The 72,089-nt window shown below is 41.3% G+C and overlaps 2 protein-coding genes across 3 annotated transcripts; one reads left to right on the top strand and one right to left on the bottom strand.

The window, feature by feature from the left end:
* Nucleotides 1–392: 392 nt before the first annotated feature.
* On the bottom strand, nt 393–4,267 carry en1a (engrailed homeobox 1a). 2 transcript variants are annotated; one of them, XM_026144948.1, is made up of 2 exons: nt 3,473–4,267; nt 393–1,618 (listed from the first exon to the last, which is right to left on the bottom strand). In XM_026144948.1, the coding sequence occupies exons 1-2, from the start codon at nt 4,026–4,028 to the stop codon at nt 1,299–1,301; spliced, it is 876 nt and encodes a 291-aa protein (XP_026000733.1). In that variant the 5' UTR covers nt 4,029–4,267; the 3' UTR covers nt 393–1,298. The 2 variants fall into 2 exon arrangements, with proteins under 2 accessions (XP_026000733.1, XP_026000732.1); XM_026144947.1 differs by having other exon boundaries at nt 393–1,621.
* A 20,497-nt stretch (nt 4,268–24,764) lies between these two features.
* Nucleotides 24,765–50,250, top strand: marco (macrophage receptor with collagenous structure). Its single transcript, XM_026145302.1, has 11 exons — nt 24,765–24,989; nt 27,633–27,731; nt 28,394–28,548; nt 31,335–31,452; nt 33,177–33,239; nt 37,784–37,855; nt 41,343–41,411; nt 47,273–47,308; nt 48,604–48,657; nt 49,167–49,331; nt 49,861–50,250. The coding sequence occupies exons 1-11, from the start codon at nt 24,881–24,883 to the stop codon at nt 49,989–49,991; spliced, it is 1,071 nt and encodes a 356-aa protein (XP_026001087.1). The 5' UTR covers nt 24,765–24,880; the 3' UTR covers nt 49,992–50,250.
* Nucleotides 50,251–72,089: the final 21,839 nt, after the last annotated feature.

Consider the following 72,089-nt stretch of genomic DNA (forward strand, 5'->3'; position numbering starts at 1 on the left):
GAATCAATGAGCTGCGACGTCCCCTTACCCCCAGCTTCTCCGCAGACAGCCTCACCTCCATTTTATTTTATTAATTGAATATTCAGTTACACACACACACACACACACACACACACACACACACACACACACACACTCACAACTGGGTCAGTTCCAATATAAAAGTGTTTATTTGAAATTGTACATAATGTATTTCAAGATGTATTTCAAATAGTGCGATGCTGTTTGCCGAGTGTCTCAGGCCGCTTTGCACCAGAGGAAATGACGCACAGAAGCGCTGTAGTAATCCTTGGGTCCGTTTAAGAGACATTAAGCTCAGAAAACACAATTACACAATTTCGACTAAGAAACCGCTGCAGGTGCACACACACACGGTGACGTTATGAAAATGCAGTACAGCTCACACGTTCATTTGATTTGATTTTAAATTTCTTTGTTCGTTTGTTTATTTCTTTTTATTGATCGGCCGATTAGATAAAAGAAGTGGCACAAAAACAGAGAGTGTGGCAAAGCTGCAGATGTTGTGTTTGTGTGAAGGCGTTGTTGTTTCAGTTTTAGCGTGTATGTCTGAAAGTGAAAAGGACCACAACACGTTTTATGTGCTGCTGTACCAATAAAATATTAACAAAATATTAACGATGGGCTTTTATCGAGGCTTTCTCTCAGCAATTACAATTTTAAGTTATTATTTATAATACTGTTTTTATATTTTCCGTGTGGTTTCTCAAAGGGCATCATACAGAATCCTCTATTTAGATCAGATCCCACATGTGTTTTCACTGTAACAGATTGCATGAGACGTTCCTAACAAATTCAAAGGGATTTCTTGTGTCTTTTGAAATGACAGAACCACGTTGTTCACATTTGGTACTCAAACTGTGTGTTGAACCTTATTCAAACTGACCGCAGGATTAGTAAAGTACTCGTATGGCTGTTGGAAGTGGTCAGCAGCGCGTTCCAGAACGAAAGCAACTACCATTAGTAAAGTAAAAATGCCCCAGAACATCAGCTGGTGTGCGCCTGTTATGGCTGTGAGGAGGAATGGATGGGTGAGGGTACACTTCAGTCTAACATCAAGGGTGCTGCTGCTTATTAACGTTTCTGAAAGTGTCTATTTCTCAATAAAATCTTTGGTTTGGCGGTGGCAGGTCAGTCTGCTCGAATCTTCTGCTCTAGAGTCACTTCTGAAGAGGAGGAGACGAGGAAGAGGACACTAGCTCGGTCCCCCATCCTCCACGTTAAATTAGATATTATTATTTACAATGTACAGCGTGAGTGTAAGCAGGAAGTCGTGTTCATCAGTCGCTGTCCTCCTTGTCCTCCTGGATGGTGGTGGTGGAATGGTTGTAAAGTCCCTGCGCCATCAGCTGAAGGGCCAGCCCGTTCTTGAAGCCACTGGCCTTTTTGATCTTGGCCCTTTTGTTCTGAAACCATATTTTGATCTGGGACTCGTTGAGGTTGAGCTCCTGGGCCAGAGACTGGCGCCGCTGCTCCGTGATGTAGCGATTCACTTGGAACTCTGTCTTCAGTCTCTGCAGCTGCTCGGCCGTGAAGGCCGTGCGTGGCCGTTTGTCCTCTTTGCCGCTTTTTGACTTTTTCAGTTTCCGTGTCCTTGGGCCTGCAGTAGGGGCGAAAGAAGAGAGCGGAAACATAAATATGCAGCGTGCGCAAAACAACAGCGCGCTAACAAAGCTGGAGTTTTAAGTAATCCAGCCTGCAAGCTATGGATACATGACAGATACTACTACTACTAATAATAGTTATTATTATTATTATTATTATTATTATTATTATTATTATTATTATTATTTCTTTATTTAATTTACAGAATAACGTTATGCGGCACGTGTCTGTGTGGTGGTGTCTTCAGAGTATCAGCGCGTTTACACACTCCTGATTACTGCCTACACGGATGACTACAGCAGCCTGAGCCCCTGTCTGACATCATTGCGAACACACATACGTTTAGGTGTTTTTCACACAATAATCTGTCATCTAAATATTCGACAATAAGATTTCCTTTCTTTTTTTTTACTGTTTTAGAATATCCGGCCGCCCAGATCATGGTGTGCATAGAACAGCACGCGTTTACTGCTTTTTCTCTTTTTCTTTTTAAACGACAAAAACAAATAATGCCAGTTGGAACAGAAAGCTTCAGTTCACACTGAACAAAGTTAAATTCATTAACAAGATGCCGCACAAAGACTATGGTTTGAACAATCCTCTGGTGTAGTGACTGGTGTACGATTGACTTTTTAAAATATTAATAAATGTCTTTACTTGTTTGGCTTTGAAATACTGAAGTCCACGTCACAAATAATATGGCTCACACACACACACACACACACACACACACACACACACACACACACACACACACACACACACACACACACACACACACACACACACGCAAATATATATTAATGAACGTGCACGTGTCTTCTAGCTATTTACATCTGCATAGTTTCTTTAGCAAAAATTTAAGCACGCGCTTATAAATTCAAAATGTCCTCTGTAAAGACGAACAGGCTGTAAGACTTTATTTACCTTCAGTTCCTTTGTGTTTTATTCCACCTTACTGATGGCAGCTCACACACCGGGTCACAGGAGCTATTACACGCCATCACCGGTTTTTGTGGAAAGACAATATCTCCTGGAATCAGCCAAAGTGTCAAATATGTTCCGTTGTCAGCTACACAATTCTAATCCTCCAGGATCAACGCTGAGCGACTGCTTATGGAAATCTAACAAGACTAAATACCGTTTATGACTAAAACGGGGAGAAGTTTTTACAGGCCGCACGAGCACTGGTTGTGCTTTTTGATGCGCGTGAATTTAAATTAAAATAGCTTTTAGGATTATTTATTTAATCATTTTTTCATTTTGCAAGTGAAACTTTAAACAAACAGAAATTCACAGAAAACCTCCACGTCAAACACACCAAAGTGTTACAGATGTGTAGTGAACAATTTTATATTTTCATCCCAAAATATATAAATGTAAAATATACATTATTTTTGAACCGAAATAAATAAATACATGAACCAGCATTTTAAACTGTTTTCTGTCTTTATCGAGTTTTTTTTATTATTGTGGTGCTGCGTCGAGCGACATGAAATCCTGAGACGATTTAAAAATAAATCAAAGCGGCAATACAAACATTATAATAACATATATCCAGTATTGTATTGCTAACCAATAAACGATTTGGTTTGATATTAGACTTGAGTCGAGTCAGTGCAGCTTCATTTTTTGAGAACATTTAAACGAAGGTCTGAAAATGTTCTAAAACTTTATTTCGTGCTTTACTTTATTAGAAAAATTGTTCTTCGTTTGTTGCATGGAAACTGTTGAATATTAACGTTTAAAAAAAGTCTTGATGAATAAATTGTTAAGTGAGTTTAGGGTGGAAATAATCCTCAGTTATGCACGGTCACAGTTGCATTTCTTCACGAATCTACTGCCTTACCAGATGAGGGCCTGTCCGAGTATCGGGTGCAGTAAACCCAGGCAGGCCAGAGCAGTGGCTGCGTCTCCGGTGTGGGCGCCGCGGTGCCGTTCAGCACCACCAGCGAAGACGAGGTATTTTCCCCGGTCCCAGTGCCAGTTCTCCCCTCTGCTTTTACGCCATGGCCGTTACCGGTAGAGGGAGCGGCTGCGGCTCCTCCGCCGCTAACGTTGCTTTTTTTGGGACTTGCCAAAGAAGCGGAGGAGGCAGAGGACGAACTACTGTCAGTACTGCAGTTGGAGTCCTGGCACGGCGTCCCTGGAAGACTCGGCCTGCTGATCGCCGGGTGGACGCGCTCCCGACCGGATGTCTGCGCCCTCTCCCGCAGGCCAAGGCCGTGCTCCTTCTTGCAGCCAAAGTCCGGTCTCAAAATGTTGTCAATGAAAAAGTTGGTGGTTCTGTGGGCCTGTTGGGCGACCTGTAGAGGCAATATAGGCGGGGAGGGCAGGCTGGGAGACGGGGAAACGCTCTCCCCCTCGCTGTTATCCGAGCTGTTAAGATCCCGCTGCTCCTCCATCGGTGCTTCTCTGAAGAACCTGGTTTCTGTTCTCTTAATCCACTTCCACTGCGTGAGTTTATTTTGTATCCAAATTATGACTACGGGCAGCACTAAAACATAGTTATTTTCTCACCGGAATGGTGCTGGTTGTTGTCATTATTCGGAAACTGTGGGCATCCTCCCTGCGCAAAGGCGCTCCAGAGGGTCATGGTCGTTGATTTACTATAAGACTGACTGTGGTCGCTGTTGCACACTACTCCCACACACCCAGAGCTTTTCACCGCTGTGTGACACTCTTCACAAAGTCCACACACACACACACACACACACACACACACACACACACACACACACACACACACACACACACACACACACACACACACACACACACAACTAGAGGCGCATGAAACGTATCGGGCCAATCACCGACCGGGACACTTTGGAACAGAGTGTGACGACGTCCAATAATGTCATGAGTCTCTGAGCCAAGTGGAGAGCTGTGGCGCAGGGAGCAGGCTTCACAGAGAAACCAAACAAGAGATTATCGCTGCTCCTCGCCTTCAGTCTCGTTACGGTGTACTGTTACATCTATACAGCTGATGAACGGAAGAATACTGGCTGTTTACTGCTGGTTTTTGTATGAAATTCAACTGCGCACGTCTACTTTACTTTGAACTGTACAGACACAGGCGGGCCTCAGACCCAGTTAAACCGTGAGCCACGACTGCACACAAAAATGCTTTTAATTGGGCCGTAGCGTAAATAGATAGGATGACATTTGGGGGTTTGCTTCCCCACTTACAAGCATGTTTTATCCAAACCAAAGCGCACGCCTTCTACATCTTCATATGCGCCCGTTCGCTCTGAATGGTGGTATCTAACTGCGCACAGCTGCAGGTTAGATACCACCACCTATCAAAACACACGCACATACCTGCTGTTTCCCCTTCTTTCTGGCCATTGTTAGCGCGTGTTGTTTTCGCTGAAATAGCGCGCTCTTATCTCTTTCTGAGAGAGAGGAGCTGCCGAGGGATAATTTATAGGTTTTAATTATTTTTTATTCCGCCTGATGGGCCGGACGTTCATCACCTGGCTGCAAGAGAAAAGCCTTTCAAAGTCTCCGTCAACGTCGCCTTGCCAAACACTTCATCAAAGTGTGAGCAAAGTGGGCCGATAGAATACCAGAAATGCGCATAATAGACAGGCACGCCGCCTGCCAAGATGTTAATAGAAAAGCTGCTGTGCAGCGGAATACTGAGAGGTTGTGTGAAGGGACAACTTAATTGGTATAATTCATATTAAATGAAGCCTGATTATATGTCTTATACGAAGTAATAATAATACTAATAATAACAATAATGATATGTAATGTTTTACATTCTAAGATGCCCTAATTGGCTTTAGTCTTCCTGCAGCAATTCTCCAACAGGCTGTGGTTTTATCAACAGAAAAACACTGATAGTGTGATTACAAACCAGACCCTGTGTCTCCTTTAACTTGACTACTTATTGCCTTTTCTTCGTTCCTTTAGTAGGATAAGGAGTAAACTTCATAGCAGTCGTGTCATTAAATATACCGATAATAACTAATACAGCGCTTCACTCGGCTCTATGTCGTCGACTATAAAATGTTTATGAATCATTTTGCAATTCATAATCGTTATAATGATTTGGTTGTTATAACAAGCCTTATTATAACAAGCTATGATGAGTCGTATTTTTATATATTGATTATTGAAAATGTTTTACATTGAACATTCACAGTTACATTACTGCTGCGATCATTTGCTTTATCTCTGGCTTTCATCTCCGTCAGTCAGTAAGCGTTATGATTTAGAGCTGCTTGTTTTCCTCACAGACCTGTGATTCCTAATAATTCCCTTATCCTCTAGTTTAAGGTTTAGTAATATGATTGTGACACTGCAGAAAGAGACAGGCTCAGAAAACGCAATAACGCAAGAACCCTCGGAGTTGAACGGACATGAAAACGAATGAATCTATATGAACACAAAAAGAACAGACGCATGTTTAGATTTTATTCGTTGACGTATCTATGACATAATCTGCTAACTGTAACAAAAATACAGTTTGGCTAAAAAGAAAGAAAAAAATCCGAACTTCTGTGTTTTCATTTTTGAGTTCTATTTTTTTTTTAAATCGACTAAAAAAGAAATGCGTTTAATTTGATAAACTGGTAATAATGATATCTGTGCTGCACCTGATTAAACATATACTTGTACATGATTTTAGCTTCACAATAATCTGCTTAGAGCTGCTATTTAAACTCAAAATCAAAAGAAACATTAAAACTACAAAAAGCGAAAACCCGTTTTTATATAATCCGCTAAGGAAGTATCACGGATCACCCACCGGTGTCTCTGAACCTGTACAGCGGGACAGTGGAGCAGGCGGTCAGACCTCAGGACATTAAAAAAGTACGATGTTCGGCTGTTATTATTGTTCTTATTATTATTGTTATTAACAACCACAACACCAATATTAATAATAATAAAATCACGTGTATAGGAAACCTCAGGGAGCTGTCTTTTTAAAATTATAATTTACCTTTAATTTCATGGCAAACGATCTAAAAACATTGTAGCAGTTAGAGACAAAGGAGAATGACATTTTTATTGAAATTTGTTGGGGGAAACATTTAGCAGTAATGCCAAGAGGAATTCTTAATTTACAGCGTCACACACACACACACACACACACACACACACACACACACACACACACACACACACACACACACACACACACACACTTTCACTGTTTTTTTTAATTATTGTGATTTTAATGTTACTACTGAAATAAGTCTCTATCTTTAAAGCAGAAACATTTCAGCAGTCCACGGAAAAAAATTATGTCAGGGCGACACCTAGTGGTCGGTGATGGGTACAGCAGGTCTCTCGAACCACTGCCGTTCCTTTTTAATAGCTATTTTGTCCCGTTTCTCGGTGTTTACATCTCCTGACATCTTATACTAAATTCTAGTTCAGGGGTGTTAGCTGGTAGGAAAACTGTGGGCAGTTATAGACAGTTGGTCTACCTGCTAATAGTCAGATAGGGTCGTTTCAACAATATGTGGTGTCTGTGGGCTGTGGATGCTCATGCTGTTACTGGTCCATCAGCCAGCTCCAGGTAAACGTGAAAACAAAAAAGTGTTTAAGCGAAACCCAGTGTTAAAAACAAGGAAAATATCCACTGCAGCCACTGTCTGTACTTGATGTTTTAAAATCTTTATGTCTCTTTATTGTAGTGCGTACACTGGGATGGCTGTAGCTCAGGCAGTATGCCATCTAACAACTGGAAGGTTAATGGTTTGATCTCCTCCTGTTTACATGACAAATAATCACAGGGCAAGAGGAGACTGTGTGTGTGTGTGTGTGTGTGTGTGTGTGTACACTACCAGTGAAAAGTTTGGATGCACATTTTCATTTAATGGGGTTTTTATTTTATTTTTATGACTATTTACATTGTAGATTCTCACTGAATGATTACGTATGACATTACGTGGTAAAGTAAAAAGTGTAAAATAACTCAAAACACGTTTTAGATTTTTTAAAATAGCCACCATTTGCTTACCTATTTGCACATACTTAGCATTCTCTCGATGAGCTTCATGAGGTAGAAATCGCGAAGGAGTTCTCAGAGATGCTGAGCACTTGTCTGACCTTTTGCCTTCACTCTGTGGTCCATCTCATCCCAAACTGTGGAGGCCAGGCCATTTGGCGCAGCACTCCATCACTCTCCTTCTTGGTTAAATAGCCCTGACACAGCCAAGCACATGTGTTTGGGGTCAATGTCCTGTTGAAAAATAAATAATGGTTCAACTAAAAACCATATGGGATGACATGTTGCTGGAGGACGCTGTGGTAGCAATGCTGGTTCAGTGTGCCTTCAATTTTGGACAAATATTCAAATGTGTCTGCGTCACACAGAACAGGTGGGACCAAAGATCTCAAATGTGGACTCATCAGACCAAAGCACCGATTTCCACTGGTCTAATGTCCATCCCTTATCTGGACTCTGATCTGAGCTGCTGTTAAAATGTGACTTCTGAGGCTGGTGACTCAGATGTATTTATCCTCAGCAGCAGAGGGACTCCTGGTCTTCCTTTCCTGGGGCGTCCTCATGTCAGACAGTTTCATTGTGGTCTTGATGGGTTTTGCGACTGCACTCGGGGACACATTCAAAGTTTTAGCAGTTTTCCGACTGACTGACCTTCAGTTCTTAAAGCAATGATGGGCTGTTGTTTCTCTTTACTCAGCTGATTGGTTCTCGCCATAATATGAATTCTAACAGTTGTCAAACAGGCCTGTCAGCTGTGCACCAACCTGACTGCTGCACAACACAACTGATGGTCCCAACATCATTAAGAAGGCAACAAACTCCACCATGAACCTTGACAGGCTCACCTGTGAGGTGAAACCATTTCAACCATTTCATCATGAAGCTCACTGAGAGAAGGCCGAGGGTTTGCAGCGCTATCAACATAGCAAAGGGCGGTTAAAGAGGTTAAAAATATTTAACCAACTCAAAAAACTACAGGCAGATGTTGTCCTTTTACAAGAGACCCACAGACCTCTTAGAGGTTCGAATGAACTTAAAACACCTGAGTTTCCTAATGTGTTCTCAGCTTGTTATAATTCTAGACAAAGGGGAGTAGCAATTTTAATACATAAAAATATTAATTTCACAGTACTCAATACAGTTATAGATCCAGAGGGCAGATTCTTAATCATTAAACTATCTATACGTGATAAAAAGCTATGTATTGCAAGTGTATATGGTCCAAATGTTGATGATCCCTCATTCTTTCACGGTTTTTTCAGTGCACTCTCTGAACACTTAGATGGCACACTTGTTCTTGGAGGTGACCTCAACCTTGGACTAAATGAAGACATGGATAGGCTCGATACAGCGGGAACTCAGCGTAATTGGCAGTCCATAAATATAATCAAACAGTATATGAGTGACTTTGGTCTTTGCGATGCATGGCGCTCTCTTCACCCCACCAGTAAGGAATATACTTTTTTCTCACATGTCCATCACTCTTACTCTCGTCTGGATTATTTTTTGGTCAGCAGCTCACTGCTGAACGACATTTCAGACACTGAGATTCACCCTATAGCTGTCAGCGATCATGGTCCTGTATCTTTAACACTAATGCACAAGAATAATACTACGCCAAGAAAAAACTGGAGATTTAATATATCACTACTTAAAGATGAAGACTTTATTAAATATTTTAAAAAAGAGTGGACTTCATATTTGGACTATAATGACACTCCCGAAACATCAGCTTCTGTTCTATGGGAAGCAGGGAAAGCTGTGATGAGAGGTAAAATAATTTCTTTCTCATCACATAAAAAGAAAGAAGAAAACAAAAATATTCAGGAATTAGAAAAAAACATCAAATCACTAGAAGAAGCCTACGCGTCCCACCAAGATCAGGAAACATTGAACAAAATACGCAAAACAAAACTAGAATTAAATGAGATAATTGATAAAAAAACAAAATTCTTAGTACAAAGACTACGCCTACAAAATTATGAACATAGTAATAAATCCGGTCAATTTCTAGCAAACCAGCTAAAAATAAATAAAGAAAAAACAACTATATGTGCTGTTCAAGATTCATCTGGGAACACATTATATGATCCGATACAAATAAACAACATTTTCAGGGATTTCTATAAAACGTTGTATTCACCACAAATAAACCATCTAAAAAAGAAATTGATCAGTTTTTGGACAACATAACTCTTCCAAAATTATTGGACACTCAAGCAATGGCACTGGATTCACCACTGACACCAGGTGAACTCCAGGAAGCCCTGATAAGTATGCACAATAATAAGGCTCCAGGTCCAGACGGCTTTCCTGCAGAATTCTACAAAGAATTCTGGTCGATTCTAGCACCAGTTTTCTACAGAACGTTGTTGGAAATCAAAGAAAAGGGCAGACTTCCATCAAATATGAATTCTGCAAACATTAATCTCCTGCTAAAACCAGGCAAAGACCCTGTATATCCCTCAAGCTATCGTCCAATATCCCTTATAAATGTAGACCTTAAAATAATCTGCAAAGCTCTCTCAAAGAGACTGGAGAAAATAACCCCCCTCTTAATTCATCCTGACCAAACTGGTTTCATGAAAGGTAGTGTAAAATAAGGAGGGGATGTTTTTCTCATTTTCATTCATTATTTTAATATGGCATTATTAGTTCATTAGAAGTATATAACCAGCTTTGCATTAAACATAAATTGAAGTTTTTGACCTTACATTATCTTTTGCATTTACAGTGATGGCTATAATTTCAGTTTGATCTTTTTCCTTGCAGGTACCAGAATAATAACATGATTTTCCATTGCAGATGTAACCATGATCATTCCATACACATTGCAGTTTGTCGCTTATTCTAGAGTTGTGCTCAAGTTAATTAACGGTTAAAAGCTACAGCCAGCGCGAGTCTGGCTGATCTATGGAGGGCAAAGGCGTTGAGCTTGGAAGGCCGCACGCGCTTACACAGCACTTATAAGATGTTATTCTTGGTGATTTTGTGCTTAGTCATGTTTTAATATGTTTTAAGTAGAAGTAGCTGATCCAGCAATATTCATTTAATATTATATACTTGATTTAGAGCAATACACACTGATGGTCTGAGTAAATGAAAGAGTCCTTGTAGCTGCCATGTTGTGTCTTAGCAGGGTACAGACGGTTCCAGGAGACGGGGGCAGTCAGCGTCTGCCCTCGGGAAGGAGACAATGTTATTCTTTGTGTTAAATAAAATTGTCAACATTGATTGTATTGCACCTGTCACTACGCATGAAGGGGCGTTCTAATACCCTGATTTCATAAAACTATGGTGATGTGTTTTTTGAGACGAGATCTGAGACTGTCTGCATACAGTGTCCATCTCCCACGTGTGTGATCATTAAATCATCGTTTGACTCAACCCGACCGGACCAGTGTTGTTATTGTGGGTTTTTCCTCTGGTGTCCATCCCCAATATTTTGAACCTTAACAGTAGGCACTCATCAACAAATACACGTAGATTACTTAATTTGATAGACTACTCATACAGTAAAAACCTAGAAACTACAATATTCTCTTTAGACGCAGAAAAAGCATTTGACAGAGTTAACTGGAAATTTCTATTTGCAACTTTACACAAATGTGGTTTTGGATCCTCTTTCATAAACTGGTTAAAAATATTATATAATTCCCCAACAGCTTGTGTTAGAGCAAATGACCAGACATCCTCCAGCTTCTGTCTCTTGAGGGGCACCAGGCAGGGATGCCCACTCTCCCCTTCACTGTTTGCAATTTTTATTGAACCACTAGCAGCAGCAATTAGACAGAATTCAGTAATTAAGGGCATAAAATGCAAGAACGTGGAACATAAAATCAGTCTTTATGCGGATGATGTGTTACTCTTTCTCCAAAATTCACAAACCAATATCTCTGGGGTGATTGAATTGATAAACTCTTTTGCAAGAATATCAGATTACTCAATTAACTGGTCAAAATCTACAGTCCTACCGATTAATTGCTCCCTCCATAATTCCTCTTCTACACCACTGCAATCGGGAAATATAAAATATTTAGGTATTAATGTTTCTCCCAAGCTTGCAGATCTAACTAAATTAAACCATATCCCACTTTTAAAGAAGGTAGAAGATGATCTGGCTAGGTGGAAATGTCTACCCATATCACTCATGGGAAGGGTTGCCGCTATAAAAATGATGGTCTTACCAAAAATAAATTATTTATTCTCAATGATCCCAACTAAACCGCCACAAGATTGGTTCAGATCTCTAGATTCATGCATGTCCAAATTCCTTTGGAAAAATAAACCCCCACGTATAAGCTTAAAAACACTACAAAAGACCAAGGATAAAGGAGGACTAGAACTACCTAACTTTCAGCACTACTTCTTAGCCAACAGGCTTCAGTTTATCTCAGGATGGCTAAAACATACCCTCTTAGATTAACCTTGGCTAGATGTAGAACAAGCACTTTGCAATAATCTAGAGATCTCAGACCTACCATTTATCAGCTCAAACATCCAACGACATGAATGCTTTAAAAGCATCAACATCAGCTCTTCTCTGACAGCATGGTGGGAGTTTCTAAAATTGACGGCGTCTTCATTAATCCCATGCAAACGTACACCTATCTGGAACAACCCTGACATATTACAAAACAATAATATAATAAACTTTTCAGATTGGAGTGATAAAGGAATCAAATATTTAGAACATATACTAGAAGGAACAGAATTTATTTCATTCGACGGACTAGTTACACAATATGGGATCAACAAGAAAAGATTTTTAGAATATCAACAAATTAAATCCATAGTAAAAAAGAAATTTAAACCGGGTCAAGTTGAACTACAAACACCACCAAGTGTGGTTCAATTTCTTACTCTTAAACCCCCCAAATTACTATCCAAAATATACAGAATGCTTTCTAAAACAGATGAATCAATATCACTTCCTATTGCAAAATGGGAAGCGGATTTATCAGTTAACTTAGACCTAAACTTCTGGTCTCAGATTTGCTTAAAAACCTTTCATCTAATTAGAAATCCCAGTCTTCAATTAATTCAATACAAAATATTACATAGAGTGCACTATACAGGTCATCGGATGTTCAAGATGGGCTTTACGTCTACCAACAACTGCTCACACTGCCAAACCAATTCACCGGACAATTATATCCACGCTCTTTGGTTCTGTCCACCAGTTCAGAAGTTTTGGCACGAGATATGTGAAGACTTATCGAAGTGTCTGAAATGTAACATTCCAACTTCCCCCTTAGTGTGTTTGTTGGGCAGCTTAGATAATGTCACTTCAGAAAAGAATATAGCCCATATGATCTTCACTGCCCTATGCATAGCCAAGAAAACAGTCCTCATGAACTGGAAAAATAAAAATAATCTTAATTCTAACCAATATAGAAATTATCTATTAGATTACGTTAGTCTTGATACAGCCTCTGCCACCACATCAGATCAATTGCTCTGGGCTCCTTTGATCAGCTCCATCACCTAGTGGGGGTGGGGGGTCATAGTTTGGTCCCGCCTTCACTGTTGTGATTGGTGTGGGGGTAGGGACAGGCTTAGAGCATCGGGGGGTTCCCCGGAGGCATCTTCCTTGGGGGGCTCAACCCGGGGTAGCGGTCATGTTCGGTTAGGGGCTCTGTTGGCTCTCAGGTGACTGTTTCCTCGTGGCTGCGTGCAGCGGGGCTAGGGGAGGGTCTGTGCTGACGGACATGGGTTACTGACCTGGTAGCCTGTCTGCCCCTGGGAGGGCGTGAGGTTCTGGGGGGGCACCGTCTCTGGGCTGGGGCCCGGGCCGGGCCTCGGGGGCTTGGGTCCTGGTTGGTGTGTTGCCGGGGTTGTGGGTGGGTGGGTGGGTGCATGGGGGCCCAGCCCTGGAGCAGGGTGCCGCCGGTGCATCGAGCCACCTGGGGGTCTCTTCAACTGGTGGCGGAGATTGTCACATCTTACAGGAGCTTTCCTCTCTTCGGGAGCTCTCTCTGCAGGAGGGGGAGATACAGGAGAGGTGGAGGAAGATCTCAGCCTGGGTGTTTATTGTCTTATGTAGTCTGGAAGAAGAGTGGATGGTGGGGTGGGTGCAGTTTTCTCTGTGGTGGGGTTGGGTGGACTGTGCAGCAGGGTGGACTGTGCACTGTGGACTGTGCACTGTGGACTGTGCAGCAGTGCCTCCCGGCCCCACAGGGCCCGGGAGGCGCTGCTCCACTGGGCCCCGGTCTGGATGGGCCTGGGCCCCCTTTCCCTGGCGGGTCGCGGAGTATGGGGGTGCCTACTGGGGTCAGCGGGGGAGCTGGCCCCAGGGTGGGGTCACTTGCCCCTCCCTTCCTTCCCTCCCCATCTCCAGCTGCCTCCCTCTTCCCGCTCCACCACAACCACCCACACATGCTGGACCTTGGAGTAGGGGTATGTCACCAGGGTGCAGAGGAGGCTACCCCCAGAGGGCTAGCAGGAGGGACCATGCGCTTACCTGCTGCTCCTTGGCAGGTAGCTCCATGCCCTCCTGGGTTTTAAATGCACCTTAGAACACACATGCATCAACACTACAATGAGCGGGTGGAGGGAGGTTTGGAGTCTTCTCTCACCCCCGTTCTCTGCGGCCTGCTGGAGCGGGGGGGCTAGGAGGAGGAGTTGGCTGTCCGACTGCGGTCTGGAGTGTGGGGCCTCCCTGCTGCTGCGGAGTCGGGGCGGTCTGCCTCCCCCCACCGCAGGGAAAAGGGTAACACCACCTGGGTCTAGGGCAAGGGTACCTAGACCCGGTTTGTAAAGTACGCTTGGGGAGTGTGATCGTGTGTACAGCGTCTCTTTATGTCTGTCTCCAAGTTGGTTGAGTGTGGAGTAAGTGCATATGAGAGCATGAGGGTGGGAATGGATGTTTGTATCTGTGTGTGCCTGTATGTCTGTGTCTATATGTCAGGTTGGGTATCAGACGCCACCTCTCTGGGGACATCTCAGGCCCTCCAAGGTTTGGAGGCCTATCTCCCCCTACCACCACTTCCCCTGCCAGTGGCGGACTCCCTCAGACATCAGTGCGTTGGTGGTTCTTTGTGTCTGGGGATGGGCGTCCAGGTACACACCGGCTCACTCCTTGGCGGCCGCTTATCGGGGCCTGGAGCCTGGGGCTCGCTCGGGCCACTTCGGAGGTGGGGTGCCCCCGGCCTCTCGGCCTGGGGCTCGGTCACTCAGGCACGGCTGGCTGCCGGCGGAGCTCACGGGCGCGTCACTGCAACTCCCCCTGGCTTCTGCTCCGTGGCTGCTGAGTGAGCCCTCATCTGGGACTCTCCTCAGCTCTTTCTGGGACAGTGGCGCGGCTGCCCCTCTGTTGGTCTTCCTTGGTCTTGTGTTCTGGGGGCCTCTGGATGTCTGGAGTTTTGATCTCCTCCATACCTGCTTCATGCCCTGGAGGACGGGGCTGTGGCCCCCCCACACCCTCTAGCAGATCATTACATGAAGGAACCTTTTAAAAAAACAAGCGCGCCCATGCTCACAGGTGTACACACGGGTGATCACACCCACAAACTACACAATTTTTGGCTCCTACCTCAAAGCACACTGTGTTCTGTTGATCTTATGTGCTGCACAATAATGTTTAATATTTAGTATTTACCAGAGGTGTGGACTCGAGTCACATGACTTGGACTCGAGTCAGACTCGAGTCATTAATTTTATGACTTTAGACTTGACTTGAAAAAATGTTCTAAGACTTGTGACTTGACTTGGACTTTTACACCAATGACTTGGGACTTGAATTGGACTTGAACCGGTTTACTTGAAAAGACTTGATATTTTACCCCAAATATAAAATTTAACATGCATATTATATAGAGATTGAAAATGTGACGTCATTCACGGGTAGAACCGCAAAGGATTCTGGGAACTCGTGGCAAGCGGTACTAGCGCACGCAGGCTTTCAATTGAAATCAGTCACACAGCGATAAAAAGAAACACAAAAATGTCAAGAAGCCGTTGTATTATTAACTGCAATAGCCGGTCGCATGACAGCCACGGGAAGCCGACGGGTAAAGAGATCGGTTGTTATCGGATTACGTCGTTGAAGAGAAATCGTTCAAGCCATGTTTCCGAAGTAACAAAGACGCGACGGATGGCCTGGATTGCAGCCATTCAAAGATCAAATATAACGTCCCAGAACACTCCAGCTCACAGGTTAGTCTGCTCCAAGCATTTACACGAAGGTCAGTGTCTTTTAGTACTTAATACGTCATTTTCATAACATAATTAGTGATATAGGTTACAAGCAAGTCTGGCGCTGAACAGAAATTGTCGCGCTATGCTCCTTTATTTATTGTGCATAAATAGTGAATTGTCCTGACACAATATTGTGTTTCGCTTCTGTTATTATGGTACATTGACAAAAACATATACTTTTATTCACAGGATAAAACAGTTGTTTTGTATCACTAATTGCCCAGTACGATTACAGCATACAGTATTATTGTCACTGCTACATTTCTGTGATGGGGACCAGAAATTATTTCCACTACTAATTAATTACCGTTGAGCTCAAAGGTCCTATTAATAAACGGTTAATGAATGTGTATTTATGACGACAATTTGTGAGACTGGTAAACTTATGATACGTACGATGGTCTTTACTTTCTACACGGTGCATTTCAAGGTCCTGCACCCATCTGTCGGTAAACTGTACCTGGGCTTGTTGCAGTGACCTGAAGTTACTAAACTTCACGAGTGTATGCACTCACTCCAAGAACCGTTTAATTATAAATATGCATATAAATATGCTACAATGAGATAGCTGACTTCATCTAACTAGCAAATGTTGTCCAGGCTACGTTGGTGATGCAGTTCTTTTTAATGTGTATGATATTTTTGTCATGCGATTTTAAAGCTGGTCCTACAACCGCATCCAAGAATAACATGCAGCTTATCTCAGAACTGTCGGTGAAAATTATTCTTGGAGCTAGGTTTAATTGAGCTGCATTTTAAAGAGGTGCAATTTCACAATTTGTGTATATTTTCTAAGTTCACTATTTTGTCATGTGTTGAGAAAAACACAGATTTTAAAATTACATGGTCTAATATTTACATTTAGCATAACTGCAACATTATTTTTTCGTTTTTTTTTTAAAGACTCGAAAGGACTTGAAATTCAAAGTTTCAGACTTGTGACTTGACTCGGACTTTTACACCAGTGACTTGAGACTCGACTCTGACTTGCCTGACATTACTTGAGACTTGACTTGAGACTTGAGGATAAAGACTTGAGACTTACTTGAGACTTGCAAAACAATGACTTGGTCCCACCTCTGGTATTTACTGTCATATTCCCATATATCATTGTGATGTTGTTTATTCTATTACTCTTGTTCTCTTCTGCTTGTTTTCTTTTTTCTTTCTCAGCAGGTGATCCAGGTGATCGATATATGCATTTTTTTTCTTTTTCTTTTTTTCTCTGCTCATTCTGTTGGTTTTTGTTTTTTGCCCTTCTCCCCCGTCCCTCTTCTCAGCTGTTTCTCTTTCCCTCTTTCTTTCTCCCCTTCTTTCCCCCAGTCAAGTCTGTCCCGTATTCAGTAAATGAAAATAAAATAAACAATAAAAGATGAATCAAATGGACCATTACGGCAAGGCTGGGATGGTCAATTTGGTAAAGTAAATCCGTTGGGCATCTTTGTTTGCCTTTAGACAACAATTCTGATGGCAAAAGAGCCAAACGGGACAGGCAAAAAGAAAAAAAAACATAGCAAAGGGCGGCTAATCTCAGGAATCTGAAGTATAAAACATATTTAGAGTTATTTATCTTTTTTTTCTTTGCTACATAATTAAATATATCTTGCTTCATATATTTGATATCGTCAGTTTGCATTTACGATGTAGAAAGTAGTAAAAATAAAGAAAAACTATTAACCCTTGTATGGTGTTCGGGTCTGTGAGACCCGTTTTCAGTTTTTCTCAAAAGAAAAATTAAACAATGAATTATTTTTTCAACCTGAAATTCATTGGCTTTGGCTTATTTTCTCTGAAGAACATAAATCTGAACTAGTTTTCAATGACCTCATACTGTACCTCCCCCCACGCATTTACATTACATACAAGGTGTTCGGGTCCACTGGACCCAGGTCTAATAAAAGTGTTGAAAGTGCAGGTCCTGTGTTCCCACACTCTGTCTTCCTCCTTTCTGGTGCTGCTGATAGTGTTTTCTTCCCCTCCTGCTCCGCACAAAGTTGCAACATTGTTGAAAATTCAACTACCAACACCGTCTGCTCTGACATTTACACACATTTTACCCTCTTTCTTGAGGGATCCAAATTTTATTTTCTCATACCCTGTCCCACCTGCAAATTAGGGGCATAATACTATAAATAAGACTTTGCCAGTGTGGTTCTTTATCACAACTGATCAAGACGGCAAAAGATTATCTGCTGCGAGGGCCATCTGATTGATTTTGGAAGAGAGAGGGGCTTCGGATGATGATGTTGACAAAGAGGTTTCAGAATATTTCACATTTCTGAAAATTCAGAGTCTGACAGTGACTTTGAAGAAGAGGATGAGGTTGAGCACCATTTAGTAACAAAACGAAGACGAGTACCCCATCTGCTGCCAGCTCCAGGACCAGAACAAGCCCACCAGACAGCAAGTGAAGAAATATGGACGTCAATAACTGGTGAAATTGAATGGTCTTCTTGCCCAAGAAATGAGCCACCCTGCAGAGCTGCTACTGTGATAAGCCAGGGCCAACACGACTGACAGGTACTCATGTGCAGGACATCAAGTCTTCATTTGAGCTTTTCATCCCAGATTCCATCCAGAAAATTATTCTAGATTGCAGTAATCTAGAAGGAAGGTGTGTTTTTGGAGAGAGGTGGAAGTAGATGGACCAAATCCATCTAAGAACCCCAAAGGCCTACTTTGGGGTTCTTATCCTTGCAGGAGTTTTCAGGTCCGAAGGGGAATCCAAAGAATCCCTGTGGGATGCAGAAACCGGCACGAACCTTTCCGTGCATCAATGTCTCTGGAAAACTTCCACAAAATTTCCAGGATTATCCGTTTTGATAACCGAGACGACAGACCAGCTCGGCGGCAGAGAGACAAGCTAGCTGCCATCAGGACAGTGTGTGATAAGTGTGTGCACCACCTCCCCCTGTTTCACAACCCTGGGCCTAATGTCACCATTGATGAGCAGCTGATCCCATTGAGTTGTAAAACATATTGCTTCACGTGTAAATGTGTTGTGTCTTTCCACTCACTCCACTTGATTATAACTTATTCATTTTTTATAACATTTTATAAAAAAAAAAACAAAAAAAACGAGAAGCACATTAATTCATAAATGTGATCTAACAAAGGTAAAGGGAAAAAATTAACCATTTTTGCTGTTCATATGGCTCGTAATTGGGATGAAGTAAATATCTGTTGAGTAATTTAACATAAAATTGTTTGATAGTGTTAATTTGGAAGGCCAAAACTCTAGCGGGTCCACCAGACCCATGAACACTGGCTGAGTAACAAAAATATGAACACCACACAAGGGTTAAATGAGAAGGTGTGTCCAAACATTTTATTTTGCCCTCCATCACTGTAGCAATCAGAATTATTGTCTGAAAGCCAAGAAAAATGCCCAACAGGTTTATTTTCCCATGTAAACCATTATGCCTTTTTGTATGCTGGTCCACTTGACTGTCATAGTTTATCTTTGTTATTATTATATATATTATATATTTTAAGTTATTGCAATCACAACAGACAGGACCAGGGGACAGGAAAGAGAAAGAAGAAGAAAAGAGAAGTTGGACAGAGAGTTAACAGAAGGAGAGTTAAAGAAATAAAATAGAGGAGAAGAGGGATAGAAAGAGAAAAGACAGTGAAAATCTGCTTGATCACCTGCCGAAAAAAAACAAGCAAAAACCAAATAAGACACTAGAGAAACCACAGCAACAACCGACAAGGTCCTCTTTTCCCACCTTTTCCACCATAGATCATTTATTTAACCCTGATTGTAACAGCTCCCAAAGAAGCCCCACAGACTCGCTCTGTGAGCAGTTTGCAGACCACTTCAGGGGAAAAGTCAGCGCCATCAGAGCTGATATTTTATCTTCTCGTGATATGATTAAACACATCTGAGGGCTCGATTGTACCTGAGGAGACACTGGACAGCTTTGTCCTGGTTAATGCTGAGAACCACCACATGTCTTTTAGATCCAATCCCCTCTTCACTCTTTAAAACACTTTATGGATTTTTTGAGGCTGAGCTTTTATACGTGATGAATTGCTCTCTTCAGTTGGGTGTCTTCCCTGCTGCCTTTAAAACGGCGGTGGTGAGGCCCCTTCTGAAGAAGAGCAATTTGGATTGTAATGATTTTAATAACTACAGACCTGTATCCAACTTACCATTTTTAAGTAAAGTCTTAGAAAAACTTGTTTTTACTCAGATTAATGATTTTCTAAATGATAGACAGATCCTGGAGATATTCCAGTCTGGATTTAGGGTGAACCACAGCACAGAGACGGCTCTCCTAAAGGTTTTAAATGATCTTAGATGTAACTGGGACTCCCAAAAGCTCTCAGTCCTGGTGCTACTGGATCTAAGCGCAGCCTTTGATACAGTAGACCACGCTATTCTTTTGAACAGACTGAAACACATGGTGGGCCTCTCTGGTGCTGTACACAACTGGTTCACTTCCTGTCTCTCTGACAGAACTTTTATGGTGAGTACGGATACATGCTCCTCTAAGATCCATAGAAGGACATGAGGTGTGTCCCAAGGGTCGGTTTTAGGCCCTGTACTTTTTAATTTGTATATGCTCCCTCTCGGCGGTGTCATCAGGAGGCATGGAGTGAACTTCCACAGTTACGCTGATGACACTCAGCTGTCCGTGTCTCCTGATGACACCAGACCAATGGATGCCCTTTTTAACTGTATCTTGGATATAAGATCTTGGATGGCAGAAAACTTTTTACAGCTTAACCAGGACAAGACTGAAGTTTTAATCGTCGGTCCCGAGGCTCAGAGAGAGAAACTCTTGTTTAAATTGGAGGCATTTTCACTATGTCCTTCGCTACAAGTGAAAAACCTGGGTGTTATTTTTGACTCTGAGCTTGGTTTTATCCCACATATTAAACATGTAACCAAAATTGGATTTTATCATCTAAAAAATATAGCCAGACTCCGCCCTATTCTCTCTCGGGCCAACACGGAGATGCTGACGCATGCTTTTATTACCAGTCGCATTGATTACTGTAATGCCCTGCTCTCTAGTCTTCCGAAGAAGAATATTTCAACTTTACAACATTTACAAAACTCGGCAGCTCGTGTGCTGACGAAGACCAGAGGGCGGGCCCACATTACACCGGTTTTAGAATCGCTGCACTGGCTCCCCGTGTGTTTCAGGATCGATTTTAAAGTTCTTTTATTGGTTTTTAAATGTCTTAATGGTCTTGGGCCTTCTTATCTCTCAGATCTGCTTTTACCATACGAACCCTCGCGGACCCTGAGGTCCTCTGGTGCTGGCCTTTTGATTGTCCCTAAAGTCAGGACACATACTCACGGAGAGGCAGCTTTTCAGTGGTATGGTCCTCGTCTGTGGAACAACCTGCCGGAGGAGCTCAGGGCCGCAGAGAACGTACATGTTTTTAAGAACAGGCTCAAGACCCACCTTTTTAATTTAGCTTTTACTTAGCGTTTATTTATTTTATGCTTATTTATTCTATCCTGTTATTCTATTTATATTATCAATTTAGGTTTTACCTAATATTTATTTATTTTATTCTTATTCATTTTTTGTCTTCTTACTCTATTTAGATTTATACTGTATCCCATTCTTATTTACTTTATCTTTTTATCCTGTATATATTCTTATTAGGTCATATCTCCAGTGTTTCCTCGGAGGGCGCTCTCTGCACCGGGGCTGTGATCGACCGTGGCTGCTGGGGCTCTGGGGGTCCTCTCAGCCTGGCTGGGGGGCTTCTTTGCCTCCCTCCGGCTGTGTGCCCAGCCTGGTGGCTGCGGTCTGTGACTGGCTCCCGGTGCAGACGGCTCCCTGTGATAGTGTTTCCTCACCTGGCTCATGTGTGCCCAGCCCAATTTTACTCTTTAAGTGTGTGTGTGTGTGCGGGGGGGGGGATGTATCCATGATCATTTATGTTAATGAGAGTGTGGGGAGTGAGTTGGAGGGCGATGTGGGGTGGGCTGCTTTTAACCATGTGCTACATTTCTGTATGAAAAGTGCTTTATAAATAAAGATTGATTGATTGATTGATTGATTGATTGATTGATTGATTGATAAGCTTAAGAAACAGTAAATAATAGATATTGAAGGTTACTGAGCAGCATACAGGACTAAGGATATGTATAGAGGCAGCAGCCAACCAAGAAAGTGTGTCTGTGAGTACCTGTTTTTACACCTGTGTGAATGCTCGTGTGTACACCTGTGTGTGTGGGCGGACTTGTATTCATAAAGTTTCTCCTTGTAAGCGTCTAATAGTAGTGGGGAGCTATAGCCCTGCCCTCCCAGGACATGAAGGAGATCCTGGCCTCAGACATCCAGAGGCCCCCCAGAGCATGAGAGCTCAAGGAGGACCACTGCTGGGGCAATCCCGCCACCCACCGAGAAAAGGGCTGAGGAGCGCCCCAGGCGGCCATGTTTTCCCGTGTCCACCCCTGGTAGAGCCATCATTGTCTGAACTATTCTCGACTCACCTGAGACTAATCCCTGGCAATCTGTGGGAGGGTATTTATGAGCTGTCTCTTCTGGGACAATTCACCAAATTACCCATGTTGGTAACAGTTTTTCTCTTTTCCATGTTCCATGACCAAGATGGAGTACTTACCTCCTCTTTGTGCTAGAGTTTCCTCATCGTGCCACTGATCTGCTCGTCCTTCTCTTGGATGCTGGTCATCACTAACTGGATTCACTCCACAGTCTGTCTCTCTGGAAAGATCTCTTCACCACACACCTGCCTGCCCTCCTGCAACTCAGGTCAGCCCGTCATCACTGCACTCTCCTGTCCACACCACCCGGACCTTCACCTTGTCCTCCAAGCTTTAACAGCTCAACCTGCCAAGTAAGCCAACCCCTTAACCTCCATTCCTTCCTGGCTGCTTTTCATGTACCCGCTAATTATTATTTATTGTATTTCTTATAAATGTATTTTTTTAATATTTCTGCTGTACAGCACTTTGGTCGGCCATGTGTTGTTTTTAAAGTGCTATATAAATACTCTATGGTATGGTAATTACCTTCTCCTCTGTTCACAGTTCACAGCACGCTAAGGTCATCACGGCACGAGTCCGTCTCCATGTTTAAAGCTGTTGCTCTCACTACACATTAGATCGCCACATCACAAATCCCTTCTTGTGTTTAAACCTTTGTTTATAGTTTTAAATAAAGCTTGTGAGAAATTCATTCAGCTGTCTCTGTGTTTGGGTCTGTAGACTGCAGTAACGTACTGGCCCTCCTAACCCTAACCCTTGAATGCTCCAATTACCACGAGAACTGCTGTTGTCTTTACCCGCCACATCTTCTCGAGTTCTTCTTTCAGCCCTTGGTATATTTCTTCCTGATGTTGCTATCACTCAGTATCGCTAGGGAATCAAAAACTGTTCCTTGTAGAAAACCAGTTCCCAGCAGTCTTGGAATTCTTAGTCTGCCTGCCTATCAATCCTGCTTATCCATTTATACACTCGCCCTACAATCAGCTGATTTCAGTTTGTTTTCAGTTTACAGGGAATAGCTATGCAGTCCAGACATCACCATTTATCTCGTCGTTTTGTGTAACAAAAACACAAGCGGAAAACTGCAGCTGGGACAGAGGCAACCGCATTATGCCACTAACATAACTTCTTTGCAAGCATCTGCCAAGACAGCATGCTAACGCTAAGCTAGCCAAGAACCCAGTGTGAAAGCTGAGTGAGCAGCCAAACCCTTAATTTCAACAGGTAACAAGCAGATGAGCAGTCAGGCTGCAGCCTCCCTTCTTACCTGTTCATGTTTCTAAAGCAGGATCACTGTGGTGATCGCTTTTTTGTGCTGGTTTTCATCTTTGCTTTGTGCGGTTAGCTTTGTATTCTACTAAGAGAAAGATCTTAGAAATGTGTGTCCTCATCAGGGTTTTGTGTTGGTGTGCCAGTTGTAGCCCCAAATTTATTTTGTTAAATAGCGATTATGAGACAGAGTGTTTCAGCTATTTTACAGAGTAACATGAAAGCAATGTAATGAGTAGTAATTAAGTAACGTACTGCAATACTTTTAAGAAAAGTGTTCTGTGTAATAAGAGTAATAATGACCTTTTTGAGTAACAACTCCAGCAATGGTCATAACAAAGATATCCCCAAAACTTCTACAGACGGACCCAACACACTGTTGTTGTGTTCACGTTTGGAAGTGTTTATTGTGGTTTCACACATGCAGTGTCTCTCTGTTCAACACCCAATTCACCAACTTTGCAGACGGGCCTCAGCACACACCCTCCTCTCGCTCCGGTCTCTGGCTTCACTTCACAGATCATCACGACCTGTGGCCTCAGCTGGCACCGCCCCCTCAAACTCACTGCACCATCTCTCCCCTGCAGCTGAGCCAGGGACCACACCTCTGCCACAAGTGCCTACTGTGGGATGATTGGCTGCTCCAGGAGAAGTCTAAGTTTCATGGGATCTTGTTCAAGAGTAAGATGAGAAGGCAGAAAGAGACTGACAGACAGATCTTTGTAAACACACAAACACACACACGCGTGCGCACACACACAAACACACACACATTAATATATTTGCAAATATTATTTTGTTCTATTTATCACAACTTTTCAATTTTTGTATTTCATGTATGAACTGTACATCGTGTAGAGTCTGAGTGGGTAAATTACTCAGGGTAATGTAAACATTGTACACAGGAACTCAAAGCCAGAGGACAAAATAAAACTTTATGTGATTGGCTGGGTATTAAGACCTTGTTGCTGTAGGGTATGTACGTTATTGCAAACCAATATTTTCATAACTTTCCGAGCTTTTTTGCATTGTAAAAGAGTAAAAGTGGTAAAAGAACTTGGACAAGAAAATTGCAACTTCCGTTATGGTTTTGTAAGACCTAACCAGCTTCCTCATTTTGGTTTAGCAGTAACACTAAATAAATGTCAGCTGCAATATTTTAGTCAACTCAGCAACAAATCAGATACTTTTACTTCCTCTCTTTTAGTCGGTTCTCATGTGAGCTCTTTGGTACAGAGCTTCTGTTGCAATCTGGGGAAGAAGTGTCATCTTTTACCTACTGCATATGTTAAAAGAGGCTCCCAAGTAGGACGTGAAGGTGATTTGGGGCTTTAGGAAGAATGGAGACGGCAATGAACAGGACAAGGAATGAGGTCACATACACTCAGAGTAACCCACTGTTTGACATGTCACTCAGCAGGAGTGATCTCTACAGCCTTCAGCCTGATGGTAAGTGCTAAGACAGTGAGTGTTACTTCTTTCATAGAAACTGTGTTGAGATTTGGAAAATAGTTATCTGTAACATTTATCATGTTAGAATGAACGTGAAGGCCTAAATCCCTGATTGTTTTACTTTTTAATTCCAAACCTTTGGTGCTGTTGTTTCTGAAAATGTGCCTAAACTTATCCATAATCCTTAACTGGCCATCAACAGTCTCTAAAGCTGGAAATGCCAATTAAGAGATATTATTTTCTTGCTGGTAGGTTGTAACTTTTGAATAATCCATATACAAGCTGCTCCTGAAAAAAACCTCACTGGAAACATTATAGTATCATTTAACAAAAAATAATTTTTCAATTTGCTATAGTAACCAAAAATTTCTCGTAAAGTAAGAAACACTGAACCATCGTGAAAACCAATTTCAGCCTCGATGCGACCAAAGAAAAGTTTTGACTGAATAAAAACATGAACAGTGGAGTTAAGTGGCACAGGCTTTATTAGACTTGATGACAAAAACAAAAAAATCAGCTTCCTTAAGTTTTTTACGCCAGCTGCCTGAGCGGGTAAAAAAACAAACAAACAAAAACTGCTGTTGACAACAGACAAAACAATATTGAGTTTTTTGTCTTGGAAGAGAGTTTATTAAGACTCCTGAAACAAAAAGGAACGACATAATGGCTTAACTGAATATAGAGCAGTTCAAAGAATAACTTACAGGAAAGTACAAGAGCAAACAAATCATCTAAAAAACAACTGTGGGACTCTGAAAAACACAGAAGTAACCTGAATACTGGCAAGAGGAAAATGATTTGATTCAATTTGAATGAATTCTGGGGACTGCAGTGACAAATGTACGATTCTGTTGCTTCTAGTGCTAGTAAGTAAACTTTATTGTCATCTCTACTATATACAGTACAGGATATAGAGAAACGAGGCGAGGCTCCGGTTCCACTCAGTGCAAAAGACAAACAATAAATATAAGAAGAGAAATAAATATACACTTTAAGACAAAGATAAAAGGATCAATAACAGTTAAAATTTACAATTTACAGTTTGAAAACTGCAACAAAACCCATTTTACACCCACTCTAAATCAAAAATCAGTCTAATGTCATTATCTACACTACACACTGCTCCCCGGGCGCCTGCTTAGTGGGCTGCCCACTGCTTCACTGAGTAATTTCCCCATGGGGATCAATAAAGTATCCATTATTATTATTATTTATTACATACATATGTACTTATGTTTTAAAGCACCGGTCCCCAACCTTTTTTGTTCCACGGACCGGTTTAATGTCAAACAATATATTCACGGACCGGCCTTTAAGGTGTCGCAGATAAATACAACAAAATAAAATGATAGGACCGAGACAAAAACTGTGGTATTTTGTAAATATAATAATAAACGCAAATTGTGTAATTGTGTAATTTTATTAGCAGCGTCCTCCTGAAAACAACATTGAGAGTAACATCCTCCTCTCTGCCCCTTAATGCCCTCTGGTCGCTATGGTAACGTGGAAATATTTCTTTCAAAATAAGACACACAACTACAACACGGGAAAAGACCCAGGGAAACCGAGTTAATGATTAAAACCCCAAAAACCATAAATTTCACTCAACTCTCGCAGCCTGGTGACAAATGACTCACAGCCCAGTACCCGCTGATTTAAAGTACTGTCAGTACTACAGTGGCTGTCATTCTTAAACCTGGGACAGAGTGAAATGGCAACCTTTACCAGCAGGTGGTGGCAGTGTTTCATATTTTCTTTCAGTGACAGCAGGTTTGCTCATTAAGAGGTTTTCCTCGATTCAAATTTAAAAAACGAAATAAAGAAAATGACATGAATGAAAATTCACTCAAAACAGCTCCTCATATGCCAACTATGGAAAAGCATCTTATGGTACAATCAACAGAGCTTTTAAAATACTGATGTTTTAAACATGCATAAAAAAAGCAAGCAGCAGGAAACTCGCATCAGGACTACCAAGATGGCGGCGCGCACAGACGCAGCGGCCCGGGGCTCCTACATTTTTGCACTTTTGGTGGTATTGGGTACACTTGGGTTTTAAGGGGTATTTATTATTTTCTTCATTATTTTATTTACGGGTTGTACGGAAGCCCCAAATGCAATTTCATTGTTCTCTGACAATGACAATAAATAAATAAATAAATACTAAATACTAAATTATCTCTTTCTTTCTCTCTTTCTCCTGCTTTTCTCAAACTCAACATTTGTACTCAGTAGTAGTAATTTGAGTACTAAATGCCTGAATACAACCTCCTGCTTTGATGACAGCCTAGAAATAGAAACTGTGTATTATCCTTGGAAGCACTGAAAGCAAAGTGATAAGTTCCTGTATTTGGTTTGTGCAATGTATATACTGGCATTATTTTGTTTATTTATTTATTGCTTGACTGATTTATTTGCAGAACAACTTGAAAACATTTGGTTAAATGTTAGTGATTCACTTGTATATATATGTATATATATGCATATATATATATATGGTTTCTTGCTTTTTGCTTGGTAAATGTAGACAAATATTTGTAATAGCTGAATAAATAGCTGAATTTGTGTGTCCGGAAGTGACAATTTGAAGAAGTAATCTTGGTCCAAGAGATTGATCACATAACCCTGTTTGTGTTTCAGATCTGAAGTCATCCAGGCCCAGGAAACTACGGTGTTTTCATGTCATAGTTATTTACCTCATCCTGCAGACAGTCCTTAATGCTTTTCTTCTTTATAAAGGTACAGCTGCATACCATCTCATCTGTAGAATGAAATAACTTATGAGCAAAGACAGAAATAAACTACATTATTTAAAAGTTCAGTGATGCTACCATATCAACAAACACCATGGCGACAAGGTTCAATTTAGTTTAATTTATACAGCAACAAATCGCAACAACAGTTGCCTCAAAGCACTCGATACTGTAGACCCTACAAACACTTCCAGCACAGTTACTCCTGACACAAAATCTCCTTTTTCTATCTGCACACTACAAAACAACAGATAGAAACACACAGATACTAATCTGCCATCACTTCAATGCACACAGAATCCAAACATTAGAATAAATTTTATTATTCAAATCATTTTTCATTCTCGATCCCTGCTCCATCTCTCTGGACAGCAGACATCTAAATACTTTGTTAATCAGTTATTTAGACTTTATAAATGACACAATGACCATGTTATAAATAAATAATTATAAATAAGCATCTTAATCAAGAATTTTTATATTTGTATTTAATGAGGAGTAATGGTTTATAAGTGATGAAGCACTTACTAATACCTTAGTAAAGCAGGTTAGTAAGTTTAGGGTGACATTATTATGATGTGTTACCCATTAACATACATGGGAAGAAAGTATAGTGAAACATATTTGTTCATTTTCTCTTGGTTCCAGTTTTCACACTGGAGGCTTCACTGGCTCGGCCCAGATCAGAGGGGCAAACGTCCAATGATGTTTCTCATGGTTATGAAAGCTTCCAAACTCTCATACAAAACAACAGTCAAGAAACCAAGAACCTGAGACACCACCTATGGACGCTGGAGAGCCAGGTACTCTTCTCGTGTACATATAATGTGACACGGGGCCAATGACACAATGGATATTGAAGATTGTAGGATTGACCCATGGCTGACTTGATCTTTCCTGTGTTGCTCTGGTAGAGCGGATCAATCACTGCCCCATGTTCTTGGGCAATATGTTGATCCCTAAATTGCCGTTGATGTACTCACTGGCATGTGAGCGTGTGAATGTGACACAAAGAGTTTGGGCATACATAAAGGTGCAATGGGAATGTGTGTTATTTGGTGAATGAGACTTACAGTGGGAAGCGTTTTAAGTGCTGAGCTTATGTAGAAAGGTACTATTTAAGAAGCAGTCCATCACTGAATATACAGCGCATCCGGAAAGTATTCCAAAATGGCCTGTATGGCAGTTTGTCCAGACAGAAGCCAAAATCATGCATGATGATGGGCAGCCGTGCCCCTCTCCACACGCCTGTCTCACACACACAGCGAGCCAACGACAAGTATCATAGTCATAACAACTCTATAACAGAGCTTATCTATGTGCTTTGCTTATAGTGAATCATCTTTATTCTTAATCAAAGATATAAATCAAAGTATAAGTCTGATTAATATGTTAGCTGAGACATGAGCTGGGTAATGAAAATTATTCAGATGTCTGGATTTTTGTGTGCATAGACATGATCCAGCTGCAGCCTCAGTAGATGAGTATCTGTGTGTGGCTGCAGAGATGTGAAAGATAAGAAATGTGCTGCCAGCCCAAAATTATGTTCTGAAAGATTCTGGAAAAGAGAAATGGTACTAAGGGTTGAACAGAGAACCATAAGTCAGATGTGATTTTAATGACAGTTTAATTATGCTTAATACTGATGAGAATATAACCAATACAATGAATGAGAAAATATAATGATGTCATGATTCAAGAAACAACATTTCTTTTGAATCACGTATGTGGAAAAGCCACATAGATAGATGGTAAGATATGGCTGGACATCAGGTAATAAGTTGTTTGTTCCTTTCTCTTCTCTGAGATGAGCGCTTCCAAAGCTTAGATTATATTTATATTATAATACAGCTCGGTAATAAAGGGGTAACAGTAGGGTAACAAGGGGGAAACAAGAGGGTAATAATGTAGTATTTCTAAGTTTTAATATCCAAAGTAATAACCATGTAATGTCCAAGTAATATCGAGGTAGCAACAATGGTTACAGTTGAGTATTATTACCCTGAAATTTATGTAATAGGATAATAAGAAACCCAAAAATTGGGTGTAATAATGTGGAAATAGAGCTAGGTAATAAAGCAGTAATAGAAGGGTAACAAGGACAAAATAAGAGTGTAATAATGTGGTAATTTCTAAGTTATTACCACTCAATTACCAGTGGTAGTTTCTATATAAAAAGCAGGAAACAAAATGCCAAACCGCCTGTTTCCATTTAATAACACATTAATAACCCGTTAAAGCTAACTTAAAGAAGTGTGGTTATTACCTGGAAATATCTCAGGTAGTTTCCATGTAATAAGAAGGAAACAGATGCAAAACCACTTGTTTCTATCTAATAACACATTTATAACTATGTAATAACCTTTTAAAGCACACTTAAAGAATCGTAATGACGACCTGGAAACACCTGTGGCGGTTTCTGTGTAATAAGCAGGAATTTAACACTATGGTCATGATACCTGATTAAAAGAAGCACCAGGAAGTCTGTAATGAACTGGAAACACTTAAACACAAAATGTTAATAATTAAGTTTAAAACAATAACACATATGAATACATATGTGTTATTCTCTGCACAGGAGTGTAGAGGACCCTCCATCATGGCAAAATTTATACATGGATGACAACACATAATATGGTCAATATAGTTAAGGTGGGAAAGAAAGTGGAGCACATTTTTAAAACTGTGATCAGTCGTGGCAAATCATCAAACATCTGCTGACATCTTGGTGAATTGAGTTGTGTAAATCCACAAAGAGCAGTAAACCTAAAAGCAGTAGCCCAGATCAGCTTATCACAGCTTGTACATCAAGAAAATCTACTGGACCCGCAGATGTATTCTAGAAATTCTTGTGAGTTGTGATTCGTTTCTCCACACTGAGCCATTCCAGCTGTCTTTAGGGTTCCCCCATCTGTTGAATCCCACAACGTAGGCAACAGAAAACAGGAATACAGGAAAATAAAAAATATCTCTATCTACTAATATTTTAATATTGCCTTAACATTGCACAAGGCTTAGTCAGCTTTACACAAAAACATCCTCCAAAAAGCAGTTTTTTACTTTCTTGCATTTACACACTACAGGTGTACTTTCTGTGTAGCTGGCCTGTACCACTACACTTGGTGTCTTACACTTCTGTCTTTGGAACGTTTGCCCCCCATTCCTTCTTTCACAGTCTGTCTTTGCAGGTGATTGATGGATGGTGTGCTCATCAAAATAAAGCTAACATTAATCTCAGTGTTATTCCACATTACCTGGACTATATCAATATTCAGATCATACAGAGATTAGTTAAAATATAATATGTGGATGTGCAACCATAGTTTTCCCCAATCGGGAGCTGAGTACTGATTTGTATTTCTATAGATTTGGATGAATGCATTTGTAAATAAGTGTACTCCAATCGCTTTGTGTTTGTGCATGAATTGAACACAAATTCAACAACAATACATGTCAGCCTTCTAAAATCCCTGAGCACTAATCTGAGCAGGAGTACCTTATACACAAAGCTTATTCATCTATAATAATTCCTTTAAAAAAGTGTTTCCATGTTTTTACAGTTTAACATCACAGTCACATATTTTACCAGATTAAAGGCCTGTGTGGCGAGGAAGGTCAGCTGGACAAACTGAAGACCGACCTGAGCCTGCTCAATACCACCACCCATAACCTGGAAGGCAAACTAACAGTCATCAGCTTGAAGCCAGGTCTGTGCATGTGTTTATGTACACAACAACAGGGTAAAACAACAACTATCACAAAGGGCATTGTCTGATTTCAAGCTTTAGATCCACATCATTGTTGTTTAGACAACACTGAGGTTATTGTACTCTGTCCTACAAATTTTAGAAATGTGGTGTTTAACCAAGAATTTACTTTAGATTGCACTACGTAGCTAAGACTGTGAGGAATTTAATGAGGAATTTCTAACCAAGATTTATCCTTTAGCATGCACATTAAACAAATATATAGGGTTGCCTTCATTTGTTTGGTAAAATTAGAAACATCCGGACTCAGAGTGATGCCACACAGGTAGTGCTTCTATTGTGATAAATAATTATCGGGTCACTCTAAAAGCTCCTGAAAAGCCTTCAGTTGATCCTGAATGCTACAGCAAGAATATTAACTGGAACTAGAAAGAGAGACAATATTTCTCTCTTTAATTTGGACTTGAATCTAAAGTCTTCATCTTCACATGCAAAATGAATAACGAGGCCACGCCATAAGAATTTATAGTAAGTTTCTAAAAGTAGAATAGAAGGCAGAGCCTTCAGCTATCAGACCCCTGTATTATGGACCAGCTGCCAGTTTGGATGAGTGAGACAGACACTCTCTGGGCTGTGAGGTCTCTCTCTCGCCTCATCCTCCACCGAGACCCAAGGGCCCCCCACACTCCAGCAGGGGCCCGACAGAGTCAGGGGGGCCAGGTCCTGCCAAGCAGCCGCTGAATAGGGAACCAGTACACAACTGAATACTCAGCCTCTGACATCCAGAACCATCATTGCTCTGCCAAGTTTCTAAAAGTAGAATAGAAGGCAGAGCCTTCAGCTATCAGACCCCTGTATTATGGACCAGCTGCCAGTTTGGATGAGTGAGACAGACACTCTCTGGGCTGTGAGGTCTCTCTCTTGCCTCATCCTCCACTGAGACCCAAGGGCCCCCCACACTCCAGCAGGGGCCCGACAGAGTCAGGGGGGCCAGGTCCTGCCAAGCAGCCGCTGAATAGGGAACCAGTACACAACTGAATACTCAGCCTCTGACATCCAGAACCATCATTGCTCTGCCAGGTGGGGACACCAGCCACTGGCAGGGACTGTGGCGTGGAGAAATAGGCCCCCACACCTGGGGGAGCCTGAGATGTTCTAAAAGAGTTGGATTAGTAAGGAAAACAGGCACACACAAGCATACATGCCCATCCTCATGCACACATATAAACACTCTCACACTTGCCCAACATGGAGACACTCAGAGATGAATGCAGTACACACACACTCACACTCCCCATACACACACTATACTCCCAAGTCCAGACACCAATGCCTCCAGAGGGGCAATCCACTCACAGACCCATGAGATGGGGTAGAGACCACCACACAGCCCTGGTCCATGCAGCAGCAGAGCAGCCCACCAGCCCTGGCTGGAACGCCAGTCCCAGACCCCATGCCTCCCTCCACCAGCTCATATGTGGTGTTGATGCTGGCCTATAGAGCATTTATAGTACACTTTGCAAAGGAGGAATGAAAAAATAGGATGAATGTTTCCTAAGTTGCAAAGCTTTGACAACAGAACAAGCTTGAAACTAATCAATGTGACTGATTGTCCCGGAACAACAATACCTCAGGTGTAATCAGATGCATCATAACACATAGTGTAATAAAATACTTTCTAAAGTTTATCAAGCATAGCAATGTATTTACGTATGTGTTCTCAGGACCCCCAGGTCCTCCAGGCACCAATGGACATCCAGGTAACCGAGGAGAAAAAGGCAGCAAAGGTGAGGTCAAAGTTACAGAAGCTGTAATTGATGTATTTATATTAACAATGTGACATAAATCTGCCAATGTGAAATGTCATATTCAGTAAGTTTAAAGCAGTAGCCAAGGCCAAATGGAACGAGCTGATGACAGAATCATTCAGAAAAGCAGCATCACATCTGTATTTATTTTTACAGTGTTTAGTCTAAAACCTGCTTTGGTAAAGAACAAGAAAAGTTTCAACTGTAAAAACTTCATTCATTAGAAGATGCTGTGGGGTCGTGTGCAGCAGAATACATTAGCTTTCAGCTGCTGCTCTGGCAATGATCCCAGCATTGATGACGCATCATCTCCTGTCAGATGGATGATGAGACCTGGTTGATGGATGAGCTGCAGCCGTTATTTCACATAGCTTCACAATGTAGTGCACTGACATTTGCTGCATGAAATCTCTATCAGGGCTGGACTTTTACTCACACTGACAAATTAACCAGCTCTAATGCATATATTTCCCAATAGATAAAACTCTGCGTGCCCTCAAGCTCTCTGCTAAAAAAAGTCTTTGATCAAACTTATATTTTATGATAATTACATTTAGTTGGTTTTTTGTGGTTATTTGTCGGCTCTAGACAAGGACACTAAGGACAGATTGTTGATTCACTAACATCTTCATTTTCCCGAGTCCTCACATAATAATTCTCAGTTAATCATCAATTTAATTCATTTTTTTTCTTAATTCATTGCCGTTATCTCAGTGCATTTCATTATGTAAAGACTGTAGAATATTAGAGAAAGATAAAAGATGAAGAAACAGTTTGCATCGGTGTACAGAGAGAAGATGAAGCCTTCTCAGGCAGCTGCTGTGACCAGTTGTGGGGTTAAAGCGTCAATATGTTTCTTTTTTACTGCACTGAAAATTTTAATTAGTGAATCTTATTAAGGATGATTAAAAAGGATGTAAAGCGAGTGCTGTAAAAAGAAGTGTTTTAAGTGTAGTGCACTTATACCCAAGATTTACCTGTTATTGAAGTGCTTCAGACGTCCACAGAGATGAATGAAAAACAAGTTCCGTCACCTAAACACTTAAACCCCCACGGACTGCCATTTGGCTTTTCTCTACCTTTAAAACCCAGAGAGCAGCCAAATGGCTTTTAGCTAAGCTTTAGCTTCAGCCAAGTGGAAGCTAAATTGGCTAGTCATTCATATGTATATTAGGTTGTTACCTGGGAATTCTGGAGGGAGGGGAGTGGGGGTGTGTGATTGAGGGCGTGGGGGAGCTGCTAAAAGCTGTGCACTTCCTTTTGTGTTTCATCTTGATGCATTCTCAATCATCCAGGGAAATAAATCTCCAAAAGTCACCAACTTGGAGTGTTTCAGTTTGCCATCTTAGGGAGAAATCAACACACATGGGTGTATGTCCTTTGTTGCTGAGATTTATTGATAAAAACAGTACAAAAAACCAACCATTTGTACACATATTTACAAATAATAATAAAAAGTGAGTGAGTACAATTCAACATTTTCAGCAATCACTCACAATCCTGGCACTGCCATGGTATCTGTAGTCTGCATTTACCACATGTGTATCTGTTGCAGTGAACACATCGCACAGTGGCATGATTGTTCTTGCATTTGTGTTTGACCTGACACATGGCTCTTTTTCCAGGGCTAGGTGTGGAGGGTTGTGTCCGAAGCAACTGTTCTTTTCTTGCCTTCTTCGCAGCTACATGAGAGTGAGCCAACTCTGTTGCAAGCGCCACCAGGAAGTCCACCCGTCTTTCCTTCGTCCCGGTGCATGCTTGATACAGCCAATTTAGCTTCCACTTGGCTGAAGCTAAAGCTTAGCTAAAAGCCTACCAGCCATTTGGCTGCTCTCGGGTTTTATAGGTAGAAAGGTAGAAGCCTGGGGATGCTAGTGTAAAATAGTCACGTTCTGTGCGGTGACAAAGTATTTGACAGCTCCCTGATTTCTTACCTTTTTGTATTTCTGTTGCACTCACTTGTTTCCGATGTTTCAAATCATCACATCATTTTAGACAAAGATAACCTGAGTGAACAGGAAATGCAGGTTTTAAATTGCAATTTCATTTATTGGGAAAAAAGATATCTAAACCTACCGGGACCTATATCAAAATGTAATTGTCTCCAGCCCTGTGCTCATATATTGGTTTCTATTACTTTTACATCTTGATGAAATCTTCCTCCATGTTCATTTCTGAGATTGGTCAAATCTGGAGAAAGAAAGTTGTGATAATAACATACAAAGTACATCGTTACTGACATTTTGGCCCCATTAGCTGATGTGCTTTTGTGGATCTCAATCAGGCACCCCTGTGTCAGGAAGGTCTGGAACCTGCTCTCGGTTTAAAAGGTCGGAGTCTCTGATCCTATACTCAAGAAAAGAAAAAAAACAACCTTTGAATGAACATAAAAAAATGATCATGCAATGAATTTCCACGTGATTCAATTGCTTTATTATAGCAAGGAGACCACAGACAACCATTCACACCTATGGACCATTTAGCATCCTTACCCTAACCCTACTAACTGCATGTACCTAAAGGGCCACAAACGCAGGGACAACATGCAAACATGCACAGAAAGCCCAATTGGTGGATTCGAACTCTTGCTCTGAGGCAACAGTGCTACTCACCAACCTGTCACTCCATACTGTAGAAAAAGTAGGAAAGCTATGATTTCAAGGCTTGAATTTTTTTTACATTTTTGTCCTTGACAGGTTAAGCCACAGTAAACAGCAATAGCATGTACGTGCTGTGTGTTTACTTGCCTCTAATAACCCCAGTGACTTTCCTGTGGTTTGAAATCTCTTGTGATCAAGCGCTAACAGCTTCGCAGTCCTCCAGATGTCGATCATGCATCCTCTGAAGATTTGGTTGCCAGGTTGGCCTCTGATTAAGCCTGAAAAACTACAGAGTTCATTTTTAATGCTATTATGACATCTGAGTGATTTGATGTCAATAATAAACAGGCTTTTACCTTTACAGTTTCACAAGGTGAAAAATAGAATGTCCACAACTCAGCTAATGCTGATTTTGAGAGGAGAGAGGTTGAGGAGAGAATGGGCAGAATTCAGGCTGAAGAAAAGTATTTCTGTTCTGTGTTGATGTAATCCAGCCAAGTCCTTGGAAGTTGTCTTCCTGCAGAAATCAGTGGAAATCCAAATCCTCTTGATTTTGTAATCTAACATGGCAAAAATGAGAAAAACACAAAACCAAACTGTAAGACAACACAGAAGTACATACAAGCATGCGCATTAAATTACAGGAAAAGACCAGAATATCAGGAATCATTATTGCTCAAACTGCAGTTCTTCATGATAATTAGACTTATACTTTGATTACATCTTTCATTAAGAATAAAAATGATTTACTATTAGCAAAAGCACATACAGATAAACTATCATAGCACTTTGCATCACTGTAAACATAAAAGGCTGGATGGTATCACCTCTCTCCAATTTAATATGAGCTAAGCCGGCAAATTCAGACTCTGTCGATCCCACCTTTCTCGACATGCTGTTTCTGAGGTAGAAAGTTGCACAGACAGAGCATTCGTTTTTCAATTTCTAATACCCAACCAATAAGTTACGGTGAAGTTGAATCTCCTGAATAGAGAGACAAGACGAGAGTTCAGCTGTTTGACCAAGTGGAAGTCGCTAACTCCCACTCGATTTTGTGATCGATGTAAACTTAAAAAAAGATATCAGCTCTTTTACTTCTGTGGTGAAACTACAGGGTTAATATAACTGATCTAAACACTAATGTCTAGGTACAGTGTATATTTTGCTGAATAAACCATGTTACTAATATCAAGCACAAACTTACTATTTTAAATCGGTTCAACAGAAAACCATGGTGAGGTGACTTTGTTTTCCTGATGTGTAGCATCTGCATAGCTTCTACAGCACAAGTTTCTTCCGTAATACAGTCAACAAAAATAAAAAATAGACGTTAAATTTATTAAGTATTTGAAAGATTATTCAGTCATTAACTTTGGCAGTTCATGGATTTTGCAAACTATCATCATATGTTGTGGAAACAACTTGATTATCTAGGAAATAGATTTTTCTACTTTTACGTTGATATAAAATGTGCCAAAATTAGAAAATCGCCTTTAAATGAAATTACTTTTTTAGGGAACAAGTTTGTATTTTTATTTTTCAAAAAACGGAATTTTATAGTATTTTTTTTTTATAGAATAGCTTATAGCATATTGGTATGTAAATATAATAAATAATATAGAAAAACAACACTAAAAATAGTTCACAATAGAAAGAATTAACAAGATATTCCAACTGATCACAACTTCTACAACAACAATACAAGTCCTGTGTAGAACTGCAATGTTCTTTACATTTTCACTTTCTTTTTTATAATCAAAATTTTATGCATTTTATAAAAATATGATGTGGAGTAAAAGTCGGTAATAAAATTGGTTTGTCTTGTGGTCATCTTCTAACTGCACTGGCCGTGTGTGCTTTTTTTCTGCATGCTTGCGTCATCAGATATTATAATCCATCACATACCGGTATGTTTCTTTCCAGGAGACCATGGAGATAACGGCCTTCCAGGACCAAAGGGTGAAAGGGGAGACAAAGGAGAACAAGGAGAGCCAGGTACTGGAAAATGGTAGAGTTTAATATGCCTATACAGTCCACCCTGTGGCAGCTATAGTAAGAGCTGCTCACATTCTCTGAAATCTTATCAAAGTTGCTTCAGTGCATCCTTTACAACCAGCTTCTGTACTGGGGAGACTGGAGATATCATCTCACAGATCAAAGCACGACCCCAGTGCAACATTCAGTACTGTTGGCGACAATATTTTAGCACCTTGGGAACGAGAATGGGTGCCGGGGCAGACCAGACACCAGACACTCCCACCCAAGGAGTAGGAACGGATGCAGGAGCAGGCTGGGTCATGGCTGCCCTTACCTTGGAGTGGCATCAGCAATGATCTGGCACCCGCTGTCTCTACCTGAGAACCAGGTACTGGAGCGGAAACCAGCAGGGCCCTAACTGATTTGAGACCAGGAAACGCGATTGGCTGAGCCCCAGCCTCCCAAACCTGAGGCACTGGTATGGGTGCAGGGGTAGGCAGGAGCCCAGCTGCCCTCGAAGCAGGAGCTGGTGCCAGCTGGGTCCTAGCCAGTGTCCCCCGAGAAACTAGTACAGCTGCAGGGAATGGGGGGACCTTGGCCACCCTAGGAGCAGGTGTGGGTGCACAACCCATCTCTGCCTTAACTGACTGACTTACACCAATGATCGTTTCAGGCTGTGCTGCTTCATAAACCCTTTCTGAATGAGAAGCATGAGAATTCATCTTTGAGCACAAAAACAGTCTCAGAGAATGCAGGTCATGAATAAATGAATAGTCTGAGGGAGTCTTTCAAAAAGTAGTTTCATATACATAATCCTCATGCACAGTCTTGTATTTAGCCAGTTCAGAAGCACAAATGTATGTTTGAGCTTCTGGAAAAAAACGAGCCGTTTATTGTGGCTGATAATGAACAAGAACAAAACAGAGAAACAAAATTAAACGAAGAGCCAACCATAAAAAAACTAAATACAAAATACCTGAAACACATGGAAAGACTGAGAGGACATGGAGACACGAGGGAGGACAGAAGATTTACAGACTGAGGGAGAGACAATAAATACGCTGAGGGATGACGAGGGAAGTGGAAACAGCTGGAGTGAACAAGATGTGATGAGACAGGGGAAGCAAAACTTAGCACACTGAACACAGGACGAGAGAATGAACAGGAAACACTGAGACTTAAGACATACAGCCGGATACAGCAATGGAGATAAACAAGCAGGGTGTCATGCGGCGGCTGTGTGAAGGCAAGAGAGGACCCAAAATGCACGGCTCTAGACACACGGGGATGAACTCAAAGGCAGGTCTTTATTAACAGGAACATAAGAAGTCAACTATACTGGGAGCAACTAAAGCTGAGGCGCTGGGAAGACACGGTAAATGCACACAACCTAGAGGGATGACGCAACACGGAACAAAGGGACACTCTGACATAAATACACAGAAGGTAATGAGGGAAGTGGGAACACACGGGGAACGCAGCTGAGGACAATTACTCGTGACAGAGCGGGGAGGACACGAACCTGAAAATACTGACACCAAGATGTGGACCTTGAACACAACACAGTACACAGAGATGGGCACAGAGAGAGAGGCAGAGAACAAGGATGAATATGGGGGGATGAGGAGAACACAGAACACAAAGGACGGGAACACGGTACCAGAACAAACACCACAATAACAGCATGGACACAGGGGGGATCCAAATACCAAACCAAACAATCCAATGAACATAAGGAACAAAATACAAAACCACAGGAAAACTAAGAACACTGGGTCAAAATGACCCAGGACCATGACACAGGGAGGCAAACGATGAGACACAAGGAGAGCAACAGCATGTCTACACACACACAAAGTCTAGACATTAGAATTATTTTTATTACTCAAACTGCATATCTCATTCAGCATGTTAATTAGACATATTCAATTCAATACTTTATTGTCCCACAAGGGGAAGCAATAAGAATAAACAAAACAATGATAAAAAGCCACAAGACAGTTATTTGCCATTAAGGAGACGGGTTGCAGTTGGGATAAAAGAAACCTGGAGTCTCTTGTTCTTCCTCACAGGTTCTCTAAAACGACGGCCAGAGTCAAACTCACTTCAAACAATTTATAATAAAAAGAGCCTTCCTTCCTCTTCCTTATATCTTTGACTATAGCTTCAATTTGCACACATGAACTTTGTTTAGCACTCTGTATCACTTTAAACTTAAAAGGCCAGATGTCTTTTTACCCTCTCAGACTTTAATAAGAGGCGAGCAGGGAGGGCTTCATTCTCTCAGTCCAACCTTTCTCGACTGGAAGGCAGCCTTCACCTTCCACTTCTTCTCTGGCTCCTCTGTGAGCTCTCGGTATTCCTCGAGCTTCTCACATTCCTTCTTCCTGGTGTTGCTACCACTTGGTATCACTACATCGATCCCTACAGCCTTCTTCCTCTACTTGTTCTTCCCATTCAGCTGACTCCTCAGGATGTTTCTTACGCTCTGCAGGTATTTTGTGGTTGAGACTTTCCGAGCAGTTTGGTTTCCCTCTGTGACACCAAGGTACTTGAAACTGACATCCATTGTTAGTCAGTGGTACCAGCTTCAGTCATTATGCAAATGTACCGGAAAACACAACAAGTTTTAACCGTCTAGCTTAGATTGGAGGTTATGTTGAAGAATTTGGAAATCATTGTGGTTCTTCATTATTCTAACAACTTTGTGCAATGTACCGGTACCACTGGCAACCAAACAGCTCCAGAGCCAGATGTTATCACCATCATCAAGGTATAAATAATATGCTTCATTTTAAAAGCCCTAACTGTCATGAACAGTCAGGGCGGGATTGGACCCTGAATGCAGACAAGATCATTATATCAATAAGAGAACAGAAAGAGAAAAGTCACAACACAAACTAACCTGTCTAAAGGAAAAAACAACACAACCAACAACCAGACGCACTTCTGTGGCCGGCCAGCCTTCACTAGTAGCAGCAAAAAAACATCTACACTGTTCCCGAAACTGTCAAAACGACTGTGTCTTTCCATTCTGCTCAGCAGAATCTCAGACTCTAGAGAGCAGAGAAAATTGCAAGTGGACCTCAAACAGACTTTATAATGTTTTATGGCTAACTGCTCAGTGAGTCCAGGTGCAGGCTGGGAAAAATGAGCAGCAGAGGAAGAGAAACAGCACCTCACCTGCACATCCCCATTGCATGTAACAGAGGCCAGATGGTTCAGTTTTTGTCTCATCTGGCCATAAACCTGTCCTGCAGAAAGGCTATTCATTGTGAGCAGCTGCTAAGATCGTCAGCTGAAACAATGTATGTAAGTTTGTGTTATTTGGATGTTTCACGGCTTTGGTGTTCTTCTGAAAGGTGACTACAAATGTCACCCTTAGATAAGAGGAAACTGGTTGGGATGTCTGTCTTTTGTTAATTTACATTTACGAGTTAAAATTTGCTCCCATAAAAGTTAAACAGACATTTTAAAATCACCATTGTTGTCTTTACAAATGCAGGTCCTAGGGGTCCACCTGGGGATCAAGGACCAGGTGCAAAGGGAGAGAAAGGTGACCCTGGCAGTCCAGGTAAGGTTTTTGGTTAAATTCATTGCAGCCGTGTTGAGGATTCACTCAAATTCAAACTGAAGCAGATTATACACTAGGGCGACCAATCATCCTCTTTCTCTGCACTTGTTGACTTGTAAAAGACTATATGACATTTTTTATTTCACCATTCATTAACCGCACAGAGAAGACATCGTTTAAATATGTCAAAGTTTTCTTTAAGGCAAAAATAATTTTCTGGCACAACTTCACCTGCTTCCAAGGTGCATGGAGAGGATAAAAGAATTCACAAAGCAGAAACTCCAGCAACACTTGAGGGAAGATGAACAACTTTAATAATAGATGTTTCGGCTTGTGGCCTTCATCAGGACCCTGATGAAGGCCACAAGCCGAGGATATGCTTCCTAGATATTCCAGCATTGTCCCTAGATATATTCCGGTCCTGGGTGACCGACTGCACCAGCGTAGGGGCTGACAATGGATCCCTGGTTTTCATCCCAATCACTAATGGCAGATATGGTGCCACCGCCTAGGCCAGGGCTGTCGAACTCATTTTACATTGCAGGCCACGTACGACCCATCTAAGCGGTCGGACCGGTGAATCTCCCCTTTCTGTCAGTGTAAAGAAGTTTCATATTTAACAGTTTTTCTACATGATAAAGAAAAAGAAACAAAATAAATATTTATATTAGAAAGTGAAAATCAGAAACCTTGTTTTTCACAAAGTTACAGAGGTTTTATTAGAAACATAGCTATGCGTTTAGCAATTTGGCATAATTCACTACCAATAAAAGGTTAAATTTTTTTGTAGTGAATAGCAGGAATGAGGCTTTCTTGTCAGAAGTCATTTTAGGAAAACAGAAAAACAGCAGCCAGCAGCACTGTACACAACTGGTGCGTAATAAACAAGTAAATAAGGCAGATAATAGAGATTTTTGATGGGAAACTGGTCCTGAAGCACACAGAGATGGAGCTGATTTGGTGAATTTGGCTCACAGAGTGATCAATCCTGCAGTTTTGCAAGATGTCTGTTATGACTTTACATGCCTTTATGCACCTCCCTTTGTTAATCCGTTCAATACTTTCTCCCTGTGTCAATTCTCATTATTACACATAATTTATGGACACATATGGTTTGATTTCTGTGCATGTATGGATAGGATGGGTTGTTACTGTTGTTACTGATTCTCTGGTGAGAATTTTATGTCAATACCACCTTCAGAAATATATTGTCTTGAACGTATACACAAAACTGAATGTGTACACAAAACTGAATGTATACACAAAACTGAATGTGTACACAAAACTGAATGTATACACAAAACTGAATGTGTACACAAAACTGAATGTGTACACAAAACTGAATGTGTACACAAATCCAGAAATAAACGGACTGAAAATTATTTAAGGCTTTTCTAGCCTAACTGAGCACTCAGAACACTGGTGGATACACTGAGGGCAATTTGGACTTCATCTCTCTTCTTTTCTTTGTAGGTCACAGCAAACCTTATTTGAAAATGGAAATACTTTGCATTTACTGTATACGTCATTGTTTTAGTCTTACTGACTATTCAATTCAATTCAATTCAATTTTATTTATATAGCGCCAAATCACAACAAAAGTCGCCTCAAGGCGCTTCATAGATACAGAGGAAAACCCAACAATCATATGACCCCCTATGAGCAAGCACTTTGGCGACAGAGGGAAGGAAAAACTCCCTTTTAACAGGAAGAAACCTCCAGCAGAACCAGGCTCAGGGAGGGGCGGGGCCATCTGCTGCGACCGGTTGGGGTGAGAGAAGGAAGACAGGATAAAGACATGCTGTGGAAGAGAGACAGAGGTTAATAACAGATATGATTCAATGCAGAGAGGTCTGTTAACACATAGTGAGTGAGAAAGGTGGCTGGAAAGGAAAAACTCAATGCATCATGGGAATCCCCCGGCAGCCTACGTCTATTGCAGCATAACTAAGGGAGGATTCAGGATCACCTGGTCCAGCCCTAACTATATGCTTTAGCAAAAAGGAAAGTTTGAAGCCTAATCTTGAAAGTAGAGATAGTGTCTGTCTCCTGAATCCAAACTGGAAGCTGGTTCCACAGAAGAGGGGCCTGAAAACTGAAGGCTCTGCCTCCCATTCTACTTTTAAATACTCTAGGAACAACAAGTAGGCCTGCAGAGCGAGAGCAAAGTGCTCTAATAGGGTGATATGGTACTACAAGGTCATTAAGATAAGATGGGGCCTGATTATTTAAGACCTTGTATGTGAGCAGCAGGATTTTGAATTCAATTCTGGATTTAACAGGAAGCCAAAACAGGGGAAATATGCTCTCCCTTTCTAGTCCCTGTCAGGACTCTTGCTGCAGCATTTTGGATCAGCTGAAGGCTTTTCAGGGAGTTTCTAGGACTTCCTGATAATAATGAATTACAGTCGTCCAGCCTGGAAGTAATAAATGCATGAACTAGTTTTTCAGCGTCACTCTGAGACAGGATATTCCTAATTTTAGAGATGTTGCGCAAATGGAAGAAAGCAGTCTTACATATTTGTTTAATATGTGCTTTGAAGGACATGTCCTGGTCAAAAATGACTCCAAGGTTCCTCACAGTGTTACTGGAGGCCAAGGTAATGCCATCCAGAGTAAGAATCTGGTTAGATACCATATTTCTAAGCTTTTCAGGGCCGAGTACAATAACCTCAGTTTGATCTGAATTAAGAAGCAGAAAGTTAGCGGCCATCCAGGTCTTTATGTCTTTAAGACATTCCTGCAGTTTAACTAATTGGTGTGTGTTATCTGGCTTCATGGACAGATAGAGCTGGGTGTCATCGGCATAGCAGTGTAAATGTATGTTATGTCTTCTAATGATGCTGCCTAAGGGAAGCATGTATAATGTAAACAGAATTGGTCCTAGCACTGAACCCTGTGGAACTCCATAATTAACCTCAGTGTGTGAAGAGGACTCTCCATTTACATGCACACCTGGAGACCGCTGGAAGCACTGTGAGAATCATGTTCTTTGATTTCTCCAGTGCCTTCAACACCATTCTTCCCTCGGTTCTAAAGGACAAGCTGGTGAACTCTGGAGTGGACCATCACCTCACTACCTGGATCCTGGACTACCTCACCGACCGACCACAGTATGTGAGGACTCAGGGCTGTGTGTCGGACAGGGTCGTCTGCAGTACGGGGGCCCCACAGGGAACGGTTCTGGCTCCGTTCCTCTTCACCATCTACACTGCAGACTTCTCCCACAATTCCACCCAGTGCTTCCTGCAGAAGTTCTCTGATGACTCTGCAATAGTCGGCCTCATCACTGATGGGGACGACAAAGAGTACAGAGGTCTGACCCAAGACTTTGTGGACTGGTGCCAGCTGAACTACCTCCAGATCAACACCAGTAAAACCAAGGAACTGGTGGTAGACTTCCGCAGGCACAAGCATTCTCCACTGCAACCACTGAACATCCAAGGTATGGACATTGAGGCTGTGGACAGCTACAGGTACCTTGGTGTTCATCTGAACAATAGACTGGACTGGACTCATAACTCAGACGCCCTCTACAGGAAAGGGCAGAGCAGGCTGTACCTGCTGCGGAGACTCAGGTCGTTTGGAGTGGAGGGCCCACTCCTGAAGACCTTCTATGACTCTGTTGTGGCTTCTGCTATCTTTTATGGCGTGGTCTGCTGGGGCGGCAGCATCTCTGCTGGGGACAGGAAGAGACTGAACAGGGTGATCCGAAGGGCCAGCTCTGTTCTAGGATGCCCTCTGGACCCAGTGGAGGTGGTGAGTGACAGGAGAATGGTGGCTAAGCTGTCATCCCTGATGGACAACATCTCCCACCCCATGCAGCAGACTGTGACAGCACTGAGCAGCTCCTTCAGTGGGAGACTGCGGCACCCACGGTGTGGGACGGAGAGATTTCGCAGGTCTTTCCTCCCCACTGCTGTCAGACTCCATAATAAACACTTTAACTGATCAAGCACACACATCCATACATATGCAATAATACTAAGTGCAATAATCCTTTCTGTCATCGTTGTATTTTTACTCAGTTGTATATAGTATTTTATTTTATTTTATTCTATTCTGTACAGTTGTGTACTGTATTTATTCTTATTGTATTCTAATTTTTGCCTCATAACTTTTGCACTGTCCACTTCCTGCTGTGACAAAACAAATTTCCCACGTGTGGGACTAATAAAGGTTATCTTAGCTTATCTTATCTTATCTTACAAACTGGAGTCTATTAGATAGATATGATACAAACCACTGCAGTGCAGTACCTGTAATACCTGCAGCATGTTCTAATCGCTCTAATAGGATATTATGGTCGACAGTATGGAACGCTGCACTGAGGTCTAGCAGGACAAGCACAGAGATGAGTCCACTGTCAGAGGCCATAAGAAGATCATTTGTAACCTTCACTAAAGCTGTTTCTGTGCTGTGATGAGCTCTGAAACCTGACTGAAACTCTTCAAATAAACCATTCTAATCAACTAATCAAAGTATCAAAAAAATAATCACAGCGTGTCACTTGTGCTGTATTTTGACAAGTTATTGCCTTATTCCATAATGAATTAAATTCATTTTCACCTCAAAGTTCTACACTCAATACCCAATAAGACAAAGTGACAAAAGTTTTCTTGCAATTCTTGCAAATTTATTAAAAATAAAAAACAAAAATATAACACGTGCATAAACATTCACAGCCTTTGCTGAATACATTTTCTGGTGTAACTTTGGCAGAACTGTCGCAAGTCTTTTAAGTATAATGCTTCATGCTTGGCACACTTTTTTGGGCAGTTTCTCCCAGTCTTCTTAGTAGATCCTCTCGGGCTCTACTGGGCATGATGGGAAGTGTTAGTGCACAGCTATTATCAGATCTCTCCAGAGATATTCAGTGGGTTCAAGTCTGGGCTCTGGCTGAGTCACTCAAGGACGTTCACAGGTGGTCCTGAAGCCACTCCTTTGTTATCTTGGCCGTGTGGAGGCCGTTGTTTTGTTGGGAGACCTTTGACTAAGTCAAGGTCCAGAGTGCACTGAAGCTGGTTTTCATCATGAATGTGTCCATCACTGCATTCATCTTTCCCTTGACCATGACTAGTGTCCCAGTTCCTGCTGCAGAAATACCATCACATGATGTTTGGTAAAGTGATCATTGGCTTCTTGGCCATTGTGTTGTCCCTGACTAAGGCCCACCAATCCCAATTACTCAGACTGATCAGGATTCCAGCTCTGAGAAGAGTCATGGTGGTTGCAAAAGTCTTTATGGATGATCGAGACCACTGTTCTCACTGGGACCTTCCGTGGTGCAGAAATTCTTCCGTACTCGTTCCCAGATCTGTGCCTCGACACAATCCTGTCTCAGAGGTCTACAGACAAGTGCTTGGACTTCATGGCTTGGTTTGCACTCTAACCTGCACTGTCAACTGTGGGACCTTAGACAGACATGTACTTTTCCCAATCATGTCCAACCAACTAAATTTAAAACTTTCAAGTTGTAACAGCTGACAAATTATCAGGGGAAACAGGATGCACCTGAGGTCAGTTTTCAGCGTTAATACATATGTTTTGTTATGTCTTTATTTTTAATAAATTTGTGAGAATTTGAAACTTTCAGACTTTTTTTAAACTTTGTCATTGTGGGAAACTGTGAAGAATGATCAGGCGAAAAATGAATTCACGCTATTTTGGAAAAAGTCTCTGACATGACACAATGTGGAACAAGTGAAGTGCTGTGAATACCGTGTGTGTACAGTGTGACTAATGTGAAACAGTGTTTTAAAACAGTATTTGTTAAACCCATACCAATCCATATTCTTATATGTTTGTGCTGTTTGTGTTTTTCTCTTTCATGAGATTTCATTTTGTCATTTTCACGACAGGTCCTAGAGGGCCAAGTGGTTACAATGGAACACAAGGTAAGCACATTTAATCAACAAGCCGGTTTCCACGACTAAAAAAAGGATCCATAACTCAAAACTTCGACTTATTTTCTCAAAATTTCGACTTGTTAACTCAAAATTTCGAGTTAGCGCTGCCAATCAGTAATCTACGTGAATGACGTCATTTCCTTGTTACCCGGAAGCTGAAGCCCTCAGGTAAGCTACCGGTATTACATCCAGTCATGAATGCACAGATTGCTGAGTATTTTCAGCTTGGCTTCAAAAATGATAAAATCCTTGTGTTATTGGCTGAATCACATGGTGTTACTATCAGCAAACGCACTCGCTAAAGCGCCAATTTGTTGCGATCCGGTTTTGCGCGTTAGTCTGCGCCATATGCTTCCCGGTAACAAGAAAGTGACCTCATTCACGTTGATTACTGATTGGCAGAGCTAACTCAAAGTTTTGAGAAAAGTAACTTGAAATTTCGAGCTATGTTTCTTGAAATTTCAAGTTAATAAGTCGAAATTTAAAGAAAGTAGCTCAAAATTTCGAGTTATGGATACGTGTTATTATTTTTTTTTGTAGTGGAAACGGGCTTCCATAAAAGATGGAGAAAATATGACTTGGAGTCTTGTTTCTCTCACACACTGGAAGCTTAGTTTTTCCTTACTTTTTCTGGGGGTTACATATTCCACAAAAAGAGCTGGTTTTGTTAGAAAAGTTCCACTAGGCAACATCTATAAGAGATATCTCATACAGGGAAGTTTAATGTGAGAGCCAGTTCAGTAAACAAAGATCTTTATAATGAATTGAACATAATGACAGATGACCAGTAAGCAGATTGGAGGCTGATTGGCTTGAAGAAGGCAGGCAGAAATATGACTGAACTAGAGCTGTGATGTCAGCAATGAGCTTGAAAGTGTGGGAAAGTGGAAGTGATGAAAGCACAAATTAGGCGCCAAGCGCCCAGGAAGCAGACAGATGTTTGATTGTAGATCTTCCTTAATAAAATTATGTATAAGCTTCAGTCTGTTTGTGATAGCTACATTTGGGTCCATGACTGACACCTTGTTGACTTAGATGTTGTAGATGTTTGTTTTCTGTCATCATGCACTTCAGCTGTTTTCTGTAGGGGACAGTGTATAATGCAAAGATTTGTAAAACCTTTTGAATTTAAGTTGCAAGTCTGCACTGCAGTCAAATATTCATCGTGATATAAAATCTATTGTAGTGGTGTACAAAAGCAAAACTGGGAGAAATATGTCTTTGTCTAATAAATTATGGGCCTACTGTAATTTCATATGTCAGCTTTAATCTTTTCTCCACAGGTCTTCCTGGGCCACCAGGTACCAAAGGAGAGAAGGGAGAGATGGGAACAGAGTGTAAGTGCACTTCATGCTGACCTGAGAGCAGCGATAGCTTCAGAAACCTCAGATGTTAAACATTAAAAAATGTATTAAAGGTATTCTAATGTCTAAAGGGACATTAACCATTTTTGACAGAGAGAAAATAAAAGCCTTAGAGTGTTTTGTTATTAGATTTGTACTGATGAAAATAGCATGCAGCACATAGTGATTCAACAAGTATGGCTGCTATATCACAGCAGAAATATCTTGATGCATGCTCAGTCATCCAGGTAAGTAAATCTCACAGCAGAAATATTTAATCGCCAGAACACAAGTTGGCTTTTTGTGAAGTAGTCACAGAAAATGCAGCGTGTTTGTCAGTTAGCATTTCCAGATTTGTCATTTATGAAATGCAAACCAACTAAATGTCTCACAGGGACATTTTTACCATTGTTAACCATCCTGATCTCTTTCATAACAACAATGATTCCAGCAACAACAAAAACCCACTGTTAATCTTGTCACCTCAACTTTGTCCACCACAGTGACTGTGCGTCTTGTGCCAGGAAAAAACCAAGGACGAGTGGAAGTGAAGCACAACAATATCTGGGGCACTGTGTGTGATGACAGATTTGACCGTGTGGATGGCTTGGTGATCTGTAAGATGCTGGGCTTCCAGACTGTCCATTCCACCTTTATTGCCGCCCCAGGTACCAAGCCCACTCTGTCATCTGTTTTCAATGAATCTCAATCTTACTGCTAGAACCTTATTTTATTTATTTATTTATTTATGTAATTTATTTAAAATGCTATTCCCAAATTTCAAAGAAATTAAATAATAAGATGTTGACTTTTTATGGTCAAATAGTAGGAAATCTCATAAAATGTAACATAAATTCATAAAGCCACATCTAATTCCAGGTGAATGTAAAATGTGTGCACAGGTTGTAAGTGTAGCACAGAATTTATAGGAACTAAAAGTATATTAAAAAAGTAAACATAGGGACTGTCAATGCAAGCAGGTGGTTTATGTCATAGTATCACAAGATAAAGAACCTTTATGAAGATGCACAGAGACAAAGTGAAGAAAACGAAAGTAAGCCTTTATTTTGGCTGATAAAAATCTGTCAAATAAAAAAGAGCCCACTCACAAAAACTCATAGTTCATAAGCCTAAAACACTGGGTCAGAGAAAAACAGCACAACACCAGTCTGCTCTAACACTTCTTTCCTTCTGTAGGGTCTGGCAAGATCTGGCTGGACGAGCTGCGGTGCACAGGAGCCGAGGACAATATCTTTGATTGCCCTCAAGGTAAAATCGGTGTTAATGACTGCAACCACAATGAAGACGCTGGGTTACACTGTCTGTAGACTGAAGACGGAATCGCTGCTCTCATGGAATCAAGAGCAACAAAATGTTTTCAGAAACTCAGTGTTCAGTATATATCACAGGAAATATTACACATTTTACTTCACTGTTTTGCTCAAAACTGACTTTAATGATTGAGCTTTAAAAACCTGTTATGAGCTTGTGATTCAGTACTATACAAAAGCCTGCACATTAATGACGTAACAGTTATTTTCCTTGTAGATCACTATAAAATATTCCTGATAAATTAACTCAAACTGGTGTTTGTAATTGCTTGCAATCTGTGACCTTGCAGCTACACCCCACTAAATACTGCACTTTGTACCATGAGGTGGCTCTGGATACTCACACCACTGTCAAACACATCGATACACAGCTCACTGACCAGGGAGCAGTACTGAGACTAATGGTGTTCACATCTCAGTCTAATTATATATTCACACAATATATTTTATTCATTTAATTTTAATCTCAATATTTAACATATTAGCTAAAACCAATGCTTCTCACTGACTTCTCTTATGCCCCCCCGGGAAGAAAAAAACATTTTGTGCCCCCCACAACTATAAATAGTATCATTTGTCTATAAAATTGTTATATGTACACCTCGCTTTAACACTTTATCCTTATTTACATTAAAGAAGACAAAAAAGAAAGAAATATACTGTAGATCAACTTACCACAAAAAATAACTTTTTTAACTAAAAAACAATTTTAACATTGTTTTTTAGTGTGTAAGAGAAAAAATTGCAACAATTTGCCTGAAATAAAAAAAGAAATTAAATCCTTACTTAAACTTTGAACATTTTTTGACCGACTTGAAAAATAAAATTGATCAAACTCAATAAATAATAATAATAATAATGAATTCAAACTGATCAGCAACATTAAATCAGGAGCACAATATATTAAACACTTTAACCTACAAAAAACAAAAATGAATAAAACAAAAGTCAGGATTAATGGCTACAATGAGCAGGTTTTGCAGTGCACATCTTTTCTAAGCGGGTTTGAAGCAGGATCCTGCAGCTCTCACCTCCTGCTCAGTGTTTAGCTGGGACCTGTCTTCAGTGCAGTCTCACAAAGACGTTGCAAAAGGAAGAAGAACGCCCACAGCCTTCTGCCCTCAGAGTGGATACTGCTTCTCTACCAGAATTCACTCAGTGTCTGTGATGTGAACTGCAGTCTCAGTGTGGAGTCAGATGTCATGTCAATGAACTGGTTCTCCTCTGCAAAGCTGAAACCAGTTGAAGCTGGTGCTTTGAAAGGATCTCTCGCCCAGTCATACTGGGAACTGTTTTCATGGAAGTACTCTTTAAAGTATCCCATCAATGATGGAATATGCTGCTTAATATATGGAGTGACTGAGGCGGCATCATAGTCAGTAGTTTCAACAAATTCATGCAGGTTCTCAATGAATCTGTGTTTCCTTCATCAACTCGCCTGCCTCGCGTTGCAAGCTTTCGAGTGAAAGAGTTGATCTTGTCCCTTGGAGGTTTTTATCTTTCCCTTGAAGCTGTAGATTTAGTTCATTTAACTTTCCACTCAGGCCAGCCAGTTTTGCCAAGAAGGTCTCATCACTAAATTTTTCTGCAACTTTGCACTTGTGCTCCTGCTCCAAAAACATTCTTATCTGCTCTCTGAGCTCAAAAAGTCGGGACAAGACTTTTCCTGGTGACAGCTGCCTTGCTTCACTGTGAAACAGCACAGCTTGATGTTCGGCTCCCATCTCCTCACAGACAGCAGAGAACACGCTTGTTTTTATTGGTCTGGTCTTTATAAAATTGTCTACACCTATAATTTCAGTCATAACTTCACTTAATTCAGAGGTTGATGCCAGTGCTTCTCTTTGTATAATACAGTGTGTCCACTCAGTTTTAGGTGAGTCCTTTTCTCATCCCTGCCATGTTTTGTGCACCATCACTGCAAATACCAATGCAGTTCTCCCACTTTAGCCCATTCTCAGCCAGGAAGCAGTCCAGCATTTTGAATCATCCTTCAGCTGCGGCTCTGTCTCTGACCTTTTTACAAAAAAGCAGGTCCTGACACAGGGTTAGTCATGTCAAATCGTACATAAGTAATAAACAAACAGTCTTTGTTGCTGTCAATTGCGTCATCAAATTGTAAGGCAAAACGTTTGTCTTTGAGTTTATCTAATGTTAGCAATGTCCTTTATACGTCTGGCGACAGTGTCATTGGACAGAGGGACTGTTTTTAACTTTGCAGCACTTGCATCAGTACGCGAGTCCGTACTCGCGTTCTCGGCGAGTCTGGACTTGCCGGGAGTCCCGTGTTCTTGCCAGGTGTTCTGGGAATCCATCCTACCTGACAAACCATCCTACCCGATGTTTCTGCACATGCGCACAACACGAAATTAAATGGCGAACTGTCCTACCTTTGTGAATATTAGCTAGAAAATACTCTGACAGGTAAAATTAAGTACCAAACCATCCTACCTTTGTGAATGTGACCTAAAAGCATACTTTTTCAGCTAAATTTAAGTGGCAAATCATCCTGCCTTTGTTAATAAGAGCTAGAAACATACTCTGACAGGTAAAATTAAGTGCCAAACCATGCTACCTTTTTGAATGTTACCTACACGCATACTTTAACGGGTAAAATGTAGTGGCAAACCGTCCTGGCTTTATGAATATGAGCTACAAGCATACTGTGACGGGCAAAGTTAAGTGGCACACCGTCATACCTACTTAAATATGTGCTGGAATTACTCTGTGACAGCAGAAATGGTCAAAATGTTTTTACCAGTATTGAGCTGGAGGATCCAGTTGGCTGTCCGTCAAGATACTGGGCAATCCTCGACCCAAATTAAGGCTGTTACCTGTACCGACTGCAGTCCCATAACCATCAGACGGCATCTGAGACTGAAGAGTTTAAAAAAAAAATGTCTTCAAAGGCCGCGTCTCCTTGAACGCCACAAGACTGGCCATTTGGACTTTGCAAGAGAGCACCAAACATGGGACACTGAAAGGTGGAAGAAAGTTTTATTCTCTGATGAGATGAAATGTAACTTGATGGTCCTGATGGTTTCCAACGTTACCAGCATGACAAACAGATCCCACCTGAGGTGTTTTCTATGTGGGGGCCGTAAAACAGCCACTGGCTATGTCCAGATGTTGCAGAGAGCATCCCTCATGATTGAGGACCCTTGTCTGTGTGGTAATTGATTGATTGATTGATATCTCGAGGGAAATTGTTTTAAAGGCTGCCAGAGAATACGATGCCATCATGAGCACCCCTTCCTACCATACGTAGAATACACAAACATATCATTGGGAAGACAGAGAGGTACGAAAAAACTATGCAAATACACATTACATGAGAAAAGAGGAGGAGAAAAAACTCCTCCCAGACTGAGCTCCTAGGGGAGAGCAGTCGAGAACAGAAAAAAACACCTCAGCACAGAAAGCACATAAATCTTCACATCTTACATCCGCCTGCATACGTCGGGTGGGTGTAAGCGTTGGGAGGCGTTGGGAGGAGGGAGGGGGGTGAGTGCGTGTCTGTGTCGGTGTACACACGAGATTTGCGTGGGTGTGTTTTCCTGTGTTCATCTTGAGAGAGAATGTCCTTTCACCCGGTTGAGCAAAAGTCAGCATTCCTCCAGCTGATGTAGGTGACCTTGAAGGAGCAGATGGTCCAAACACAGTCCTGTTATCAAGGAGAATTGTTCTTCTAGCCAGTGTCAGCCTTGGGCAGCCGCATGAAGGAGATGGTTGTTTGGGTTTAAACAATGACTCCAATACATAAGTATTGTTGTGAGAGTAAAGGACCCTCTTAGTTAAAAATTCACTGTAGTATAGTATTATATGTAATAACTGCAAGTTATTCACATCCAGTTATTTATAAGCCATTACTACTCCTCCATAATATTTGTGTAATCAAAGTAAATATCTCTCATGCTTCCCTTATCTGATTTTGACTTCACAATCATTAAGGGTTTTGCCTTTTGTCTTTTGCACTTATGCACTAGTTACAGTACTTGGCCTTCTTGGAGTCACATGGTGCTCCAACTGGTGACTCAGTCATCCTACTGGGAGACTTCAAAGCTCACGTGGGCACAGCAAGACCTGGAGGGCAGTAACTGGAAAAAATGGCCTTCCTGATCTGGATCCAAGCCGTGTTTTCTTATTGGAATTCTGTGCAAATATCAATTTGTCCACACCAACTGATTGTACAAACATAAGGAGTTGGCACTATGCCCTCAGACTCAGATCGATTAATTGCAATTAATTTTGTAATCTTATTGGGTGGTAGCCAGAGCAAAAACTCCTCTATGAGATGAGTTTGGTGAGGCTGTGGAAAAAGACTTTTAGTCTGCCTCAATGAGATTCTCGCCAGCAGTCAATGAACTGAGTGTATACGAGGGTGGAGTGCTGCTGATGTCAACGGAGGTGTCACGGCGAGTGAGATGAGCCGTGTGGAGATGATGAAGGAGGATCCAATCGCAGGCACTTGTAAAGGCGTGAAGGTGGTTTATTGAACACAAAGTACAAAATAGAAAAACGGCAAACGGGACTGCAGACGGTCTAAACTGAGAACAACTAAACTACAAAACACGAACCAGAACTCAAACATGAAGGAGGAAGGGCAGAGGTAAATGACGACGGACAGCAGGGAGAACACACAGACGACGCACGGTGGACACACAGATGGACCAGCGACTACAACAACAGAAGACTTAAATACACTCAGAGAAACACAGGGAGATTACACACAGGTGGGGGACACAGCTGGAAGTAATTAACGTGCGGAGACAAGGGAGGCAAACTGAAAACACTCACATAAGACACGGACTTTCACAATAAAACAGGAAACAAGAAACCATCACTGAGAGGCAGACAGAAAATAACACATGGAACTCAAACTATACATGAGGCAACAAATCCTTAAACACGAATAAACAGAAACATAGAATCCTTTTAATAATCAACAAAGCACAAGAGCATCAAAAAGCAACTCATGATGCAAAAATAAACCAAAACATAAGAACTAAAAATACTGGGCCAAAACTGACCCAGAACCGTGACAGGAGGACAAGGCGGTAAAAGCAGCTGACATGTCTTCTATAGAAAAAGCAGAGTAGCCCAACACTGGGGCCGAGGTCACTGAGGCAGTTGAACAGCTCCTTGGTGGTTGGGCCTCTGGGTTAGAGGAGATTTGCCCTGAATTCCTGAAGGCCTTAGATCAGGGGTGGGCAACTCCAGGTCTTGAGGGCCGGTGTCCCTGCAGGTTTTAGACGTGTCCTTGAACCAACACAGCTGATTTAAATGGCTAAATTAGCTCCTGCAGTTCTCCAGAGGCCTGGTAACGAACTAATCATGTGATTCAGGTGTGTTGACCCAAGGTGAGATCTAAACCCTGCAGGACACCGGCCCTCGAGGCCTGGAATTGCCCACCCCTGCCCTAGATGTTGTAGAGCTGTAATGGTTGGCATGCCTCTACAACATTCTGTGGTGATCTCGGATGGTGCCTCTGTGCTGGCAGACTAAGGTGGTGACACTCATCTTTAAGCAGGGGAACCAAAGTGATTCACCTGTGCGCCAACTACTGAGGGTGTCTGGCTTGTTGCTACGAGACATTTGATCCCTGCGTAACCATAACCAGTCCAACTCATTCTCAGTGCGTGTTGGACTTCACCAGGGCTGCTCCTTTTTCATCTCCCTTTTTTACTCTCATTTCCATGAAACAAATATTTATACAAATCATGTCACTATACACTCATAGAAAATGCCCAAATAAATAAAATTGTTTTTACCTTCTTTGTGTCCGAGAGAGAAATAAAGGTCAGGGCGGTAACAGTTGATAGATAAACAGCACCAGCAACATGTTTTGACAAGAAATGAGACAAATATACTTGGTAAGATTTTGAGTTTTTGCAGTCTTGTTCAAACATGCTGAAAAGAAAACTCTTTCTTTTCTTAGAGAGAAACTCTTCCTCTCTAAGATAATCTTTTACACCCAGTCGAGCTGCTGACCACTTCAGTTAATGTTTTTATACAGAACCAAATCACATCAAGAGTTGGGTCAAGGCACTTTTTTAAGCAAACTTTTTTTATTGCAAGGTAAAGACCCTACATTACTACAAAGAAAACAGAGAAATCTCCAACAATCATGATCCCCTGAGCAAACGCTTAGGCAACAGTGGGCTCTCCCATTCACCTGGAAGAAACCTCCAGCAGAACCAGGCTAGGGAGGGGCGGCAATCTGGATAAAAGACAAAGACATACTGTGGAAGAGAGCCAGTTAGTTAATAATGACTAATACGTGAATGCAGATGGTTTATAAACACATAGGACTCGATGCATCGTGGGACTCATGGGAACCACAAGCCCAGACTTAATGCAGGGTAAGTGAGTATTCAGCGTCACCTGATCCTAAGCCTGCAGTCTGATGATCTAACGGGTGATACGGTCCTGTGAGGTCATTACAATAAGATGGCGCCTGATTATTCAAGACCAGATTCAGATGTGAGGAGCAGGATTTTAAATTCCCTTCTGGATTTAAGCAGGAGCCAATGAAGCGAAGTCAGTATAGGAGAAATCTGCTCTCTGTTTCTAATCCTTGTCAGTACAGCATTTTGGACTCTCCTACTATAAAGTAGGAGAGTGGCCTTATAGCCATGCTGTTTTATAGATGCAGCATTTTGGATCAACTATAAGACCTAAAATAAAATCTAATAATAACAAATTACTATAGTCCAGTTTATTTAGTACTACTAACTTTTCCAGCCTTTTGGTGCCCCTTCCCAAATTTTTGAGACATGCTGAAGCTAAACTCAAAATGAACATATTTTATTCATGAAATAGTAAAATCGTATTTATTTTGTCTTCCCTGTTCTGTTGTGAGTAAAATACGGGGTTATGAGATTTGCAAATAACTGTGTTGTGTTCGTATTTACATTTTATACAACATATCTTCTTATGAGTTGGGGTTGTATATATCCACACTGAACATTTGGGAATTTTCAGGGACACTAAACTGTCTGTGGATAAAATACCAACATAGACAGATAAAGATGTCTAATGTCTAATAGCTGCTCATTACTGTACATGTGGGACAAGGCCTCATATCTTCTCCTGCCAGACCTCTCAATACCATTCAGATCAGTTCAAACTGGGAGAAAACTTATAATCCAACTGTAAATAGGAGAGCTAACATCTACCAGCATTTAAAAGTTCAGAAACTCAGGACCTCGGACCGTGACCCCATAGTTTAGTTTTTTGAAACTTAATTCTTCTGTTTGATGTCTGTAAGCTGTAAGCCTCTCTTCTGCTCAAACAGTTACATTACTGTTGAACGCAAATCAATGATGCAAAACCTTCGAGTAGTAAATAGGCTGAGACACGTTAAAGGATATTATGGTCTTTTAAAATAGACTGTAGTGTTGTTTAAATGTTGAGTGGCTTGGCTGGGAGGCTGTGTGATGATACTGTAGTTTGTCAGTGTCAGTGAATGACAGCAGCTCACAGCAGCCATTTAGCATAGTGATTAGCTGGCATCACCTAGTGGCAGCGGTGTGCCGTAAGCAACCCGCTCTTGAAGAATAATGGTGAACTCCTGATATGAGCAGTAGACTGTCTGCAGTCCACTTTAATTTCCAGCCCTCAGGGCAGCCATACTATGTGATAGATTCTCAGGTCTCCCCTGCTGTCTCATTACAAATTGCTCCCATGAATATAGATGTGACACATCTGAGAAACAGTTGTCATGCATTATGTCTGATTCAGAAGACCTGGTCTTTAAATCAACCTAAAGGAAGCGGGGGAACGTGGACATAACTCAGCCACAATGTCTGCCCGGGCCTACAATGGTGACATGCATTGGGAGGTCGGCAGGGAAGGGAAGGGGATAAAAGAGAAGTTATTGTATATGGTCACTGAATGAAATAGCCTCTTTTATATGCCGGCTGAATCAGATCCCTTATTCACTCTAGTGTGAGCGGCAGTGAACCACAGGATATGTGGGATGATCATTAAAGTAGAGGCTACAGCTGATCTATGGATCCAGGAAATTTGTGCTTTGCTCCTTGAAGGATCCTGTATCCAGGTAAGCATTGGATGACCAGCAAACAACCAAGTGAAGACAATGCCAACCACTGACTAAAAATGAGTCACAACATTGATATTTATCCAGTTTTAAAAGGCAGTGTACAACTGGCTTTTACACATACAGCAGGGTTTTTTATTCAGATCTAATAAGTCATATCTGGCACATGCAACTTTACATATCCTGTTGTAGGATAAAAGTCAGCCATCTACTGAATCCTTAACCATGAGAAAACATGAGAATTGACACTAGAAAGTAGTCAATCATTTAATAATCTTGGTCCTGCAGCTGTAACTGTTATTGCAGTAAAAAGCACCAACAGTCGACATTATTTTTTATATTTGCATATAAATCTATATTGGACTTATGGTGCATCAGGGTAAAACATAGTGGTGGCACCATCACCTTTTGCGGTTTCTTCATAGCTTGGGATGGGAGTGATGTCGATTCCATTATTAATATTATTTATCGATTCAATTCCTTATCAGTTCTCTTACTGATGCTCATTGTGTTCACACCGGCTTCACACGAGAGTTACCACCATCACTAATCAGCGTATCAAAGACATTACAGTTCTACAAATGAACTGCTTGTTGTGTGGTCAAATGTTTGTGCATCTTGGATGTGTTTCCTCTCTTTGTTGTGATCAGTGTTGGGCCATTACTCAAAGAAAAGTAATGTATTACTCACATAAACATTACACATTCATTAAATGTAATGCAGTGCATTACTTAATTAGTCAGTGGAGAAAATTATTCATTACACTTCTCATAACATTACTTTCCTCTTACTCTATAAAATGACCTGAAACACGCTGGTTTATAATGACCATGTACCAGTATAAACCTGGGGCTACAGTCCCACACACCAACACAGTCAAAGGTAGACAAGAGACTCAGATGTCCGAAACACACTCACACGTTCTCAGCCTGTTCCAACTAAAAACAAAGAGGCGTAACCATGTTAACTAACAGAAAAATTAATTTCACCGCTAACAACACTACTACAGATCCAGCAGGTTGATTTATAATACTTTATTTAAGTATTTAAAATATGGGTCAGAGTCTTTCTCGTATATAAGGATCAGGTGATTTTGACCCCTCCTTTTCCTGCATTCTTCACTCTGATGCCACGTTTATAATAGGAGGAGATTGTTCTCATGAGAAAAATAATAATAATTATTATTATTATTATTATTATTATTATTAAAAATAGAAAACAACATTTCTGGTGCAGAGAATGCACTTGGAGAACTTTAACCATGGCAACAAATCTGAAAGAAAGAAAATTTTAAAAAAAAATCAACTGTTTATTCTATTAAGGATTCGACTGAAAACGTTACTCATGCTCCACAACAAATAAATAAATATTTTAAAAAGTTTTATAAACCTTTATACATGCCACAGATTTCCATCTGATGCTGTCATTGAATATTTTTTAACTATATAAATTTACCCAAACTAAATGATGAACAGATTGTGGTTCTGGATTCATCTCTTCCAATGTCTGAATTTCACAAAGCCCTACAGCGTCTCCCAACCAAAGGCTCAGGTCCAAAAGGTGACCAAGCAGTTTTACAAAGAAGTTTGTCCTACATTAGCACCTCCTTTTTTCAGAACGGTCACACACTTATCATGTACTCTGCTTTCATTTGTAAGTGAAACTGGGCAGTAGCCGAGTGGAAGAGTTGGAGCTTTGCCTGGCTTAAGAAGTGGGCTAATGATGATCGATAGCTTGCCAGACGATAAAAAAAAACCCACTCAATTCATAATACATCCTGACCGACAGGTTTTATCATAGGCCGACATCCAGCAGTAATACATGCAGACTAATAACAGATTATTGCTCCATCAACACATTAGAAACCAGGTAAACTGGAGATTTTTACTTGCAGTTCTACACAAACTTGGATTTGGTTCTTCAAAGACTGGAGTAACTGAGGATCAAACAGAAAAACATAAAGGCGATTTTTTCTGGCCTGGCTTTTTATAAAAGATAACCTTAAAAATATTCAGCAGTAGAACAAAAACTGAAGAAAACCATGAATCATCATATGAACATTACTGATGCTGCTGAAGTGAAGCAGAGCAAAGTTACAGAGGTTTGATTACAGACACAGCTGAGTGTTTTGCATTTTGGCATCTTTTGTAAAAGTTTACATTTCTTCAGTACTGAACAGCAGAAATGAGGCTTTCTTGTCGGAGGACGAAAGCACTGAACACAACAGTCGACTGGTGAGTAATAAGCATGAAAGTACAATAAGTAAGTAAATAATGCAGGAAATAGACAAAGGAGCTTGCAAAGAAAAGCGTCTGGACTTCTTTAAGTTGTTTGAAGACATTTCACCTCTGATCCAAGAAGCTTCTTCAGTTCTAAGGTCAAATGGTGGAGAGTCCCAGATTTAAGCATTGGCCACCACGTTCTGGGTAGCATACTGATCTAGGTAGTGTTTCACCCAGCCGTTCTAGCTCTTTGCTCTGGTCAGTGATGATGCCTGCAGCTGACTTAATCCTGCAGAGGTTCAACCAGCAGCCATTAGCGTAGCGGTAGGCGGTCCACTGGACTATTCCAAGCAACTCGAAGAGCGTATGTTAAGAAGGTTTTGAGAAATATGTGTACTTGTAAACCATTGTTTAAGTGTCTCTGTTTCAGTTATCACACCCTCTCAAGAAAGAGGAACAACGTGTGATAGGACACGAGAGAAGACAAAAGGATCATGACTGCTCTGGAGAAAAATATCACTGAACTCTATGTGACCTTGTATCTAAGCCATGTGTTTGAAAGTACTAAGAAACCCACAGTAGAGATCAGGATGGCTGATGGGACTGCCCCTGAGCTTCCTTCTTGCAAAAATATAAAAAAAAGTGTCATTGTTTTTTATTAAAGTGGTGTCAGCTTTGGATATATCCGACATTTTGGTCCTGTGGATCCTACATCCCAGCACTTTCCTTTTTTCTCAGAAATGAGGAACATGCACAGGGACTGTAAAAACAAAGCCTTCAACCCCACCACTGTAAGACAGCGTGGTCTGGATATTCGTAAGGCCAGAACCACTGACTGGATGATGCGGAGGGATCTGCTGACTCATTTAAAAGGTAGGAAGAAAATAATTGTCATTGAAAGTGTCTGTGAACTTGAATGAGACTGAGAACAATCTGGAACTATTGTAGGTCGTGTCTGGGTAGACAAAAGTTGAAAAATATCCAATATGTACACTTAAAGTTTAAATAACAGAATATAGATACTGTAGATGAGCTAGTGTGTCAGTAAAATGGGAAGCTGTTGTTCATGCCGTGCTGTGAAACATATGGGAAAGCAACTTAAATTATGCTCAATGTATTTTTACACAGCATAGTAACACGGATGATTTCTTCTCTGCTTTTATGTTGATTTAGAAAAAACTGCAGGTAGACTCAGTGAGTCTGAAAGATCAATTTCCTCAGAGTAGCTGATTGAGGAGACAAACGGCTGACAACTGAGAGCAGACAAAGTCACTGCTGAAAGTATCCAGATATGCAGACTGGAGAGCAGCTGAGATCAACTTGAACTTCTGACTGTATCGTATTTATATGAGAGTTATTTGGTTTAAGAAATTTGAAATTATTTTGTGTGTGGTAAGAGGGTCATTCAGAGGAAGGTTCTGTAAGCACAATGGGTTTGGGCTGATGGCCACAGGCAGACGCGGGTTAACAGCAGTGTGGGTTACATAAGTGCTGAATTCACTGAATCATTGAGAATCTAGAGATTGGCTCTGTGAGATGACGAGTGGATAGCACCAGGAGCTAATATGGAGAGCTCTAATACCTAAACATAAAGCCAGCTCAAAGTAAGTATTACTTATAAGAGTCAAACAAGTAGTAGCATAACAAAACAATTACAATTTACACCAATCAACAAAATGCAGTGAATGAAGGCACCCTTTGCCTTCAAAACAGCAGCAATCCTTCTACGTACGCTTGCACACAGTATTTGAAGGAACGCGGCTGGTAGGTCGTTCCAAACATCTTGGAGAACTAATCACAGATCTTCTGTGGTTGTAGGCTTCCTCACATCCTTCTGTCTCTAATCCCAGACACACTCAATGATGTTGATGGTATGACCATCACTTCTAGTACTTCTTGTTCTTCTTCACGCTGAAGATAGTTCTTAAAGACTTTGGCTGTATGTTTTGACGTCGTTGTCCTGCTGCAGAATACATTTGGGGCCAATAAACCATCATTTATATTTCTGAAAGCATTCTTTGTTTACAGCATTTTTTTCACACCTGCCTTAAACTTTTGCACAGCACTGCATATCCAGGAGCCAAAGACTACCTTCACCAAAAGCTGATTCTGTCTTTCAGTGGGAGAAACGTTTCGTCACTCACCCGGGGGACTTCTTCAGTCTCAGCTGACTGCAGGTTTCCCCAATCAGTCCCCAGAAATACTTATCGGGATGATTGAGATGACATCAAGACACACCACCTTCACCACCACCCAACTCTGACCATGAAAAACAAGCTTCAACATCAACCGGCCACATCAACTGCTTTGACATGAATGTCATGTCACCGGATTAGGAAACCAAAGTTTTTCTTTTTGTTGTTTGTTTTTTTGAAGAATGAGTGAACAGTCTGGACAACAGCATCACCACCACAGTGCAGTGCTCATGCGCTGATCATGTGCCTGAATGTAAACATGTGTTAACACAAAACAAGAGGACAGTGAGCATTTTGTCGCCTTCTGGTTGAATTTAAACCAACAGCAACTGATTATCTTAAAGTGGGGGCAAGCCATCTCACCAAGAGTCAACGACAAGTGGCAAGACAATGACAATGCCCTTACAGAGGGCCCAGCAGCGTATACATACTAAGAAATTCTAAGAAATAAACGTGTAAAACATTCCCCAAATTATAATACTGTGAAATATCATATTTTACAGTATTGCAGTAATGTTTTACTTTGTTAACATGTTAGTTTGGAACGCTTAAATCTAACACTGGTTGTCAGTCATCCACCACTTTGATCCAGGCTGAAAAAGAAACAGCTGGACTGACGACCAGAAAACTTTACTTCTGTTCACAGTTTCAAATAATCTGGCTCAGCATTGACTATGTGCACGTTAGCATATGCTACTTCCGGTGCGGAAACGCCTGTGGGGAGCTTTGTTTCCGGTGTCCTATTCGCACCTTGTTTACGGTCCAAAACAAGTTAAGCAAATGAATGAATCAAGCGGCGATTTGCATTTCTATAGATGTCTCGGGCATTTACCCAATATATCTGTAAATGATGTTCATCGACTTGTAGATATTTTTCCCCCGCGCCTCAGAGCAAAAGAGAAAAGGGATTCAAATGTTATATTTCTCAGCGGTCCCTCGTTTATCGCAGGTGTTATGTTCTACAAATAACCAGCGAGAGGTGAAATCAAGCAGCCAATTGTATTTTTGACGGTGCAAAACGTTTGGTGGACATCGTGGACATACAGCACTGCACTTCAGTTACACTGCTAGCATCGATGCAGCGATTCTGTACTGTACAGGAGAGACGGAGGAGATCGTCTGCAGCGATCAGGATGCAGGACACAATGTGACGTAAAAAACAATAAGCATGCAAACTTGCACTAAAAAAATCCGTGAAACAGCGAGGTGAAAGGTGAACCGCTGTAATTTTTAAGCTAAGTCACAACATACCCTTCGTAAATACTAATGTATAGAAACCGTTACCAGCAATCATTCATTTTTGTGTGGTTTTCACGGTTTGTTAACATGCTGTGTAGGTGTGTACTTGACTAGCTGATCTCGACATAACGGGAAACATCTGGTTTGACTGTTCTTCACCTGTAGTTTGAATGCTGAACATTTGCCTGTTTAATTCATGAGACCAGTCACTATACAGAGATGTGCTTCTGAATGTGGACGATGTGTCTTCTGCTGCAGTGATGCAGTTCTGCTTGTGTTGAGTGAACAACTGATCGATCGAAACGCTTTAAACGTCAAAATTGATCATTAGATTTTTTTATGACACAGCAGCGGTGAGTGTTCCCACCTTCTGCTCTTTGTAACTTAATGCCATCTTTCCGTTTTCGAGTTTTGGACATGATTTTGGAGGATATCTTCACAGTAGCGATTGACCGCAAAGTAAAGCTACCGGAAATGTACAACCCCACATCCGGTCTCAAACCAGGAAGTTAGCATTGTCTCATGCACAGGGTCTATTGGCCTGCTGATGAGATCTGGAGCAGGTGGGTGATTGCTGCAGGTGTGTTCAGCCAGAGTCGGGAACCCGTGATGAGTTCCACCCATGAACATAGACACAGACACACAAGAATAGAGAAAGGAGCGGGAGACAGAGAGGAACCAAAGCCTGGAGCAGGCAGCTCAGAAGGCCTGAGGGACCGTGGCACAGTCAGTCCAGTGAGCTGGATATTTGCTCCGGTTGATTTCAATGAAAGTTGTTGGTACGAGGAAAAAAGAGGACTAGCTAAAACGATACAGTTACGTTTGATGATGATGCTTACCATACACGTGTAAAATGTTAAACGGATTCTTAGTATTGCTTTGTTTTGTTCTTGACATGTGTTGGATTGTTGAATAATGAGGAAGTAGATGAGCATATGATTTTGATATGTGAAGTTCTTTTGTAAAAACTGGGTGAGGGTGGGTAAGAGTAACACTGAGGATGACAATGGTGTGATATCAGCTGGTGCACACTATCAGCATCTGCAGTGTTTAAATATAAATTTATCCTGAGGTCTACAGATGGCTGTTGTGGGCTCAGCTGCAGTGCCTTAAGAAGAAAATGCCTTTATCTGTGACATGCCAATCTAACAACAGCAGCTATTACTGCAGCTCTTACAGACATCCCACTTTTTATGGCAAACTGTGAGGATAGAAGTCACCACAGATGGGAAGGCAAGTTAAATATCTTGTAATCTAAAGTAGAAAGTGATGACATTTTATTCAAGCTCAAGTATCACTATACTAGTCTTTGCTTATGAATTTGAATGTTGTTAGAGATGGAGCTGGAGTAACTGTGCAGATGACACAGCACCACAGAACTCTTAGCTCCCCTTATGCAGCATGGCAGTGACTCATGCTATAGATGTGTTGATTTGTGTAGATTCCCCTTGGTAAGTGTATGGAGACAGTTTTTCACCAATTGCAAATGTACTCCAATGCAGCCCATTTGCCCTGCATGTTGCATGATGTGGATGACACTGTCCTTCATGGAACTGATGGCCCACCATATCCCAGAATTCATAGCATGGCCTAGCCAATTCCAGTTTCTAACAATGGCGACTACTACTTAGCTTTAATATCACTCTTATTTCTCTTTCTGGGTCACAAAATGAACTTTTAAGATATTTTCAGGTGAGAATGCAGCTGTGTGAACCTCCAGTTGCAGACACACAGCTGGCCCTGTGCTGGCCCAGAACAGTTTCAGCTCTGGCCCCAGATGTCAGCCTAATGTGTACCTTAATCAAGCCATGTAATAACATCATGTGCCAGAATATGATAGTGCAAAAGTAACATGACAAAACCCTGTTCAGACAGTGAATGGACTGAATCTTATGTAGCGCTTTTCTACTCTCCCAGATTACTCAAAGTGCCACATACACCCATTTTCTCTAAACGGAGTGCTTCCTAACTACATTCATACTCTTGACATGCAAACTGGAGGAGCGAGGGATCGAACCACTAACCTTCCAATCAGTAGGTGACCTGTTCTACCACCTGAGCTACAGCCACCCAGTGGTAAGCATGAGTAAACTGTCACTAGGTTTTAGATATAGTGTAAACTCACAAACCTGTCAAACCTGCATTTGAAATGTTGGCTACCATAGCAGTATAGCATTGCAACATGGCATTTGGGTCTTCTAACTAAAATAGGAAAATAGGAACATAAATAGTGCCGTTATTGCCAGACCTGGCCTGCATCTGGTTGACACACACCCTGCCATGACAACGGTCAGTCAGAAGTGCCAGCTTGATGCCGGATCCAGGGAAGATCTGTTTTCTATGAGCCTGGGCCACATACACCAAACCACAATTGGGCCAGATGTGGCATGCCATCGCATGCCAGTGGCATCTATGAAAGGCCTGGCCCATATCTGGATGACATACGTCTTATCACGCCAGAAGTCAGCCAGCAGTGCCAGCTTGACACCAGATCTGGCCCAGACCTGTGTGCTATGTGGAGAAAAGTCTCAAGATGGTGAGCTACATCACAGAGCCCCTGCTGAACCCCCTGCAGTCTGCAGCTTACAGTTTGCAAACAGGTCGGCCAAGGATGCAGTGAACACGGGACTGCACTACACCCTGCATCACCTTGACCAACGTATGCCAGGATCTTGTCTGTGGACTTCAGCTCGCCCTTCAACACTAATACTAGACTTCCTCCACCAGAAGCTTACCCAGCTCACTGTGCCCACCTCAGTGGATCACTGACTGTGGAGATGACGGTAGACTTTAGGACCCCCCAAACAAATACTTGCACTACTTATTATGAACATTATGAACAATGCTGGGCATCCTCTGCACACGGCCATAGACAATCAGAAGAGTCTGTTCAGTGACAGGTTGCTTCTCCCCAAGACAAGAACTAACAGACTTAAAAACTCCTTTGTCCCACACGCCATCAGACTGTTTAACTCCTCTCTGGAGGGGAGAGGGAGGGGAAACAGGAGGACAAAGGAGGGGGGAACAACTAAGCTGTAGTGCCTCTTCACCTCACTGTACAATACCTTTTGTAAATAGTCAACAGTGCAATAGACTCAATACTTGAAATGTGCAATTCACTTGTATTTTTATTTTTTATTCCTATTTATTCTATTTATATTTTATTTATATTTATATTATATTATATTTTTATTTATATTTGTCTCTGTATTTATGTGTGTGTGTGTGTGTGTGTGTGTGTGTGTGTATGTGTGTGTGTGTGTGCAGTACGTGTCAGAGTTGGGCTTCCACATCGCCAGACTCCTGTATTTCACTGATGAGAACCTCCACACACACACACACACACACACACACACACACACACACACACACACACACACACACATATATATATAACAATTCTGTAACTGTAACTTCGGTCGTTGCTGTGCTTTTTTTTGGAAGTCGAATTTCCCAGAGGAACCCACCCGAGGGATTAATAAAGTTCTAGCTTATCTTATCTTATCTTATCTTATCTTATCTTATCTTATCTTACTTTCAAGCACTTTGCAACCTTTCCTCTGTGTGTCTTTCTATTATATGCCTTCCTCCTGTTTTGTATGTATTTCTCCTGTTGTATACACTCCTCTTTTCTATTACTTATTCTTGCTGTCGTACTATTTATATTATTACACCATGCACAGTTACTGTGGAGCACCTACAATTTCAGTGCATATGCACAGTGACAATAAAAGGTGTTTTTATTCGATTCAAAGTGGACTTCACCGTTGGGTCCATTTTCCGTGTCTGCATCCTTCGAAGGCCATATTTTAAGGTCAGTTAGGTTACAGCAAAGTGCCGAAGGGTGTTCTAATTTGAAGCGTCTTCCAAATGTGGCCTCCTTTTCCCTGGATTTGATAGATGGGTCAGATGTATCCTTCGAGGTCTGCCCTCCCATTCATTACGCTAATGTTAATGTTAGCAAGGTTATTTTCCTGCCTTTGTTTGAGATGGGAAAGTGATACGAACTCAGAGCTCCTTGAATTTTTTACTGAAACTGAGTTAAATTTCACTGCTGTAATTTTTGAATGAAATTTCTTTCATAATAATCCAATAAATTTAATGTTGGTCATATTGTATTTACATTATTTGACCAAAGTGAGATGACTTTAATCTCATGAAGTAACTGTTGTTTGCCAGCTAATGTTAAAGTTACTTTTGTGTAAGGAGACACAGCCTAACGATCTTATTTTTACAATCCCATCACTCAGCCTCAAATACATCACCCGCCACCACCCACCCCAAATTGTAGACTCAGGCTGAGGATCCTGTGGAGAGGTTAGCAGCCTACCCAGAACATCGTCTTCTCAGCTCCAACCTCAACCCTGTGTCTGTGGTAGACAAGGTTGGAGGTGTAACCCTCTCCTGGGTAAGTACACCTCACTCTCGGTTCGGCAGGAGCTGGATATGAGTGCGAATAATCATAACACACAGGAGTTTCAGTAAACTGTGACTTTAGTTTTCAACAGGTAACCGCTTCATAACAGAGATTACAACCTGGGCCTTTACAAAATAAAATAAAACACCTTGTGCTTAGTTATTTGAATTGTGCCTTTAAAAGGTATTTTATTAGGTTGCAACCTTATCTTTCAGTTTGTTCCTCAGAGTTTTATAGAGTCGATGGTCGGTCAAGTTAATGAACAGATCAGGTGAGGGAATGATCTGTGCTGCCTTCCTCTCAGTTCTGACCACCTCCCCTCTCCTAGATACCAACCAACTATACTTCTCTATTGCAAATTAAGTTCTGATGTCAGTGGTGTAGGTCCCAGTGTCTGATCCACTCCTGTCATACAGCTTGATGTCATCCATTTGCAGGAGGAGGCTGACATTTGCTCTATTCTGTAATCATTAATCGTAGCCAGTCTTGTTGATGATCTAGCTGAGAGGATGCATATGCAGAACAGCAGTGGGGACAGAGCATCTCTTTGGTAAATCTTGCACTTGACGGTTACTTGTGCACTTTGGCTTGAAGTTGGCCTCTAGTGTTGTTCTCCACATCCCCACCTGATTTCTGATGAATGCTCATAGGGTCATTTTGATCTTGTAGAGTTCTGCATTCCAGGTGATGCATGGGTTGGTCAGTCAGGTCTTATCAGCTACTGACATTTTTTCTTTCAGTTTATTTGACATGATATTTAGACAGTTTCTTTTTTTTTTTTACTCATTTGTATTCATGGTCAATTATTATAACAAGAAATCTCCTTTTTTTTATAGAATTTCAGATTTCACAGAACATATCGAAGAGCAATCATAGCCCACTCTGCTCTTTGTATGTTCCATCCATCCATTCGCTTCTGCTTCTCCTTTTCAGGGTCGCGGGGGGCGCTGGAGCCTATCCCAGCTGTCATAGGGCGAGAGGCGGGGTACACCCTGGACAAATCACCAGTCTGTCGCAGGGCCAACACACAGGGACAGACAACCATTCACACTCACATTCACACCTATGGGCAATTTGGATTATCCAATTAACCTATCCCCACAAGCTGCATGTCTTTGGACGGTGGGAGGAAGCCGGAGTACCCGGAGGGAACCCACGCAAACACGGAGAGAACATGCGGGGAGAATTGAACTCAGGACCTTCTTGCTGTGCGGCAGCAGTGCTGACCACCGTGCCACCGTCTTTGTATGTTATATTATTAAAAATGATGTGACTGTATAGCTGCAGACTATCTAGAAAAGAAGACTGGTGAAAACAAATAAGAAATGTTTTCCCTTTAAGAGGCACTTCACTCTGTGAGGTAAATGGCTTTTTATGGTAAATGTTTCACAATTCATACAAATCAGAGCTCTGAATCCAAAGTAAACCCTGCGTGAGCCACTGTGGCAGAAGGTCTCTGCCTGTTGACAGCTGTCACATTTCATAAGATATACTGGTTTCCCATCACCCCCATTTCTGTCTCACAAGACCTTCTGCTAAATGAGAGGCAACAGGTTTTTATAGCTATGCACAAAAATTTACAAAAGGTGCACCACAGTAGCTGGTATAAAACACTCGATTTGTTCCTTTTCTGCCTTTCTCATTTAGGCTGCTTCAGAAGAGCTTGGGTGCAGGCAGGTGTGTGTTTTATGTGTCTGATTGACACCTGAGCAGGGGCTCTGACATAGATGCTCCATTCCCTCTGCACCGGCACTAATAAAACAAGAAGACGCTCGCTGTCAGTGTTTGTCACTGAGAAACAAACAGGGGAGGTGGATGGTGCTGCTGGCGAGCATTGGCCATTGCACGCTAACTTTTTCTGACAAGAGGCAACAGTTTAAAATAGGTTTATCTCAGAGAGAAAATAAAGGGACTATAGAGTGAATAGAAAGCTTCGGGGACAGATTTCACTACAAAAAAGTGAGGAAAAAGATGTGGTCGGCGCATGCTACAGGAATATGTTGGAAATTTGTCATTCTAATTTTCATTCAGAAGGAAGAAAAGAAGGTCATGCTAATCAAGAGCTGTGAAACAATCAAGCAATAACCACGAGGCACGAAGAGTTTGTGCAGGAGTTACTCAGGTCTCAGCTGTTTGAAGACTTGGTCATGTACTTTAACCCTCTGGAGTCGTGCCGGTGTGTCCAAATCACACGGCCTTAAGATGTAGCGTAGCATGCAGCTGTGTCAAGTCTCTGTTTCAACTTGTCTTCAAAGTGTGGACTTCAAGCTATATACACCAGTTTTTATATTGTATTGATAGGCCAACTAAAACCAGGGTTTTGATAAATAATTTACTCTTTAATGAATACCATTGTCACAGGAATTCAAAGGTCCGCGCTAAACAAAGCAGAAATATGACACCAGCGTTCCGGTTTCCAGCTCTTTGTATGTTTGGCAGTTGAAATGTTTTGTGACTTTTTTCCTCATTCTGTAAGAACATCATAGCTTGATTTGTCATAGCTTCTGAGATAATACAGAAAGCAGCTTATATGTTGCCCATTTATTTTTCATTGTGTTAATATTAGATTGTTAAAGGAGCTGGACACCACCATGTTAAGTATTCATTAGCCAGTGCAACTATCACATGGTTATTTTTTTGATGTTAACATTAGATTTTATCCATGTAAGACACTTACCTTGTAGTCTGCTGTAGTCGTACTCACAGTTGAGGCCAAAATTTTTAACACTTGTGAAATTGATTTCAGTATGAATATCTGTTTCCAAAATAACAATGTCCACTAAGTTTAATTAGGATATTTTATTGATACACCAAGTTGGAACAAGAAAGGGCAAAAATGAGACATCCAAAATGATTAGCCCCATGGCCATTAATAGTCAATACTTCACCCTTTCTGAGCCACAACTGACAACAGTCTCTTAGAGTAGGTCTTTACCAGGTTGGCACAGGTCTCCTGAGGGATTTGGGACATTCCTCCATTGCAACTTGTTCTAGCTTGTCCAAATTGCACAGTTTCCGAGCAGGAAGATTTACTTTGAGCACTCGTCACAGATTCTCAATAGGATTAAGGTCTGGGTTCTGTGCGGGCCCTCCAGGATCTTGGTTTTGGTATCCTTGAGGAACTGTTGGACTGTTCCAAAAAATACATTGGGTGAAATTCATATGAACACTTAGGTGGCTGGTCAAAGATCCTGAGACCCTGTATGAAGGAAGATGTTGAACAAAAGTCATGGATCATTAATAATGCTCTCCACCCTCTGCTTCACTTGGTCCCCAGGTCCTCCTGTGCTGACCTGCCTTTTCTAGCTGTCTCTTTTTTTTTGCACCCTCTCATTCTTTCTCCATTCAGTGTGAGAGTGTGTGTATTGTTACCCTGCAAGTTTGTTCCTCCTCCTACTGGTCACGCACACCTGGAAACGTTCTGCTGATTAACTCACCTGTTTTGCAAGCAGCCATTATCTGCAGCCTTCTTAAGACTAAAAAGAGTCGCTGCCAGAGCGTTGCATCTACTTCATGCTCTGTTCTACACTATGAAGCTTGTTCAGCAGACCCAGGATACCTCTCCATTATCTGGATTGACTTACCCTAACGCTGTCAATCAAGATAACCAATCACACGAAGGCAGAACTCTGACCAATCTAAAAGGGGCATCTTATATGACTCTTCTTTGGCAGAAAGTGATCCCTATGACACACAGAGACATTATAAAATCTAAAAACAGAAAATAATAGTCAAATGCGACACTGTTGTAAAAGGAAAAGAGATGAAGTTTAATCATTAACCTGGTGGTTAATGGCACAGAGCATTAAAATAAACATTTTTCCTGCTTCTAAAACATCAACTTTGAGGACAAAAGGTTCACCTACTTCCTAATAATCCTGATAATATCCCACCCACAAGTAGGTGCCCTGATGAAGAGTTTTTCACTTCATTTATCAGTGATCATAATGTTATGCCTGA

This window comes from Astatotilapia calliptera, chromosome 16, assembly GCF_900246225.1.
Source record: "Astatotilapia calliptera chromosome 16, fAstCal1.2, whole genome shotgun sequence".
Classification (NCBI taxonomy): domain Eukaryota; kingdom Metazoa; phylum Chordata; class Actinopteri; order Cichliformes; family Cichlidae; genus Astatotilapia; species Astatotilapia calliptera.

Excerpts from the sequence above, each read along its gene's own strand:
- en1a (XM_026144947.1), bottom strand. The coding sequence starts at position 4,028 with ATGGAGGAGCAGCGGGATCTTAACAGCTCGGATAACAGCGAGGGGGAG. Across the intron at positions 1,622-3,472 it reads CTCGGACAGGCCCTCATCTG|CAGGCCCAAGGACACGGAAA; the intron begins GTAAGGCAGTAG and ends TCGCCCCTACTG.
- marco (XM_026145302.1), top strand. The coding sequence starts at position 24,881 with ATGGAGACGGCAATGAACAGGACAAGGAATGAGGTCACATACACTCAG. Across the intron at positions 48,658-49,166 it reads GGGAGAGATGGGAACAGAGT|TGACTGTGCGTCTTGTGCCA; the intron begins GTAAGTGCACTT and ends TGTCCACCACAG. Across the intron at positions 49,332-49,860 it reads CACCTTTATTGCCGCCCCAG|GGTCTGGCAAGATCTGGCTG; the intron begins GTACCAAGCCCA and ends TTCCTTCTGTAG.